The sequence below is a fragment of the Cupressus sempervirens genome, chromosome 7 (assembly GCF_028749045.1).
Source record: "Cupressus sempervirens isolate cs-2001-9-10 chromosome 7, ASM2874904v1, whole genome shotgun sequence".
Lineage (NCBI taxonomy): Eukaryota > Viridiplantae > Streptophyta > Pinopsida > Cupressales > Cupressaceae > Cupressus > Cupressus sempervirens.
In genome coordinates this window covers 685,359,272-685,431,360 of record NC_143124.1, presented here as the reverse complement: position 1 = coordinate 685,431,360, position 72,089 = coordinate 685,359,272, and the positions used below count along the sequence as shown (strand labels likewise).

At 36.5% G+C, this 72,089-nt stretch overlaps 1 protein-coding gene across 3 annotated transcripts; it reads right to left on the bottom strand.

The window, feature by feature from the left end:
* Window positions 1-18,576: 18,576 nt before the first annotated feature.
* Window positions 18,577-68,909, bottom strand: LOC149548633 (uncharacterized). 3 transcript variants are annotated; one of them, XM_089792545.1, is made up of 7 exons: window positions 68,501-68,909; window positions 67,694-68,412; window positions 24,087-24,237; window positions 19,833-20,117; window positions 19,593-19,749; window positions 19,396-19,474; window positions 18,577-19,293 (listed from the first exon to the last, which is right to left on the bottom strand). In XM_089792545.1, the coding sequence occupies exons 2-7, from the start codon at window positions 68,365-68,367 to the stop codon at window positions 19,059-19,061; spliced, it is 1,581 nt and encodes a 526-aa protein (XP_089648671.1). In that variant the 5' UTR covers window positions 68,368-68,412; window positions 68,501-68,909; the 3' UTR covers window positions 18,577-19,058. The 3 variants fall into 3 exon arrangements, with proteins under 3 accessions (XP_089648671.1, XP_089648668.1, XP_089648669.1); XM_089792542.1 differs by having other exon boundaries at window positions 68,587-68,782; XM_089792543.1 differs by having other exon boundaries at window positions 67,694-68,715.
* Between the last annotated feature and the right edge of the window lie 3,180 nt (window positions 68,910-72,089).

Here is a 72,089-nt window from a genome sequence, read left to right as displayed (position 1 = left end):
AGAATGTTTTGAGGGGACCTGAAACCCCTTACAATGGAAAAAAAGGGAATAAATGCTAAAAGTACCCCAAGTTTTACAAGGACCTAGAACCTACAAAATAAGTGGTAAAACTTCAAAACTAGGTTTTACAAGGACCTAGGACCTAATAGAATATTAGAAAAAAAAAAAGTTGGAAAAAGGAAATAGACGGACAGAGAACTAGGACCAACAACCAATCTAGTAACTAGAGCCAGCAATTAAGCTAGCTCTTTGATCACCTTAGCTATCTCGTTACCAGCAGCCACAGTCCCTTGAAGGATGTCCTCTAATTTTGTACTAGGTGTACAAACAACAAATTTCTTTATACTTTTGCTAGTTCTCTTACTAGGTCCACCAATCACTTGAATTGTAACAAGGGAGATGATTTCCTCATTCTTCTTCTCTCGATGCTCACAGCAATAGCACACAAACTCAAGGTCACCATTTTCATCCTTTGACTATTGTCCTTAACCAGTTGATGTAGCTCCATTTCATAGGCCTTTAGCTTCTTAGGGATATTACCCACCTGGTTCTCCAGCTATATTATTCTTGCTCTTACTTCATCACGGTTATTCTGAAGCTCCCCAATCTTTTTCTTGAGAATAATAAGGTGTTATAATGTTTATCTATGGAGAATTCCAAATCTTTTAGCACACCTTTGTTTAGTTATTTAAAATTGACTAAGGAGATGTGTCCAAAGACTCAAGAAGAGGAGGATAATATTTCCAAGGTACCTTATGCTTCAGTTGTAGGGAGCTTAATGTATGTCATGGTATGTACTAGGCAAGATATTGCACATGTTCTGGGAGTTGTTTGCAGGTATACGATTTATCCTAGTATTGAGCATTGGAATGCAATCAAATGGATTCTCATATGATTGAGAGGAACGTCCAATAAATGTTTACATTTTGGGGGACCTACTATTGATTTACAAGGTTATATTGACCCATATTTGGGAGGAGATCTTGATACCAAGCAAAGTACTACAAGTTATGTATTTACTATTGGTAGGACAGCAATGAGCTGGATATCTTGGTTACAAAAGGTGGATGTTTTATCCACTAGAGAGGTAGAGTATGTTGCTACTATAGAGGCATTCAAGGAGATGATATGACTTCAATTCTTCATGGAAGAATTGGGGCATCCACAGAGGGATAATTATTTCATTCATCTTGTCATGAATTTTTCTCTGCATTCAAAGACCAAACACATACAGTTGCAATATTGTTTCATTCAACCAATTTTGGATGATGGACAAGATACGTAAAGATGATAATCCAGAAAATATTTTTACAAATGTAATTACAAGGGAGAAGTTGAACTCCACTTCATCTTTAGTTGGTCTTCTAGACTGAATAGAATAAAGGAACAATTGAATCCAAGGTGGTTTGATCTAGTGGGAGCCTCATGGAGTAGTGGTATTACTATAGGATCAGTCTCCAAGTGAGAGATTGTTGTCTAGTGTGGAGCTTGATTAGTTTCCTAGTGGGAGATTGTTAGTTAGTGGTGATTGATTAGGGAAGTATTGTACACTCGCCATGTAACATTGTAATTTCTATGATGCAAAAACTAGTGCAAGGCATTCTCTCTCAATTGAGGAATAATTAGGCTCATATTCCACTAAGGTATGGCTAATATAATATATAGTTTTATCTTTTCCTTCTCGATTGTGTTGTGCAAGTCACTTCATATGTATAATTAAAGTGGTTTTCCTAGTATACGTGACATCAAAGTTTGTGGTTATGTCAGATGTTTCTTGATATTATTAAAAATCTCTTCACAATGGTATCCCATACAAATGGTACATTCTTACGTAATAGGTGCCTAAAGGGATGACTTTTGTCTGCCAATTGTGAGATAAATTGTTAGTTTGTGATTACTGATCAAGGAAGTAATGTACACTTGCCATAATTCCACGACAGGGTTTAGGAATATTTTATTGGCTATTTTTCTAGGGGCCAACATGTTGTAATTATTCTATCCCTAATTTTGTAAGCATAAAACATATTGTATAAAATAACTTAGGGTTAGGGATTTAATAGTGTGTGATGAGATAGTATCTTCTTATGGTAGTATTGAGTTGTAAGGGATAACATACTGTAATTAGGTTGTAATCACTGGATAATAAAATTATTGGAAATGATGTTTGGTGAACATAGCCTAGGGATTGGGTAGACCATATTAAACACTTGTATCTTGTGTTCTCTTCTGTGTTCATTATTATTTTCTTATATTGATATATTTGCATGTAATTATTATTTTTGTCTCATTAATCCTAACATAAATATTCTTATTGATTGCAATCACCCTTGTAATGATCTTAACTAACTTATTTTTTTGGGGGTGTCCTCTCCATGATTGGTTTTACTTTTCAAGATCAACTTTTATCCCTTTTGCAAAAATCATATATCCTAACAATTTTTCATATGTAATGCCAAATATGTATTTCTTTAGATTCAATCTAACATTTTATTTCTTCATTCTTGTGAATATCTTATCTTCCACTTGCAAATGATCTTCCCTAGTTTTCAACTTACCTAGGGTGGCATCCACATAATCTTCCATTATATATTGTATGCATCATGTCATGAGAGATCGTAGTCATATCACTTCAATAGGTAGCACTTGCATTTTTAGTCCAAAAGGCATGTCATTCCAACAATAGGTTCCCCAAGGACATGTGAAAGTATTCTTCTATTGGTTTTCAAGTGAAAACTTTATTTGATTATAATCTAAGAATATTTCTATTAAAGACAACATTTCATGTCGTACAATAAGATCTATGATATCAATGTTTGGCAAAGGAAAGCCATCTTTAAGACTAGCCTTGTTAAGGTCTCTAAAACATATAAAATCTCTAGTAGGCTTGTTTGGTTTTGAGATCAGAACAATATTTGATATCCATTTTGAATAATCAATTTCTCTGATAAAGCTTGCATCCAATAATTTCTTGATTTCTTTTTTTTACTTAGAGTGAAATATGTAGATGCATCTTTCTAAGTTTCAGTTTCACTGGTTTAACCCCTAGAACTATAGATAAATGATGCATTGTGAGATTTGTCTCTAACCATCCATATCAACATATGACCATGCAAAGTTGGTTTTTTTTAGCTTTGAAAATTTGTAGAAACTCTTCCCTTTTTTTATCTTTTCAAAGATGTGGATACTTTTAGAATATGTTGATATTCTTCAATTCCAATGTTGATAGACATTGTTGGTTCAATGAGTGTTTTTTATTGCTCTTGGTAGAAATAATCGGGAAGGGTATCAATCCTTTCATCCTTAGGCACCTGAGAGAGGTTTTCAACCTCATGTATGTCTTTTATTTTTACTATTTTTGGATCTAATAGTTCCATAGAGTGATTATCACCATTAGATTTATTGATTATGTTCACATTTTTATGACTAAATTAATTGGAATCCCCACCAAAATAAGCCATGTCATTGAGTTCAATGGGGAACCCTATCTTGTGATCTCATAATGCTAAATTATCTTTGATACCAAGATAATAAATTATTATGTCATAATTGTCAAAAACATATAATTCATAAATAGGAGGTGAATTCCAATCTATAAACTAAGGATGTAAAAGGGGTCATGTTCAAAAGTTGTGAGGGTATTGATAGAAAAGTTGTCAAGGTTTAGGAATGTATCAACAAGGTCTATTTCCATACTCTCATCTAAAATATCTCATTCATGATGAATCTCTCTTTCCTCATGATTGTCATGATTAGCATAATATAGAATTGACTCTAATGATTATGATTGTGAAATCTCCCCCTTATGATAAGTGTTACTAAAGGTCTTTACAATGTCTACTTGCTTTTATTCAGTGATAATTGATGTCTTGTCCCATTCATAAACATTAGAATTATCATCACTATTAGCTTGGTTATCTCTGATTTGATTGATAAATTTAGGTGTGACCTTTTGTTTTCCTTTAGATTCACTCATTTAATCTATTCTATATCCCAATCATGTGGTATCTCTCTGATAATTTCAATTTTTTAAAAATTGGTTGTAAGACACCTTCTCTTTGCAAACCTATAGGTTCATTCCCTTTGTATCCCATTTTTTCTAATAGAGTATATCATTTACCATAATGTTTAGGAGATGTGTTCTGACACTTTATAATCTCTTTTTTCTTCTCCCTATTAAGGAAATTATCAACATTCTTGCTATTTGCTTCACCAGTCAAACTGTCCCCACTTGCAAAAGTGCCTAAAACATTGTAGGAGGAGATTCTAATTTATGTTTTTTGATCAATGATATACCATAAGATTTAGGAGATAGAGGTAACTGTATGCAAAAAAATTGTCCCAAGGTGTATTCTCTCATGCTCTTTTCTTTGGTGTCAGCCTTAAGTTCATATGACTTAGATTTGTTACTTTATTACTAGAATCATAACTAGTATGTAGATATAGCTCTATTATGTTGTACTGGAGATTATATTTATGGTTTCACAATATTTAAAAAATGAAAAGGATTGGGGTCCTGTTTGATTGTTATCTCATCCATTATGAGGGACCTTCAAGAATTTATGAAATGTATATGGCACTATTTGCATAGAGTGAATCCAAGGACATCCTAAGAGAATTTTATATGCTAGTTACATATCAAGAACTTGACAAGGTACATCTTTGACCATAGGACCCACTCAAACAGGTAATATTACTAATCTTTTAGATGACCTTTCTTCCTCATTAGAGGATTTTTATTGTGATTTTCTTTTTAGATTAACGTCATTTTTAGAAAATCCTAGTACAAGGACTAGTTTTAAAGTACATATATTTAAACCAACTCCTCCATTTTTAAGAACTTTTTTGATTTTGTGACTTTGTACAAGGGCTTCAATATAAAGAGGAAAATTATGATGTTGTTGAATAAATAGATCATCATGTTTAGTAAAGGATATGAAATGTGGTGTAGTCAAATGTCCCACCATAGCTTGGAATTGATCTTGATCTAGACTTGTTGGAACACTAGTTTCTAAAAGAGCTTTTTCAAGAATTGCTTTGGGATATCAACAATTATAAAAGCTACAATATAGATATTTGGGCATGTATTTTATTAAATTGGTCCAAAAGGTTGTATTTCTTTGATACTTAAGACATGGACCTTGTGCCATAGACAACTTTATTTTTCAAAGATGTACATGGTTTAGATGAGATACCTTGTAGTGTGACCTTAGCTTTCCCTCTAGTCATAACATTAACATGTTTGGATTCATCCCTCTCATTGAATATAATTAGATTGGCATATTTGAGAAGGATCACATTCAGACATGTTGCTAATGTTCTTATAGGATGTTTCATTGTAACTAGCTTGATTGTAACTCTTAGTATTGGAGGAATTTCCCTTCTCATGATCTAGAAGTGGATCTTGAATGTGGTATGTGTCTCATTTGAGGTGTGTTGAATCTTTACTTCAACATTGTCTACCAAGTCTTGTATTACATGTTTCAGGGTAAAAGTACAAATTCGTGTCACCTTTCAAGCTAACTTATCAGAATGACTGAATTTGAGAATTTCTATCTAAAAATGAATTTTGGTCAAATATATTATCTAGATAAATTCATTCTAGCTAAGTTATATATGGTCTCACACTTTTCCAATTAGAAATGTCCAATTAATGTATGTTTTATGCTATTTTATATCCAATTACTAAAGAAATAAATTTATTTCAAAAAAATGGTGTTTCAATAACTCTTACAATTTTTATGATTTTTTTTAATAACATATAAACACCAATTTATAGAGGTCAAAGTCAAGAATATTATCATATAGATTTTATAGTGTTTTAATTAGATATAGTATATTGTAATTAAAAAATTCTACAAACATGTATTTTAACACTCAAAAAGATGTCAATTTTGAGAAAGGAAAAAATATTAAATCATATAAAAAATTAAAAATTATATGGCATTCTAGAGGCGAGAATCATCTTCGTGAATGTATAATTTTTCTTCTAGTTAGAATAGATTTGTTTTCAAAAATGTGGTGGGAGATGAAAACTATTAATTTCAAGTGTGTTGAAATTTGAATCATTATAAAAGAGAAAATATAGGTCTAAAGCCATTTTTTATTTTTTATTTTTCTAGCTATATATGTTATCTATAACATAGTCTGAGATCAAAGGGATATAAGTCTATTTCCATATAGTTTTGAGGTGGGAACTAGACCCCTAATTTTCAGTGTATTTCAGCAGCTAAATAAATATCTATAAAAATTAGCAAAATATAGCAATTCTTATTTCCAATAATTATTAAAAATTATAATCCTAAACTTCATCCATTTGTACACATTTCATTAGTATACTTCATTTTCAAATTCAAAATAATAATACTAGTTTTATATCATTGAAGGTAAACAATTATACTTTTGTTAGCCTTTTCTTTTACAAAGGTGTGACACAAGTCTGTGCTTTTGAAATAAAGGAGGGGTGAAAAATTATTCAAGCTAAAAGAGAAACAAGAAAAAATAGAGAAAGGGCATCAGATAGCCCTATCAAGATCAACCAAGTGATCAAGTTGATGGGACAAGCCCATCGGAAGTTGAGTCTTATCAACAATGTTCCAATTACACATATGGTCAGAAGCCCGCTTTGCCAAACAATCGACAACATTATTCCATCCCCTAAAAATATGAGTGAAAGTAATAGACTCCAAAGAAGTACACAAATTACGAATGTAGTCCGCAATCAAAGTTAACTTCCAACTAACAACTTTAGAATGTTGTTGATTCAAAAGACGTATCACCACTTGTGACTCAAATTCAAATATAAGCCTTCTCCAACCAAGGTCACAAGCATTCTTCACATCATACAAAATAGCTATGGCCTCCATCAAGTTGTTAGTGTGATGACCTTTATAAATAGAAAACACAAACTGGACATCCCCCTTACTATCTCTACCAACACCACCAATGCTAGAAGGGCCTAGATTTCCCTTGGAAGACCCATCCATGTTGATTTTAAGAAGGTCTATGATTTTATCCTTCAACCTTTGACAATTATTTATTTTGTGTCTTCATTCAACCATGTTGGTTTCACTTTTGGTTCATAATCTCTAACTTCAGGAAGTGTAGAGTTTCTTTGTGATTAAATTCCTCAAAGTTGATTCAAGACACTCACCTAAAGGAATGGATGTTATTTTCTTTGGTATAAAAGATATTCTTGTAAATGATTGGTTGTTGTGTTGGTTTTTGGAGCATTTTGTGAGTTTTGATTTGTTTGAGGGGTATTGAACTTGTTTCCAAGATTCAGAATTGGTTGTGTTGATTTAAAATTTTGATTTTCCACTACTTCGTCATTCACAATTTTTTTGTTCTTATTTCAATATTTGGATTGATCATTGTTGTTATTGGAATTGTTGTTGTTGTTTAAGTTGGAGAACTTTTAGTGCACCTTTTTGTACCATAACTTCCTCAATTTTGGCATTGTTTTTTATAAGCATTTTGAAATTTGGGGAACATTGTAGTTGTACTCTATAGCTCATTTTAGGTGTGATGTTATGTACAAAGATATCCATATTTTCTTGTTTGTGTATAACTCTTGGATACTTTGATACAAGGTGATGTCATCTTTTCAAGAAGGTGAGAAATTGCTCCCCATTATTTTATTTTGCATTGCAAAGATCAAGCATAGTTACCTCATGTCTAATGTTGTAGGAATAATGTGTCACAAAATTTTCAACTAACTCAATGAAAGACTTAATACTAGGTAGTAACTTAGAAAACCATTCAATAGTTTTGCCTCCCAAACTTCATAGAAATAGTCTCATAAGGTAAGTCTTATTGTGAGCTACTTTGATGCAACTAGTACAACATTCTCTAATGTGATCTTGGGGGTCTATATTTCCTTTTTATTTGTCAATTTTAGGTACCTAAAAGTGAGCAGGAAATGGAACCATCACTAAGTTCTTGTCAAGAGGATATGGACATATGTCTTCTAAGCTATACCTCTTAGTTGAAGATCCAATTTGAATATCTTGGATTTATTGTTGAAGCATTTAGATCTATTGCATAAGAGGGTCCAAAGATAAAGTAGGTCCATATGATGTGTTTCCTTGGATGTTTGAACCTTTTTGTCCTTGAATGTTAAACTCTTGGGTGTTCATTACTTGGGTATTGATTCCTTCAGTGTTAAGTACTTTGGTATTGGAACCATATGTGTTTGTACCATAAAGGTTACAACTGTGTTGATAAGGGCTTCGTTGGGTGTAACCTTATTGTGTAAAACCTTTATTAGGAATTTGTTGAGTATAACCTTCAGTAGGATCTTGCTGGGTTACATCTTGTTGAATAGGGCATTATTGGGTTACATCTTGTTCTGAAGAACCTTGTTGAGTAGATCCTTGTGAGGTTGAATTTTGAGGAGGACCTTATGAAATTAAACCTTGTATAGGACCTTTTTGGGTTACACCTTGTTGAAAAGAACCTTGTTGGGTATAATCTTACTAAGGAGGCCCTTGTGAAGTTGTACTTTGTTGTTGCAAAGGACCTTGTGAGGTTGAACCTTGTATAGAACCTTGTGAAGTTTAACTTTGTTGAGTAGGACCTTGTAAAGTTGGGCTTTTTTTAATAGGACCTTGTGAGGTTAAACCTTTTTGTTGTAAAGGACCTTGTAAAGTTGGATTTTGTTGAATAGGATCTTGAGAGTTTGAATCTTGTTGTTGTAAAGGACATTGTAAAGTTGGATTTCGTTGTGAAGGACCTTGAGAGGTTTAACCTTGTTGTTGTAAATGACCTTGTAAAGTTGGACTTTGTTGAATAGGACCTTGAGATGTTGAACCTTTTTGTAAAGGAACTTGTAAGGTTAAACCTTGTTGAAAAGGATTTTGTTGGTTTAAACCTTGTGGAGGAGGTCCATGTTCACTAGAGACATTCTTAAGTTGATTGCTATCAAAATCAATTGGTATCTTAACACCTTGTTGTGCAAGTATAAAGAAATACCTTTATTTATCTAGGTCCAATATCTTATTCATTGTCTTTAGAAACCTAGGGTCTTTCATGGAATCCTTAATCTCATCTTTAGTTGGTTCATCATCCATGGAATACATAGAGATCATAACAGTTTCTATTTGTCGTGGATTTACATTGTCACTTATTCCTTCCATGTTTTCTTGTTCTTGTTGTGCTTTTAGTTTTTTAGACCTAGTTTGAACTACCATAAAAGGTCAAAATGATGATGTTGTTGAATGAATGCTTAGAGTTTTTAATGAATAAAATTTTCATAAGTGTTGAATTTTTTTGGCTTATAATGAAAATCTTAGTCTATAGGAGAGAGGTACTTACTATGATGTTGGGAAAGATTGTCCAAAGTTATGGTCTGAGATTCTAAATTAAGGGTGATAGATCCTGATAGGGAAACTCAATAAGATGTTTGTTGGTGTCAACAATAAAATTTTGTTTGTTTTTTCCTTTTGGAATCTTGGTATGGTAGACTGGAAGGACGGAAAGTGGAAATGATGTTCAAACTATCATTTTCACAATCTAAAAGTCTATGATGTTTATCTGAATGGAAAGATAAGCTAGATGGATATCCAATTCTATTTTTTATGTTTTTAGGAAATGCCTCTAAGTGCTCTTTTTTGCAAATGTGAACAAATATAGGCACATGAATGGTGAACAAATGTGCAAGTATACAAGACAGAAGCACAGATATGGTAATTATAAATGCGCACTTGTAAAATAAAAATGCACAGGTATAAGAAATAGAAGCATGGCTATGCTGAATAAAAGCACAAATATATTGAACCTGAGCACAAGTATACTAAAAAAAAGTGTTGTTCTTGTGAAACATTGTAGTCTTTACCTAATAACTAAGTTTTTGATTTTCTAATTTTATTTTATTTTGTGTTTTTCATTCGTTTTTTGATGTTTTGGCAAGAAAGATATGCACACCAATTATTTATAGTATGCAATGAATAAACATTTTACAATCGTAAGGTTGGTTAGGACGATGTCTATTGAATTCCCACTTGGACTAGGTCTATCTATGCTAACTTAGTATGGATAGAATAGTAATTTAGAGGCACAGGCTCTCCCTTACACTGCACTCACTTCTCAAGCACACCAATCTATGAATTCCAGGGGTGATGAAATCCCAAGGAACCACTATCTTGCAGCAAAGCCACGAGAGGTGTGGGATGTCTTTAGGAACTCTTAACACTAGCAAAAATATGGGTTTTGGTAATTTAAAACAAAGTATTTAGTAAGTGTATTTGTTTGGAAGGTTATGTTGTTAGCGAAATATATCTGTCAAGGAGATCCCTCAGCATATAGAGGTTATGCTCTGTAGGTTTTAATGCACCACACGAGTACTAGGAGAGAATCATACCATGACATGATGTCATCCACTCCACGTGGCTTTGATCCCCATGGATTTTCATTTATAGTGGATTGGAAGAGTTTTTCCTTAGCCCATTACCACTTGGGTCATACCCTCTCATTGGCCATGTTAAGGCTATTCTCAGAGGCAAGTCCACTATAGATTAGTACAACGTTCTCTTACACCCAAGATCCACAAATGGCAAGGGGAGAGGATACTTCTTGTACTACTCTTGGGAAATAAAGATATTCCTATTGTACCAAACACAATAAATATAATTTCTAATCTAAAGCAAACACAAGAAATTAAATTGCACGTCATATTTTAAGCCCAAATGAAGTTTATTATTTTCATTTAACTACCCCTTTTTAGCAAAACCTACAAACAAGAATTAGATAAAATTTACTTACACAGATACTGGACACACGCCTTACGTATCTCCCTTGGCTCCTTCAGGGTGGACTTGCACAGACTCTGGATCCAAGTCGATCACCATATTGCTAGAGAGGATCAGGTGTGCAAACTTTGTACCTTAACTGAGGCAGAATCTAAGACTCATTTTCTTTTCAGATGTCCCATATACTACAAGATTAGAGGGAGATTTTACTGTCTGTTTAGAGATTGCAAATCCCTCTTGGATTTTTTCAGGTACACCGATCAGCATTGCATTACGCTCTATATCCGTGAGTCCTTGTAGCTTTGTGATCATACTTTGCAGCTTTCATTTCCCAAGAATTAGGCCCAGACATAGCTTATTACAACCTTCTTCTTGTCCTTAACTCTGGTTTGGGGTGTGAAGCGTCTGTACAGTCTCCCTAATACGGGCCATTCCAGATCTATGAGACCCTGCAGGGGACCTCTTCACCAGTGACACTCCTCTCATAGCACTCAACTTCATCACAGGGCCTCTGGTAGCCGCATTGATTAGTCATTGTTGGACTTTTTCCCTGCAAGGACAGATACCTAATTTTTTTGTGATGTCTCTTGCTTTCTTCTTCTTCTTCGTTTGTTGTACTTGTTCTTTTGTGGTCATTGTTTTGTGCTTCATTTGTCTGCTATTTTCTTGATGTAAGCTTCCAGTCCCATAGACCCTCGCTGTGGTATTTTGTTGGACATTAATAATATTATCGTATCTTATCTATCTACATACAATCTACAGAACAACCTAAAGTACTACCACTAAAAATAGTAACTAGTTAGGTGGTAAGAAATTAAATTATACTATTACAAAAAAATTTAAAAGCTATATGTTAAAACAAATGTGCAAAAACTGATAAAAAAATGTAGTTACATAGGAAAAATGCAAAGATAATTAACAAGCACAACAATATGTAATGTAAGTGTGGAAACATATTGAGGAAAAATGATACAAAAGTGCATAAAATGGTGAATGCATAACACTATGTGATGAAAGTGCAACAAGGATGAATGGATGCATAGAAAGGATGCAAAAACACTGTCCAATATATATGCACAAATGGAATGGATAAATACGAATACTGAATGGATGCGCAGGTATAATAGATGTGTCACAGAATGTGATGGAAGCGCATAAAGGTGAAACAAAAGTGCAAGAATAAGGAATGTGATGGAAGTGCAACTTTGTCATAATGAATGCGTTGAAGTAACTAGTAATATGACCTCCACGCATAAAAACTTAAAGAAAAATTAAATTTTGGGGTTGGGCCCCATGGTGGGTACCAAAAATGTATGCAAAATTAGTGTACAATGCAAAACTAACTAATAAACAAGTAAATCTACTTTAATTGAACACAAACAATGAAGGATTGCAATTGAAATGAACTAAAATGAAATCTTTACCTCCTCTTACCCAATGCAACGTGTCTCCATTGCTCTCCTAGCTTTGAGTATTTGATGTTGAGCTTTTCGATTTCTTCAAAAATGCTCCTTTCAAAATGTGCTTCAAAGTGTTGCAGATGTGATGAATTATGCAATTCTATGCAAAAGACTATAGAAATGCTCCTAAGTCTATATGTTATGAAGATGGAAATGGATGGAGAACTAATATCATAATGATGACATGATGAATATCTTATGAAAGTTATACTAGAATGCTCTAAATTGATTGATTGTTTCTTTAAAGATTGCTAGATTGTTATGCTTAAGAATGCTTATGATTGATAATAAGCTTGTGAGTGAGAATGAGGGTTCATGAGGTCTTAGCCTAGGTGGTGTCATCCAGTGGTGGAAAGTGAAAGTAGGACAAGTGTAGTGCTACGATTGACTTGGTTAAGTGAGTTGAGAGGAAAATAGAATTGGTTGGAATGTGAGAGGAAGAATATGATAGATGGCATCTCACATTGACACAAAGATGTTTGATAGGAAGAGGAAAGACATGTGTCTCATGTCTCACAAAGACCATTGAGAAGAGAGTTGTAAGACCCTTCTCTCAATGAGGACTCTTGGACAAATGTCTTATGAATCATCTTTGACCTCATTAGGTGGCTTGACCAACCACTAGAACATAGAAGGTGGCAAGAACATTGTCCCCAGGAGACATGTGTCTCAAAGACCAAGTCATGTGAGGGGAAATCTCTCTATGGTTCATTATTTGAGGACACGTGCCCCTTTTTGACCTTTTAGAAATAGGACACATGGCTGATGACAAATATGCTTGAATAATAATTAATTAAAATCCATTATTTTTGCAAAGGTTGGTGTCATGTGACATGAACTAGATAGTTGGACTACGAGACTTAGTCATCTAAATGAGTGTGTAATTAACTAATTTAATAAATCACTTAATAGGACTAACTAATGGACTTATGATAGTGGGAACTAACCAAGGTGAATTAACTTAATAAATTAAATAAGTTATTAAAGCTAATAAAATGACGTTAATTAAATATTAAAATATTTAATCAATTAACATGAGTGAACTAACATTATAGATTTAATAATTTATTAAAGTTAATGGGACATTAAATTGAATATTAAAATATTTAATTAATTGACTTGACAATATTTAAGTGTATACACCATCAATATACCTTGAGAGGATAAATTTTTGCTTCCATTCCAAAGAGAAAATGAACCAGAATATTCAAAGGTGCATGCTTTCTTAAATAATAATTGTAACAATTGCAATTTGAGAAGTGGGAAGGAACCTCGCATAGACGAAATCCCTCTTGGGATACAACTAGCTTATTTAACCGTTAGGATGGTAACAAACCAACATCGTTGAAAGGGCCAAGTACATCTACATCACCTTTGATGCATACTCCAATGGCATCTAGAAGTTTCACATCCTCCCTAGAGAAGTATAATACAATGGAAGGGTTCAAAAGAACTAATGAGAATGTCTATTGTATGACATGCTAGAGAGTTTCCCCTCGCAAACAGATATCTTGTTGAAATCTCTTGATTATACATGGTAGAGTCCTCCAATAAGTGCAACTTGTGCTCCTATGTCAAATGTAAATACAATTAAGGCTTACCAATAATGTTTAAGGACAAAAGAGAGAGCCCCCCCACCATTTTTGTTAAGCTTCTTCAGCAAGACCTTGCATTTGCGTGACAGATTTGAGTGCCTCCTACAATGTTATGCGCTCACAATATGGCAAAAGCTTGGAGTGGTAACTCACCTAACGAGCAGTTGTCATACAATTAGACAAAACTGACACGAAAGGGGCAGGTGCTCTAAAAGATTTGTATATACAACTAGTGGTTGATTCCAGAATTTAGGAACGTATTGATATTCACATAGTGGGTATAACTAAAATATACATCACATTGTGTATAGCATAGAATGGTTTGAATGATTGAGGAGTTAGTTCTCCACCAATTTCATACAACTACAATTACCATGAAAGGCTTGGATAACCAAAATTAGAATTATAGAGAACCTAAGTTAAGAAGGGCGATTACAAAATATAATGCTCAAACTGGATAACTCTTTTATGTTTCAAGTTCAAGAAAAGGAAGATTTCAATGGCAGTTTGGTGCAAGGACTACGCCATTTTTCAAGATTTTTCTTGAATGAAGGTCATGAATCTACGACGCTTGGGAAAGGAAGAAAATCCAAATATCTTATTATTGTTGGGCTACTATCACATTCATAATCAAAACCACTCATATTTTACATGTCTTTATTCTCGGGATGCACTCGCAAGGGTGCTAATTCAAATATCACAAGATGGGCACAGACACATTTCAAGCTTAGAAGATATAGTTCTTGAACCAAGTGTTGAGATAAGATAAGAGAAATTTATTAATGTCCAACAAGAGACCAACAAGGGTCTAAGGGATTGGAAATAATACAAAGGGGCAAATGTCAGCAAAGGGAGCACCAAACGGTGTCCGGAGAAAGAACGTGAAAGCAAAACAACAAAATAACCAAGAAAGGGAATAACAACAGCTAAGAACTCCTCACAGGCGAGAAGTAGTCCAAAATGGAAAGGTGGACATTAAGGCAATCAGGTACTCTGGAAGGTCGTCTTTGAGGTCTACTAGAGGGATGTTGCTGAGTGTAATCTTTGTGAGGTCTCATAGATCTGGTGTGAACCGAGATAGTGCAAAGAAGTCGCTTCAATCCTCGGGCAGGAACTATAGGACTGAAGAAAGAGGTGATAAGTTGCGTAGTTGGAGTTGTATAGTATGCTCACAAAGCTACACGGTCTCTTGAAGATAGAGTGCAAGACAATGCTGGTCAATATATTTGAAGAATGAGGAAAGAGACTGACACTCTTTGAACAAATAGTAGAATCTCCCTCTGACCTCATAGTAAATGGGACAACGAAAAATAAAGTGAGACTCGATCTTGACCTCCCTGATGTGACAAGGCCGACAAATCCTGTCCTCCCTACCAATCTAGTGATCAATCTAAATACGTAGCCGGTGAGAACCTGCCTTGAAAAAATCCCAAGGAGATGCAAAGAGCGTGAGTCCAACAATGGGTGAAGTCCTAGGGACGTAAGATGATCTTGCCCTAAATCTCAAGAAAGTGCTCAACATAGAAAGTCATGCGTGAATGGAGCCCACTTGGGGGATTCCTCTAGGTCGTGATAACATATTGTCTATAGATGTCAAGTCTAACATGCTCATTCAACTCCCACTAAGGTGGAAGAAGATAAGTTGGAGCGTCCAGAGAAAACTAGAAGGGGGGAAGACAATCCAAACTAATACCAATCGAGCCCAAGAGAGCAGAGACCTGGGTGTACCAACAACGAGATCTGTGACCAAAGTTAGAATCAGAACTCGCCACCTCCATAGAGGAGCAATAAGCCAAGTAGGAATATCTATGACGATCGTCAAAGGAATCAACGAAGTAGCCAAACAAAATCAAAGATGGTCCCCAATCTGAAAGGGTGAGCACCAAACTCAGCCAGAACGATGTTGTGTGGTGTGAACCGGTGACATCTGATAATACACTGAATGAAGAATTTGGACTCTCTCAACAAAAGCCCAATCAGACTCCAAGAGAGAGGGGCCCCAAACAGTAGAACCATAAAGGACAGTCGACTTGACCAGGGAATCAAGAAGAGACATCTTAGTCGTGGTGTCCTAGAAGTGGTGTCGAAAGCACTGTCACTCAAGAAGAGAAAAGGAGTCGAGCCCCTTGTTGACTCTGGGCTGCATGGCTAGTCTCAGGCTAAATCGAGGTCCAGAAAACTTAACCCCCAAGTAAGTATATGATGATGCAATCTCGATCGTAGTACCCTAGAAGTAAAAATGGAGATGGAATGTCCTTAAACAATTGAAGACCATAACCCGAGTCTTGCCAGATTTACAACTAGCTCACATGAGTCACAGAAAGAGGCCGAGCCATCAAGGAGCCGCTAAAGACCCTTGGGAGAAGATGCTAGGAGAATCACATCATCAACAAATAGGAGAATAGAGATCAATACCTGATGTAAATAACAACCATCACCAGGGAGTGAACAATCATGGAGAAAAGCCTCAAGCTCGTCAATGTAGATGCCAAAGAGAATGGGGGAGAGAGGACAACCCTGTTTCACCTCGATCCTAAATCTGCCCACAACGCGCTTGTATAACCTCATAATAGTTGTAAGAAGGATCTTTGAGATCCTGATGTCTCTAAGATGTTAAAAGAGAGTCACCAGAGGAATAGAGTTGAAAGCTTTGCGGAAGTCGAAAAAACAACAATAAACTTTCGTCAAGCGATGGCAAGCCTCCTCAATGATGACCCATAAAGTCAAAATGTGATCAGTGGTCAAAATCTGAACGAAACCCAACCTGACCTCTAGCCCAACAATGTCGTTGATCGAGCTCACTGCACAGGATACCATTCAGCATAGTCGCATAGAGTTTGGCGAAGGTATGCCCAACCATGATGGTCCTGTAGTTTCCGGGGTCAAAGGTTGGCCCAGACCAAGAGTCGAGGAAGCCGACATAAACCACTCGATTGGATGACAAGCGTTTACCCCTATATATAAAGTCACTTGTTTTGGAAGATTTTATAGTTGAAGAAGTGGAAGAAGAGGTATCCTTTCTAAGTGGTAAGGAGTCTGAAAAGATTAAGTTAGAAAATGCCTCCTCTACTATCAAAGATGAGCCTCATGGAAATTCATCTAGTCCTACTCTAGAGTCATTAATGCCTACGATTAAATGCAAGATGCAACCTAAATCTAAGACAAAACAACACCAAGTATGGAAGCTTTGGTTTTATGATTTTAAGTGCAAACAAGGAGTCGAAGCCAAAATTGAGTTGAATAACCAAAGGGATAAATAATTTTATGTAGCACTAAGGTTGTAGTTCCTATACACTAATAGCATTGTTTGAGGATAAAGCATTAACTCGACTCCTTATGGCACATGAAAAGAAGATTAAAGCTTTGGTAGTGGAGGGTGGTTCTTAACTGGTAATTAGGCAAATTTGTAGTCAATATTCATGCAACGACGAGAGGTTGAGTGCATATCACAATCATGTGTGGGACCTAATTAATGACTTTGAAGCTTTTAATATTTGATTGATCCCAAGATTGACAAACAATGTTGTCAATGCCCTTGTTGTATCTGTGGTTCATTGCATCCAATCGAGAATTCAAAATTGATGAAGTTTTTGGTTGAGTTGGTGACTAATCCTGCCATATCAAACATCACTAAATTGTAGGTTTTTCAAAATGATCAAGACATCTTGGAGTTCATTGTGTCGTGGTGTCTTCAAAAAACAAAATATACATGAAGAGTAGTTTGATCCTGATGGCCTACATGATCAGAGGATTCTAAATTTGGAATGCAATGTTATTCTTTAAGGGAAGGGTGGCTTTGGAGAGAATTTTGATATGCACAAGGTAGCGCTTAAGAAGGCCAATGTTAGACTAAAGTGGGGTTGAATATGAGGTACATAACCTCATCATTAAAGATGATCTGAGAGGTTCATATTGGCAAGTTGGGCACTCTTGAAATGAAATAACAATTGGTACAACTCCTTAAATACTATTGTGGTGTCATAGTTTGGAGCCATGAAGAGTTGAAAATCTGTGACACCTCAATGATTGTTCATAAGATCTCGCCAAAAGCCAAATGCTAAACCATTTCGCCAAAAATAGAGACATGTAAATGTTGATTGAATCACTGATACAAAAAGAGGTCTAAAAATTGTTGGATACCAAGAGCATTTTCCCAATTAGACACTCCAAGTGGTTGGCTAAATTGGTGCTAGTAAGAAAGAAAAATGGTGACATCAAGTTGAGTGTTGACTTCCAGAATCTCAACAAAGCATCAAAAAGGAGTAATTATCCTCTCTTCTCATTGGATGAGGTTCTAGAGGTAGTCAATAGGTCACAAATGTTGTCTTTCTTGGATGGATATTCAAGATATAATCAAGTTATGATCCAAGAAGAGGAAATGTTGAAGACAACATGCTTTAGCCAATGGGCAATGGCCATGTTGAACTCTCTATCCATCAAAATCTCTTGTGGAGTTATCATTCGTATGATCCTTTCCCAGATTTGTTCTCAGCCCTCTCATCCTAGGAAAGGATCAAAAGGCAGCAAACATCACTTCTCCTTAGTTTCATAACACCAAAACTTAATGCTTGTTGCATGCCACCACATAAGTACCATGGTACATCCTTACTATGCTAGGGATGATATCTAGTTCTTTAAAAGCCTTTGAATAAACAATTACAACATGAATTCCCCATCACAAAAATGAACAAATATAACATATCATATAAAAAAGACATTTAGCTTTTATCTACCAAAACAAATCTAGAATAGTTATAATGAACTTGGACAGAAATCTTTGTAAATGAGATCATATTGTAATGGCCCATGGGATGCTTACAAAGCTAATATCCCTCGAATTTATTTTACACCATCCTCTAAGCAATCAAAAGAATCTGGTAAGGACATTACAATGATCAAAGAATCAAGATATGATATTGCTGAGAAGAATAGAATGTGTCAGCAACAATTGGTCAAAAATCCAAGATCACTCAGTTAACCTCCAGTTGATAACTCTGATGCCTTTGCCATGAATTAATTTTCCCTCCATGGATTAGATGAGCTTGAGTCACTGAAACAAAATCTAGCAAAAACACCTCAGCTAGGATCCGGACTAGTGAATTGAAGCATCCTTTCAGCAGCCACCGTATCTTTTCATGTCTCGTTCAATCCATGTACCCAGGAAAACAAGAGTACACCAAATATCGCTAAATAGTAACTTTCCAAAACTAAGGGCCTTTTGTTGAAGAATGTTCCTCTAAGAAGCAATCTGAAACTAACTATAATAAAACACCTAGCTCAAATCTTAGTTGGAGTGTTAGATCACAAGGTAAGCAAGGCAGCCTCTCAATATTGGCTCCAAGAGCACAAAGCTTGGCATCAATATTTTCATAACCTCTGTCAATATGGCTCACTCCATCAATATGTGTAGTGCCCTCCCCAGCCATACCAGCAAGTATTAGTGCCGCACCAGCTCTGAGGTCAGTAGCCTGTACTGGAACACCATATAATGAACTGCAGCAAGTGGTCTGATGATCATTTCATGAAGAACTATGGAAGAAATCATGACATCATATGCAAAAACAGTCAACCAAAAAGAAATGAAGAGAAACTTACCTCCCCTGGTCATTCCCACTTACGTTAGCAATATTTCTACTAACCCTTATTTTTGCTCCAAGCTTCTGCAGCTCTTCCACTAAATTAAGATACTTGGTTAGGATTATATCATAACAATCATGCTCAGACAAGAAACTCAACTCAAACATTCTGATTTCTGTCAAGTAAAACCTTTTCAATAGCACTGAATCACAAACCATGTCGCATGCGCCCTTCAAAGACTGTTTCTTCTACAACACTTTGACCACTACAAGTAGCCAAAAGAGTCATAAACTGTGGCTGTAAATCAGTAGGGAATCCAGGGTATGGAAGTGTTGTTATATCCACACCTCTACAGCAGTCCGATGGTATAATCTGGTAGAACACGGCTGATTTTCAGTTATAATCAATCTAACTAAGTAGAGTTAACAGTAACAGCTAACTCAAAATGCAACTACCTGTAAGCTATCAGGCCCTATGCGTTCAATTCTGCAGCCCATGTGTTCAAGCTTGCTTATCACTGATGATAAATGCCTTGGAACAACAGGGGACATTGAAAGCGATGAGCGTGTAATAGCCGCAGCAATAAAAAATGTACCAGCCTCTATACGATCAGGTATAATAGTAAAATCAGCACCATACAGCTTTTTCATGCCCTTGATAGTAAGAGTACTTGTTCCTGCTCCGTCGATGCAAGCCCCACTTGCAATCAAGTATTTCGCAAGATCAACAACTTCTGGCTCCTGCATTAAAATTAAAACCAAGCTTTCAAATCTGACCCTCTGTAGATCCACGGTATTAATTTCTTCGATCAGACATTTGAATAGCAATTCCTTGTGTTTAGTTGAGTTTCCTGTTTATCATAATGGAAACATAAAGAAAGTAAAGGAGCAGCACCTTTAACGAAATTTCATCATGAATCAGGCCTGGAAAGAAATGGATGGAAGAATATAAAAGCTAATGTAAATAAAGCTGTTTGAAACGCTTCATTTTCATTCTATTTGTGTAAAGATACTTCACTAAGTTACACAACTATAATTCAATTCTACCAAATGTCAAGTGGTTTCTCAATTAAAATTTTAACATTATTAGGTGCCCCAGTGAAAGGCTTGAGTTTGCCTTCTGGGAACTCGGAGATCGAGTTGCAGTTTGCTGATGCCTGCCTTTTTTGTGGATCTGGATGAACAAAACTTTTATTAATTTGAGTAAAAGATTAGATGTACAGTATTGTTTTTGGCTCTTTGCATTCAATAGATCAAGTGTTTTATGTTGGTCAAATGAGTTCCCTAATTGGTTGTTAAATATTGACTGGAAGTGTTTAGGACCCACTGGGGTTACTTCGGTTTTCTTTTTTCTTTATGCCCCTCCTAAAAAGAAATGTGGAATTGGGAGATGGATAAAGTTAATGCTAGAATTGTTAAATGGGAAATTTCAGGTTTGCCAGAAGGTATTTTGTCCCTATTCCTTATATTTTTCATCCTGGTGTGTTATTTCCAGAATAATCAGTTGAAAAAGTGTGTTGAGAATTTTCTTTGGTCTTAGACAGAGGAAGAAAAGACATGTCATTTCATGGGAACAACGTATGAAGCCTAAAAGGCTGCAAGGAATGGGGTTGAAGAATTTATTTTTGTTTTGTAGACTATGCTTGCTGTTGTCTAATGGACTACAAAGGCCATTAATGGTAGTGAGCTTTGGAAGAAGCTTATTAGGCTTAACTTATCCAATCATTTTCCCAAAGGAAACCTTAGTTGGAATGGTCACATATGTGGGACATACTCTTTGAAAACTTTGAGTTTAAACCAAGGTCACCGGGAGACGGGGAGACTTTGAGGTCTCCGGTACTGGTACTGGTACTGGTACGGCAATTTTTCAAATAGGAGACGGGGGTACTTGGAGACGGCAATTTTTTTTTTTTTTTTTTTTTTTAAATAAATTTTTAATAGTTTAAACTTAAAGAGTCTAATACTAAAAGTAAATACAAAATTTCAAAATTTCAAAATAGTAATACCGTAAGACTAAAAGACTAAAGTAAATAATAAATTAATAATACTAGTGTTGTCACATTAAAAATTAAAATAGATTCATAGAGTCAAACTGTCAAAGATATAATAATAATAAGCGGTTAGATACAGAAGTACACTACTGAAATAGATTTTAAAACCTGACAAATTGGCATTGCTACAAAAAATTTGTGAAAATTATTGAATTATTCAACATTGATGCATGCATAGAGACACACTTAGGATTTCTATTTTCTAACTAAGAGTTAGGATTGCTTAGTTTAAAAGGGAGTAAATCATTTTGTAATAGTGTTTTTTTTCCAGTTACACAGATTCAACTAACAAAGATTCCTATATTGGTACTAGGATATTGCCAACAGCAGATAAACAGGTACGAATAATAAATACGACTTATACATCAAACTAAAACATGATATCCTCTTGAAAAAACAGAAATATGGGACCAAATACATTCATGTTAACATACATAAAACCTCTAGTCTATCACTGTTATCACTGAGTCTTTATTAGCAAATAGATGCTTGGTTTTCATGAGGAATAATACTATTATCAAGCATTTGCATATCAGATTTCTGTAACATACGTAATACTATCTTCTAATGCACTAACAACAGTTTTTGCACCCTAATTCCTCAGCCGCATAAATTTATGTGATTTGGGATCTTTACTGCAATCCTGTACAGCTTCCAATATGTTGTCTTAGACTTGTATCGTGTTCCTGTAGGTGACGTACATCACCAAGCAATTGTTACGGAATTCATATAGTACCTTAGATTTTTGCATTAAAAACATTTAAATGAGGGCTAAAATATATAAAATTATTTAATATTATATTTTACATTTATATTTTATCAGGAGACTTCGGGGAGACTTCACTTTTTGGATTAGGAGACGGGGAGACTTCAGGAGACTTCGTCATGAAGTCTCCAACCTTTTTTGAGGTCTCCGGAGACGCGAAAAGTCTCCGAGACGCGTCTCGGTCTCCGAGACGCCACTTTTAGGGGGGAGACGGGTCTCCTGGTAACCATGGTTTAAACCTATCAGTTCAAATGCTTTTTGTTTTATTTGAAAAGATGGAGAGGTAAAAGTTGTACTAAAGGAAGAGGTTTTCTCTAACAAAATGTCAGTGGCTTTAGGTCCTCGAAGTAGCCTCTCAGGGGCAAAAGTTCTCTAATTGCTTCAAGGGATTACTTTGCTAACAGGAAATCAGTTCTGTTGATTGTTTGTTTGTTTGATTGACTGCAAATTAATTTCACTATTCATAAAAGTCAAAATCAGAAAATGCCGGTTTCAAATGAAGCCTTGAAGTTGTACATTGCAATTTTGGCTTGTAGAAGAATATTAAATGGGTTGGTGGTAAGAAACTCTTTCAAGTTACTCCTGATTACATGTATGCTTGACTGCCCTCTGCTGATTGGTGCAATTAATTGAACCTCCTGTGAGGTCTTCATGATTCTAGGAATGTTTGGGCTAAGAGACAAGAATTTGGTCTAATTATCTACTAAAAAGTCTTTTTTTCAGATAGTTTTGTTGCTTAATAAATTGGTTGTAGGGGATAACTCTCCTAAGTCTATCTAGATGCCACATTATCTGTTGTTGTGAATAATGTGGCAATGCAGGTTCATAAAGGTAAATATGATTTTGTAAGAAGTTCTGTCCAGATGGGACTCCTATTCTGGAGTCTAAAAGCTTGGAGATGGGGTCAGATGTGCATTTAGCCCTCCAGCATAATGTTAAGTAGCTAAGCTGGCACAGATGATTATTGAAATTGTTTTGTCCCTGACAAGGTTCCTGCGAATTTAGATGCTGAGCCAAATAGCGTCTCTCTTGGTCATCAGATGAATGTTGATGCAGTGCCAAGTAGTCATATGCCTGTTGTATTAGAGCCAAGTTCTCATGTCCCAATTGTTGCTGCAAAATAAGGGAAGAATGTGGTGTTGCTGTTTCAGTGCCTGATGATGTATGTTCTGATGAGAACTCTTCTGACAATAAATGGTAATGGTGTTCATTCTCTTTAACCTGTTGCACCTGTGAGGCACTATCTAAACTATTGGCTTTAAGAATGTGTGGATTTTAGGTACCAATCTCTAAAGAAGAAAGTTTAAGGTTTTATTGATCAACGAGAAGGCAAAAAGGAAAAAAGGAAAAATGATTGATGTGGTATTTGGTGATTTGGCTTTACTCCTGTTATTTTGGATGGCAGTTATTCTGATGTTTACTTTTGATTGCTTATATGGATGGTTCAAACGGATGATTCCTTTCTCAATTTTCAGTGGGATGTGACCATAAAGACTGCTTTTTGATATTGCTTCTTTGGATCTATCTTGGACATGGCTGGGAGTCACTAAAAAGGGTATAGATTTGATCTAGCTGAGCTACTCACTTCGGTGTTATAATGCATCTTCCCTGAATTCTATCAAGTGTTTTGTCTCTATGATTAGTTGGTGCTAAGATCTCTAGCATCTGTCCCTGGGTTAGAAGTAACAAGTGCTGAAGGTTGCTATTTCAATAGCTGATTTAAGTGCTGTCTGATGGTTGACTTCTTGTAGGGTAGGGATAATTTGTTCTGGTGTTTTGGTGCTGCTTTTCTGTGATTATAAGTTGATCAGTTCTATGTAAGCTTTCAAAATTCATTCAAGCTGCATTTGTGTACTAGTTCCAATATAAAATAAAAAAGTTGATATTACTAACCTGGGCAACATTTGACAGTGTCGTTTCTCCATCTGCCAATGAAGCAGCCATCATTAGAGTTTCTGTAGCACCAACACTTGGATAATCAAGATAAAATGTACCCCCAACTAATCTCCTCCCATTGGCTGCATAGGTATGTACTTTACCTTTCCTAAAAGATTAAATCATCACACTGTTAGGTGGTACGTGAGTTCAAAAGCAAGAAGATATAACTGAATGAATTCAAAAGAAAGATGATGATAGCTAGATAATCCTGCAAAAGAGTGTTCCAATGGAGTCAATTGGTGGTCATAAAGAATGGTACACAATATTACTTGGTACTTCTTTTGCAAATATAACAACAGCCCAACTCGGGTTAGGATTGTCAACCAAAAAAGTGGTGGAACTGGCCAGAACTTCATACATTTGGAAACAAACAGAAACCTTCATGAATTTCTTAAAATATTCATAAGCAAGAAATATTATAATTTGAAAGCTAAACTTCATGTTATTGATAACAATGGTGAAAAGGTTAATATTTGTGGAGAATGGTAACAAGACAACAGAGTATTTGAATACATTTCATTTGCAAAAACAGCAGCGCCTCAACCTAGGGTAGGAGATAAACCAGAAGTTAAGCTGACCATGGCTTTTTATAGTTGGAAGCAATCAGCAGTCTTGTTTAGTTTCTTTGGATATTCAAGAATCAAGAAGTGAGAATCCATTTCATTGCCATGCTGAGTTTTCTGATTGCAGTTACAGTGAAAGCAAGGTAAGGAATTCTGCAAATGATCAGAACATATTACTGCACTTATTCCATCTGCATAAATATAATTGTATACACAAAAATGTACACTTCTCTAAGTCCTATCCAAGGGATCTCATGGATTGAGAATCTCTAATGGCGACTTATATCTCCCTATTCATCATGTGCAAAGGGTGCAAGTGAAGTGTTGTAGCTCTCAAATGAGCTTAGGTATGCAGCCCCTTGCAAGGTGCACCATGAAATGGAGAATTCGAACACGAGCAATGGTGCTTGTGTCCAAGAACCTACACATAATGCAATGCAAAATGAAACTAAGCTAAGAGGATGTAGAATGCAAAGCTAAACTAGCAAGAATGAAGTGTTACAATCCCCTTAAGCTAGATGAGCTATTCTAATGCATGAAATGGAAAGCTACACTATATGCCATTATGCTAAGATGCAAATGATGATGAAGTAGTGCAAGAATGCCACAATCTCTCAAAAGCTCCAAAGGGTACCTAAGATTCCTGCAGCATAACGTTAGTAAAAGTATGAGTGTTGTGAGATGAGGAGAGATCTCTCCCCTTTAAAGATAGACAGAGGATGGAGATCAAAGGTCAAGAGAGAATTTTAACTCCTCTGAGAAACAAACTGGACGCAGATACGGAAACAATTATTTATTTCACAATATCTGTGATGATCAAATTTAAAAACTAAATGACCTTGTCCACTTATCCAACATTTTAATTGTATACAGAATTCCGAAAATAATTACAAAGGACGATTTGCCTGCAGTTTAAATCTCCATGCCTTTAATAATAATAAACAAAGAGCATTTTATTTTATTATTAAAATAAAATAATAGAATTTATATGACAAAATCATATTAAACTCCTTATCCCTCCGTACAAGTAATATAAAATAATTTCTCCTGAATGAATATAAAATGTTCGGATATGTCCCACTTTTTTACCTAATGAAATAAGTCTCATTCATATCTTATCCTTTATGAGGTGTGGCTTTTCAAACACATAAGGTCATGCCCCTTTTAGACATAAGTTACTTTTCCTCTTAATTTAAATATTTTTTATTTTTTATTTGATTAATTTAATAATCGAAGCTTCAGTTGGTTAATGGACTTTAGTTTTAATAGCTTTATTTGTTCCAAGTCTCCATCGCATAACAGGAATCCCTTCATCCTCATTCTATCTGAAGTGCGCTCTGGTGAATCCAATCATGCCATAGCAATTTTCCGCCTGCATCTTCAGCTTTCAAATAAATTTATGATATTTAATACTCAGCTGCGGGTTTATACGCCTTGCCCAACTTGCTATCTCTTCCCGCACATGGTATCTGACGTGGTCTGTAGTTGCTGCTTGGTTTGACCCTCGACGGCTTCTCTAATCGTCTTAAAGCATGAGTTTCTTCCCGACTCCTTTGTCTTCAACGCACACAAGCACCAAGACGAGGCTTTTTACACTTGGCGTCGATGTCTTCCACAAGCGATGCAAACTTCTATTCGAGCGTACAGGTTAGACATCCACCAGTAACCTACAGATTCCAGTTGCTCCCATCACTCCAAGAATTCATTTTTGTGTTCATACTCATCAATGAAGATGAAGATTGGATATAATCCATCTTTGTGAAAGGCACAAAGTAGCGTTCTCTGTCTTTGCTATTGCGCTATTTATTTCCTTCAGTTGGGCTGATGTTTCACTTCATATGATAAACAACACTGCTGGATGTTGTTATTTGTTTTGAATTCAAATCTGCATGCTTGTTTTTAACATTTGAATATCTAGGAACATCACTGAGCATCCTTGGGACCAGTTATAACTATATATATGTTTGATGAATTTATCACTGTACCTTAAACTGATACTTTAATTTCATACACTCCTTAACAGCAACCAAGAATACCTCAGAGGTTATACACAATACTGTACCTGATATGATGCTTGAATCTGCCCAATACTCCTATTTTGCAAAAGGGATCATTGTTTCCTTCAATGGGTCCCATTCATATGACTGAGATTTTACATTCATCATATGCAGACCTGAGATGCATCTACATTCAGGATCAATACCATCAATAGCACAAACCAATATCGATATACAACCATGTGTGTGAGCTGAATACTTGTGAAGAATCAGGTTCGGGGAAAAGGACAGGTAACAAATATAATAGTCAAGCCATAGAAAGTGGTTATCATCTCAGGGTTAAAATAGAATACAAATCAAAATATAGGTTTTCAGATATCCAGAATGCTGAAAAAACTAGTCAAAATCTAAGATTCAATCAATATGAAAGCTTATCTTTTTCGGGAAAGGGTCAACAATTTTGAAGATAAGATTAATAGTCAGAAAAGATGAAAAGGGTGGTAGACAAATGGAGATCTTGATTTGATAAATCAGGGTTCCATCAGTACCCATGCAACCTAGTAAAATAACAATGCACAGAAACTATCCTCAAGAAAATAAGAACCATTAATCACAAAGTGTGGATTACAAATAGAATGTTTTTCTGACCTTTAATGCAAGCACCAATCTGTACTTCAGTTGCAGAAGTCTTTTCTGTTTAACAGAAATCACTCCAATTTGCTTCTTCGGCATATATACAACTCAAATTCCACTATACACAACAACCTGATCACAGCTACGGTCAGTATAGAAGCATCAACCAGGAAAGTTCTCTCTTCCATTGTCAGTTTTACAAGCAGACCCAGACCCTCGACCTAAATTCCATGATACCTTTCATAAGAAGTATCAAACACCATTGATATTGTTGCGTAAGGATGATTGCTCAAGCTACTGGGCCAAAAGCTTTCACAGAAGTTAATAAAATATAACCACCTCAGGTGAATTCCCATAATTCAACAACAAGAAGGCACCAGGCTATGTCAAGGTATTACGGCAATAGCAATGCTCCAAATGCTAATATATATCTCTCTTCAATATATTGTGCTGCCCTTTATTTTCACACTAAGAGCAGGAATAAATATTTCATACTCAACAATAATGCTTTGCCTTCAATACCATTCCAAACAAAGTGCAGAGCCCCCGATAATCTTCTGAAATATTAATCCGCCTAATTGAAATAATCACCAGCTTCAAACAATTATCAAATCTTCCATTAAATGAATATTGCCCTAGAGTCCAATTATTTCCAGTATTTGGAAATAGCAGTCAATGTTAGAAAGGGAGGTTTGCCACGAATAATAAAATCGAAAATATTCAAACAGATTTCTGCCAAATATATATTTTTGATGCATACATTCCATTGAACTTATAATATTCAAAAATATGATAGCTTTATTTCTCAAATAGAAAATATATGTAAATATTTGTTTCTAAAACAATTCTTACAAATTTGTCTCTAATGAAGACTTCACATACTTGAAACAACCTGCAAATACAACGTGAGATACCTAGATGATACCTCCAACCTAAATTGGGACTACGTCCAATTCGAGAAAAGTCCCACGGGTTTTCATTCTTAGGCTTCTGAACTGAAGGCCAGATGTTTTTGAGCTCTCCAAGAGAAAATAACAAATCCAAGCATTTCTTGAGTGAACCTCTCATCTCTTTAAATTTAATTTAAGCTTATGGTAATATCATAAAATGTCTTTATTCAACTTTCGCTTAACATTAGAGTCACTTTAATAAGATCAATAAATATTATCAGCCTTGCGATTTACTTCTGAGGGACAATATTAAATAATTAAATTAGTGATTTAATATTTTTATGACCTTACTAAATATTAATTTTTCCAAGGTCACTTTAGAAGGGGACATTACATCCCACATTCTCAACTCTCCACAAACCAGCATGAATGGTAGAGCATCCTACACCTGCAACATCCTTTCAACAAAACAACATAGCTAGCATATGTAATCTCAACTAGTTTGAAAATTTTCGTTTGAATAGAAACAGAATAGTGCAACCACATGCAAACATTTATATGTCACTAGCTTTGGCCATTGCTGTCTTCACCCAATCTATTTCATAAATATCTTCAAAACATTATTCAAAGCATGTACACAACAAGGAGAGTAAAAAATAAATTTGTAAGCACTCTCAACAATCAAACTAGCTAGCTTACAAACACAAGCTGGATTTGTCACAATTTGCACAACGGTAGAAAACCCAACATCTTATATAGTCAACTTCAACAAGCAAATTATTAATTAGATTCCTTAAATTTTCTAAAAAGATCAATAGCTCTAAGAAAGTATGAACCTGCCAAACATGTAACGACAATATTGATTAGTGATTTGATGTTGAATATCAATTCATCCATTCATGACAACAAAACAACCAATCCTCATTGATGTTTTTTCTCATCTCCTCCACCAATATGTTCTCCTTCCAATAGTGTTTGTCAAGGAGGGAGGTTACAATACTTTTTCTCCATCGGGAACATCAAGTTGAAGATTGCAGCTGCAATAGAGATCTGTATCTCTAGAAATATGGTCGTTATAACCGTTATAGTCACCTTCAGTTGAAGAGGACGCCTTGTGATTATAATTGTGATAAAAATTGAGATAATATTAAATGTAGAGACGTGTGTCTTATGTGTTTAGGCATGCATATGGAAATACGAAGATTCATGTTTTTGAAAATTGAAGAGACATTCGATTGTTATGTGAAGAGTCACTCTATTTGTTATTTATATCGCATCAAGCGAAGAGCTTTGTACACTTTAACATTTTATGATAAATAAAGTGATATTTTGTTGTGTGGTTAGGTTTTTCCCTTCAATTTTGAAGGGTTTTAACAGGGTAATTTTGTGTGTCTCTTGTATCTATTTTGGCTATTCTTTATTGTTGTTTATCTCAATTTCTAAGCAAAAAATTCAACATGGTATTCAAGTCAATTTGTGTGCTTATCTTGGATTTGTAGTCTAATCTCGTATAGTCCAAACGGAGAACATGCTTCTTCCATACTCAAGTTATAAATATTAGCAAGTCTATTATCATTTTCTGGAAAACAATTTTGAGTGTGTTGAGATGTTCACTAGATTTGTCATTTCAAAAAAAGGCACAGGACTTTGCCCTGCATACTAATGTTTGCTCGCTCGACAATTCTTGTAGATTTTGTCAAGTAATAGTGGCGAATGAAAGCGATATAGAGATCAGGGTGGATTCTCTGTAGCAAGTAATTAAGGATACGGAGATTTTATAGTCCTCTCATATCATGCTATATCCAAGCTCTTTTAAGGTCACTAAGATCAATCCCAGGCTTAGACAACTGGGAAAGATGCTTATTTTCTTTGGAATCAATCATTGGATCTCTCAACCAGTTTCAGTAACGTGCATGGCTCATATGGGTTCCAAAAGTTTTTGTTCATGGAGGTTCATCACCCTCTGGTGGTGTTTCAATACAATCTTAAGCGACAAATTCAAAAAAGTCACAGTTTTGTTTTTCATATTTGTGCCTACAAATTTGAAAGTTTCGTTCATGTCTCTTTCTAAGAGGAAGATTTATTTCTGCATCGACTGAGTTTGGTTCTATCGTTGCGTCTTTTGTTTCTTCCTTCCGGCAATCGTTTCGTAGATGTTAAGAGAAGGGACATTGACAGTTTACCATTACCGCTCAAGACATAAGATTAATCGTGATGGACTGTTCTTGTTTCCTTTCCAATTCATATTCTATCTCATGCAAGAAGGTGGTGAATACGAGCACTCTACTTTTACTTTCCCACTTGTGTGAGCATTAAAAGCTCGTTAGATTGTAATGATTTTTAATCAAATAAGTATTCTTTTGCCTTTCACTATTTTAATTAGTGATAATAAATCTTCATTGGCAATTTTTATTTACTGGGACTGCTCTATTGCAGCTCATGTGATTGGAAAATACGAGCCAAAATATGTGTGGATTGACATCTTGGTCTAATAAATCAGAAATAGGATTTACACAAAGCTGGGGGTCTAGGAGGAGTCCGGAAATGAAAGACCTTGCTTGGTGGAAAGAAGATTGATCTCCACACTACTAGTGATTTGGGTAAATCCGCCACACTGGAAGACCTCGATCACCTTGTCGGATATTATCAGCTTGAACATACAATTGCCACCAAGATGTTCTACTTTGAGCCTTGAGGAAGCCTCTGGTTGACCAAAGGTCCTGGGTAAAGTAGTGATCTAGCTGTGTTTTATGAGAATGGGCCTTTCAAGATTAGAGACAATTTGACTCTGGTCTAGAATGACTATGGATAGGACAAGATGCATTCTCATTACCACGTCAGAATGATGAGCAACTATTGAAATCTCTATTGAGGGAGTCGAGGCTGCAAAATCATTGTGCAATATGGGAAACCAAAACTGTGAAATGGTGTTGGAAAGGTCACGATATCATCTCATTTGCAGCTGCAATAAGAAGCTGCCACGATAGAAGGCAATTCAAGTTGACATCGGCTATTGGAAAAATTGGGTGCATCTAAATCAGAAACAAGTGGTGAGGGAGTCAATCTGTGATTTCGACCAAGCTGGGAGACTTCATTAATGAGAGTGCAGAAGGTGTATAGAATAAGGTGTCAGTTCTTGACAACGCATACTTCTTGTTCTGAGTCTTAACGGGTTGTGCTTGCATGAGCAAATTTGAATAATATCTTGTAATCGATGTCTCTTGTTTGCCTCCTCTGCAAAGTATGAAGATATGTTACTTTATTAATTTATTACTGAGTATAATGGATTGAATTGCCACCACCATTAAGATAAGTATTTTATGTATTGATCATAAATTTTTATATAACTGGTAATAGTGTTTTCTTTTCATAATTCATATCTATATATAATAGATGGATATCTCTCTTCATTGCAGTATGCAACCAGAAAAGCAATGAGATGGGGATGTTGCTTTTCAAAGGGAGATGTTCAGCTTCAAAGGAAGGATACTACCACGATATTATTGCGATGATCAAAGAAGTTCTTGATTGAGAGGGAGTCCTTATGGAATCCCTGCCATTCTTATATATGCTATTAATATTTTGATATTGCAGAATTTGAGACTCTTGTTGTGATTATGAGTTCTTATTAATTGTAAGGACAACCTGATAACTCTTTCACTTATGAGAGATTCATAGTGAGCATCATATGCAAAGAGAGACCAAGATGTCATCACATTGAGAGATTCCATGATGGGAGTTGGAAGTCATGTTGAGAGAGTCTGTGATGAAAGTTGGTTGTGATCCTTGCAAATTTTTCATGTTGAGAGATTCCATGACAGCTTCACGTAGAGAGAGTCTATGATGTAAGGGCCTTACACGAGTGTCATGTTGAGAGAGTCCATGACAGCATCACATTGAGAGTCTGTGATTACACCTGGCTGTGATTCTTGCAGGTTTTCATGTTGAGTGATTCCATGAATTATGTTTTTTTAATCTATGTGATTACAGTTTATCGTTGACATTTTTTGGTTGCAGCCTTGTGTGACTGTTTAGCTAAAGATCTCTCTTGCTAAGAGGGAGTGTTGAAGATTGCAGCTGCAATAGAGATCTTTATCTCTAGAAATATGGTTATTATAACCACTAACCACTAACACCTTCTGTTGAAGAGGACCCCTTGAGATAATAATTGTGATTTAAATTGAGATGATATTAAATGTAGAGACAAATGTCTTATGCGTTAAGGCATGCATATGGAATTATGAAGAGTCATGTTTTTGGAAATTGATGAGACCTTCGATTGTAATGTGAAGAGCCTCTCTATTTGTTTTGTATATCGTATCACACGAAAAGCTTTGTACACTTGATCATTTTATAATCAATAAAGTGATATTTTGTTGTGGTTGGGTTTTTCCCTTCAATTTTGGAGGGTTTTCCCAGGGTAATTTTGTGTGTCTCTTGTATCTATTTTGGCTATTCCTTATTGCTGTTTATCTCAATTTCTGAGCAATAAATTCAACACATAAGAGGGTCTGGCTACCATTGAATCCCTCAATGCACCTTTAAAATAAGTAGACCATTCCAAATGAAACAAGATAACATGAGCAGAAACAACATGGCCACCAGATCATTGGCTTGCTCAGATCTTTGCAAATTCATTAACCCTACCACTATATTTTTTTGCCTACAACGGAAATGGCCTTCCTCTTCCTTTATCGTAACTCTCTCCAACTGATACATTGGAATATTAATAATCATCAAAGATTGTAATTTTTTGGATAAACAGCTCTTACTTTTAGTGGTACTAATAATTTTTACCTTACTTTTCTCCAACCAATCTTGCTATTTCAACCTTAGAAGGGCCTCTTTTGACAAAGAGTGACAGCTGTACTGAACAGTCTTGTGGAATTCCAGTAGATCCTGTGTGTGGATTTCCAAAATGAGAAGAATGGTCTACTCTTAACTTCAACTTCTTCACTGCCCTCACTCACATTGTTACCATTGCTGCTAGTGCTTGTTTTGCGTGATAACAACCTGAAAATAAAACATTTTAAAACTAATTGTGAACGCTCTTTAACAAACTAAAATATAAAAACGTCAGAAAAAAAGGGGGAAATGGCATACCTTGATTCCATGGTTGTAGTTGATGTCTTCTTTGAATCTTTCATCTGTAAGTTGCTTACTTATTTAAAATCAACTACAAACTACCTTCAGGTGGTCACTATTGTTTCATTTTTTCTAATTGTTTCTAATTTCAGCCTATGAAAGCATGGAAAGGAGGCCCTAATATTGTAGAACCCAAGCTTATTTTGTTATCCATTGTTAGCTTTTAAGTTTGTTACATGGGGAGGTGTCCCAACCCCTCAAACCCCCATCCCTGTAAGTGTAAACACTGAACAACAATATAGGATATTTTAATGGTTTCAGCAACAATGGCACATCCTCCAATACTTTCATAAAATTACAAAGTTAAAGAAATTCTCTTGCACATTAGGGCGAATAGGGACATGGGAGGGTTTCTGGTACCCCAACCCCTTTTAGAACCCAGCAAATATTCCTCAGGTATCCTTTCCTTAAAACATAAAAATAGAAAAATTATGTTATTTTCCATAGGAGACACCTAAGCATCCCTATGATGGTTAAGGTACATCAAGACATTCTCGGCCACCTCAAGGATGTCCAATCATCCCATATAAGTTTCTTGCCATCCCCAAATGCCTTGACATGTTCCAGAACATTTCTTGGTTTTCCCAATTTAGGGAGGGGAACAAGGACAGCAAGGGATATCCTCTAATGTCCTGCTGTTCATCAAACACCTCAAAGGGGACAGACGTCTAAGGGGTGTGGAGGCACATGTGTAACACAGCGTTCAATTTAAGTAATTGTTGTTCGTCTATTTAGATGATAATTGTGTTTAAAAGAAGTGTGTTTGAGGTTAAAACATCAAATTATCTAACTACGCACCTTGTAGCATCTTCTACTAAGTATTTAAGCCTCAGACAGTTGTTTTCCTATTTCCTGAGGCATTGATTGACACAAATGCTGCATGATATCATTTGCAATATCATATTCCCTGGGTTATTTCTCAAATTCGCTATAATCTTCAAATGATGTCTATTGTTGAAGTGAACTTCACACTAATTTTATTCTTGCAACAGATAAAACACTTGGACCTAACAGCTTTGCAACTGAATTTTCTGGTTTTTCAAGGATATAGTCAAGACTAGCTGGCAACAGTCAAAGAACCAAAATTTTACTCTATTGTATTCGAAGCTCTTGATGCTATGTGCATCACTAATGTTATTGTACCACAGAGAGTCCTGCTAACTTTTTTGGGTATATATGCATGTTCATTGTGTAATGCTATTGAAAAGACTATCACTAATCAGTTAGGAAGAGATGAATAGTCCAAAGCTTCTGTTTTTAATATTGTTTCTCCATAATGAGAAAATTTTGTACGTAATATGGTGATAACGCAAAGCTTTATTATTTGAGATTGTTTTATTTCTTAAAATTGTCATACACTTCAATACCATTTTTAAGTGTCTTATTCTTGTCCAAGAGACTATCCATTCACTTAAGGCTAGTAACCGAAAAGGTACATTATTAAGACATTCAGAGAACTTTATCAGTGTCTTCCTCTAACCCCTTATTTGTTTATCACCATGAAAAAAGCCATAGCATACTCGGTAAGCCAAGAGGCCTGTTGGTGAGTATTTTGAGACCACACTAACACAGAATAGAATACCAAGGTACCAAATCCTTTCTTGAGTAAAAAGTTGTGTAAGATAACATTGTGAAAGATTGGGCAAGCAACTCCAAGGTTCTTTTATATCAGATCTTGATTATCGATAAGCTCAGTGGTCGCTGTGATATGCTGATAATACAAAGGGACTCGTGTTTAAATTGTTCTTCACTACTTTTGTAGTGCTCATTGGAACTTCTTCATCGAATATTGAAATCTCATGGTGCTTCTGAACAGACAAAACTTAAGTTAAAAGGGAAAGTGTTAGAAGGATCTAAATCTACTCCTAAGGACAACGATATAAATGGAAAGTTTTCAAGTGGACGAATTCCAAAATAACCAAGCTCTACTTCGCCAAGATCAACTAGAACTCTACAAGAACTAGCGCAATCTTCTAAGGGTTATGCAAAGAATTTTCATAAAATAATGAACACCATCATAATGAACAATACACATTTAATGATTGAAGTTAAGCATCTATATAACAGGGGCTTAGGCTTCCTTTACAGAGCCACTTATAATCAACAAGATACAGAAAATATGAGTTGTGGAAATTCATCAAATACCATTACATTCTCCATTGAAATCAAAGCATTACATATAACAATTGAGAAATTGAAAGAGCACCATGCAACAAAAGTTGAAATAAACATGAATCCACTATATCTTCAATGAAATCAATTTTTTATTTCCCCAAGTCTTACAACAATGTCTTCTCCTTCTCCTACTCTACTTCTATTCTAAAGAGCCAGAGCTAACTATCTACCTGTTTGCCTATCTTATTAATCTCTTCCTAACAAATAAAATAAGAAAGGTTTATATAGGCACCCAAAACAAACTTCTTGATGTGATTTTTGTTCCACTACAACATACAGAATCGAATACTCAATGTTTTGAAGTGAAACACTAAATACTCAATCCTCTTTTGAATAAGGACGCTCATATGCCAAACAATGTAGATGAAGTGTGTGATCGAATGAGATAACCTCAAGGTTCCTTCTTAATCATGGACTTTCACTCAGTTATAATAATGTGATATGCTAGTTATCACAAAGGGACTTAAGCTATTCGTTCGATGGATATCAATCTGACTTTTACTTCTTCCCACACTTCCAACAAAATAACTTCCAAAGGAAATAAAATATAATCTAACCCTAGGAATGTGTGACAATGCTGAAGATGGGACAAGGCTCTAACCAATCTTTGCTTCGCCAAACAAACTAGGCCTAAGAGGGTGTTATCTTCTATGGATGCGGGAATGGTTTTCACATTGTCAATATTCGTCCAAATACCCTATAAAGGGGCAATCTAAATGAACATTTCCAATATAAGTTAAAAACTTGCAATTCAGGCCCAAACTAACCTTACACCTTTACTATGAACACTAGTTCACCATTGATCGCCATTCAACAAAATCTTTCATCCAATCTACTTCTACCTCTACTTAGCATGAAATGAAATCATAAATGAGAAATTGAAGAAACTATTTAACACTTCAAAGAAGCATTAAGTAATATAGCATGAAGAGCAACAATGAATCATCAATTACTTCTACTTTGCTAGCATAATAGCAATGATTTGATTAAGTCTCCTCCTACCCTACTCTACTACTAGTTAGCTCACTTCTTTGTAGTCTCCTAATCTCTTGAATCCAACCCCTTACAAATGAGAAGACCTTGGTCTTTTAGAGTTATTCAATTACAATGAAGGGCCAATATCGATTCAAGATAAGGGCCAAGATTAATTCTTACAAACCTTTATTAGGGTTGCAATAGTATCAACCAATTACACAAAGGCACCACCTTGTGGGCTAATAAGAAAATTGCAATGGTTTTGATAACCAATGAGAAAAGTTTACACTTGGCATAATATGACTGAAACATGTGTAACTGGAATTTCCTAACTGGTAACAAACAACTAGGTTTCACCTAAGCATCCTCATCTTGTAGATTTGATTGATGGAGAGAAAATATCTCCTAATACTCAACATTTATCAAGCCTTCAAATGTGATGGCATATTCCCAAATGGCTTCATCTTTTTGAATCTTCCTCACCTTTCACTCTTGGAAATTTCCCCATTGTTATGACTTAAATTTGTATCATGAACTTGACCTTCATCCTTGATTCTTCTTGAGGTGAATGAAGTCTTCATGTCGCTTGGATCCTTTCACAAAAAAACCTAGATTTCTAGAGGAATTCAAGTTGATAAAAAAAATACTTCCACTTGTGAATTTTGATTTCTTGAATCTCATCTTGATCTTGATTTGAATTTTCCTTTAATAAACTAATTTGAATTTTTTTTCTCATTTGGGGTCCTTCAGCTTGAGCTATCTCCTTGCAGCATTTTCTTGTTTTAAATCTTTCTCTTTACTTGAGGTTAAGTTTGACCTCCTCGAATCTCCTTATCTTCCAAGATTCTTCCTTCGGCAATTTAGCTTGCAACGCAAGAGAGAAAAGATGCAATATGAAAATAAACAAAATGAAAGAGATCTTAAAGCTGTTATAAAATAAAATTTCCTCTAGTTTTATTTGAGATAAAACTTTCCAAACGTCTCTTCTTCTGACAACCTGAATTGAATTTTTTCTTGAGCTGAAATTTCACATGATTGAAGATTTTCCTCTTAGGCGGAAATTTCACATACTTGGGAATTTTCCTATTAGGCAGAAATTTCACGTGTTTGGGGATTTTCCTCTTGGACATGGTCTGATTCTGACCTAGTGCCAAGATTTTGAATTTGCAAGTTAACTCCCCATTTCAACACTTTGTCATTTTTCCAATGCAAGGGGTGCGAGAATGTATATAAATACAACATTTAAGTGAGTTACATTTATTTCCTTTCTTATACTTTAAGTTATATTTATATAAATATTGTCACGATGTTTGAGATACGTTTCAGCTTCATAGAGTTAAAACAAAGATTCTAGATTTCAAGATTCAACACACCTCCAACAATGTTACCTTCCACAACCTATCCAAGATTTTTAAGGTCAAGTTGAAGCTAGAACAACTATTTTCTAATACTTCTAAGTCATTTCCTCACAATCACTTGTTTTCAACTACACCTACCTAACTCAGCCTAGCTTTTGCGCATACTTGAAAATGTTTCCAACTATAAGCACCTAGGACCACTACTCCTACTACTAAAGCAAAAAGAGAGGGGACCTATTTGCAATTGAGCGATGTTGTGAAAACTTCATAACAAAACCAACAAGCTTTTGTGCATATCCCTAATAGTCTCGACTTCCTAGCAAGCCAACATTGCTAAAAATCACTTCCTCAACTTGAAAACTTGAAAATGTTACCAACTAGAAGTACCTAAGACCACTACTCCTACTGCAAAAGCAAAAAGAGGGGCCCCATTTGCAATGGGGTGATGGTATGAAAACCTAACAACAAAACCAACAATCCATATTGACCAAAGATCAACAACCAAGATTACAAGATGGAACCTTAATTAGGGTTTTACAAAGGCACAACTATTGAATGATTGGTTTCTTTATTGCTGACATGTGGCACAAGCAGGAAGAGCCATTTGGAATATAGATAAAGTTGACACCCAGAGAGCTAATCCATAGAACTAGACTCCGAGATGTAATTCCCTATGTTTTGCTCTCTATCCACAAATGCACTGAATTTGACCATGAACGAATTAAGCTCATCCATTTCTATGCTAGGTAAGGTATCCAATTACACTCCATCACGTCCAAGGCTTCATATTGGCTGAAATAATCTTTCCACTTGTTCTCTTGCCTATGAAAATTGATTCATAGCTTCCATTTCTTTGGCATACACTTTTTTCACATTCTTCTTCAATTGTTCCAAGCTCAAACTGTTTGCATCACTTCTACCATATGTACCAAACGGTCTTTTCTTATACTAAACAATGATGAATTGTTTAAAATTGGTGTTTGTGATCTTCCATTTAAATGACATATGGGATTTAAGATAGAACCCTTTCAGCACCTCCTTAACTTGTTCTCTCCTAGTTGCATGCGGGAAACTCGTATTTCTGATTTATTGGTGAATTTTAAACATTTTAACCTTCAATAACTAGATAGAAGGGAGTTAAGACTGGGAAATCCATGAGAATCGCAGATAACATTCCTAAAATCTGATTTTCAAAATGTTGAAAATTACCCTCTTTCTATGAAAAGTCAAGGAGAAAAAGAGGAAACTCTATGATTCAGAACTGATTATTAGTGATGCAAGCTTGAAGGATGGTTTGGAAATCGATATTCTGCAAGTAATTAATGAATTTAATCTTGAAAAGCTCTTTGTTCCACCTCCCTTCTGCAATTTTTATTTCTTCCCTTGTGATTTTGAGCTGCGAACTTCTTCCTTTGCTGCTAAACTATAAGAAAACTTTTGTTGAAACGAATTTCAATTTCTACCAATGTCCTTTTACAGATGATGAGAGCTTTCCTTGCAAGGGTTGACTTCCTGCTTTATATTTATTTTTCTCAGGAAAGAATTAAAATGCTTGACCATTTTTCTCCCACTAAGCAATCTTATTTTTGCTCTTATCTGGTCAATAATTTCCCCTCAAGAGGTCGATGTGTCATTAAAGTGAAAAAAATTAAAAATTAAAACTTGCCCAAATTTGTCAAATCAACACAAGATGTGATTTGGTTTTTTCTTTTATTTGTTTTTGCCTCAACCTTTTGGAAAGTTCGACCCTATGCGTCATTTTCCTTTCATCTTTCTCGAAATAATTTTCAACACTTAGCTCCTCTTAGCTATTTCATCCATTTACCCAGCCTCTAATACTATCATTTCCTTGGAAAAAGCAAAAAGCAATAAAGAAACTTTCTTAAAATAGATGTTCTGAAATCAACCCAAAAATGCTAAAAGCAAAAAGTATCATTTCCTTGGAAAAAGCAAAAAGCAATAAAGAAACTTTCTTAAAATAGATGTTCTAAAATCAACCCAAAAATGCTAAAAACGACACTTTCTAGAAACTAAAGAAAAGCAATTTCTAAAAATAGAAAGTTGTCGAAATTGGTCTCATAAAATTGTGTTCTTTCTCCCTTAACCTTTATGAACATATTCATAACATCATAATATTCATCCAACCAAGCTGGCACTAAGTTGAAAACAACCATTTGGCGACAGCACTGAGAGGGCACCTTGACAACTCTTCTTACTTAAAACAATGAAGTATTGTCTTGATAACATCCCTAGACCTGATTGAAAACCCACTACTTGACCCTATTGGTGTAAACAAGTATTTACTATTTACACTTTACTTTAGTTTACTTAGGTTAATGCATATTCATATTAGTTGTCATCTAGACACCTAGGAGTTTGCATATTCATATGAGTTGTCATGTAGACAACACAGTAGTTTGCACTCCAATTGAGCACATGTTGTCTACTACATCTCTTTACGAGATACACCTTTGTATTCTTATCCTCTCATTGTTGCACGTACATTCATGCACAATGGAGGATAATCCACTCTTGGTGGACATGTGCTTAGTTCTGATGCTTATCACTTGCACAACTCCTAGTCATCTTGATTGCCTTTATATACAAGGCACTTATATGATGTATTCATCTCAACAATTGGGCATTCTACATTATATTGTTGATCATTATTGATTGAATCAATGGATCATCATTTTGCCTATCTCTCGGTGCTATCTATTGAGCTTCTAGATCTTGGCATTTCATTCTTGTCTTAGGCTAATTCTTACATGATATAAGAGCTTAAGGCAGATTCTTGCAGACCCTTTGTAAAGGTAAGAGACTGGAGATTAACACTTAGACCTCTAACCTTTAAAAAAAACTAAGGATTTCAATTTGCTATTGTTGAACCCACTCTGGATGCTGAGAGTGGGGGTGAATCAGTATCAACCAAAATTCTAACAAACTTCAATGATCACCACATGAAATAATAAGCAAGTAATGAACAGAACCAACATCAAAAGAACACTTAAATTTTATACATGAAAAAACCAAACTAGAAAAAACAACGGTGAGCACTTGCCTACAAAGAATAATTCACTGGTATATAAAGTCTGATTACAAAAGATGGTAGGAGCCCACTACTGCGGACTCGCAACCAGAGGCTCACTGTGAATACAACAACGAATTCAAATAGAAGTTCACTGCTTCAGACTTGCAAACGAAGGCTCACTGCCAAAGTAGCAAGATACAACAACAAACTCGTGCAACCAAGACTCGTTGTCTTGGAGACAAGGAACAGACAACACTTTACAAGAATAAAGAGAGATTTTCCCAATAATGCAACTTACTTGGACACCATTTCCAACCTTAGCAGCACAGTGTTATTGCCTTTTTTTCTTCTGCCACTATCAATGAACTTTTCTTTGCTGACTGAAGATCTTCAGTGGTTCACATGCTGTTCACTTGCTTCACTCCTTACAGTTTGCCAAAGCATTGACAGTACTTATATACAAATTAGTTTATTGGAGATTACAACAAGGTTTGTCATACCAAAGGGATACTGCAAATTAAGTTAGACGTTGGCCAAGATAAAAAAACAAATATAATACGGTCCCATGTCAGAAGCATCTAGACCCAAACATAGAATGGACCTAACCAGATAAGAGATAAACATTAAATGCAATACTCTGAAACTAAATCAAAAGGCATGATCCGCTCCAGTAGAGAGACGGGCCAACTGTAATCAGACCACCACACACCATGTCAAAACCCAAAGCACATGCCAACAGTCCAAGTCAGAAGTGGTCACAACACATCTTTGGACCAGACCAACAACTGAACAGAACTGCAACACTGGATGATACAGTTTTTGGATCACCAAAAAATGCCACAACCAAGATGAAAACCTGAATCTATATGCAAAAGTATCAGCACACCTTCAACTTTAATTTTTGTAGCAAAAATCTTCTGGAAAGCATGGATATAGCACTATTAACGTCAACTTGCAAAATTGTATTTCTCTATATACTGAACCAGACATCTTGATGACACAGACTTCTGGATATACTATAACATTGAAGCATTGTTAAACATCATCATCATATGATCACAAGATGCACAACTCTCTTCTACAGTCCTGAATTCATAATTGTCTTCCACTGCACTGTAGCACAATTTTGAATACATAATAGTGTTCCAATGTGCTGTAGCTCTGTTTAATTTCTTGTTTTTTTTTATTTAAGAGATCAGATTTGCAGTTTTTAAGTTTTTCCCTTTTTACTAAATATTGATCTTCTGAATTTTGGGATAGAGATGGCAATCACAAGTGGATTTAGTAGTGACGTGACCAAGAACCTCCACTCAGAGGCATTGCACACCAGGTATAGAGGCAAGAATGGTGTAATGTCCCCGTTTTGATGTAGGATTTAATAATATGATGAAATTTAGTTAAAGAAATAGATGAATAAATAATACAATATAATATTAAATAACTATAAATTAATTAAGTTAATGAAAGGTCAAGGGATACATAATGAAGAGTTGTGACTCCTGCAACATAAGATATAAAAGGGAGGAGAGTGCATTTTAAAGGAAACAAGGAGAAGAGAAGAAAGAAGGGAGCATCGGAATTAAGGAAGAATTGATGTAAGAAGATAAGAATGGGAAGAATTGATTAAGGGTTGTGACTCTTTCAAAAGGTTCTAATTAAGAAAGGTTGCGACTCTTTCAAAGGATGTGAATGATGAAGAATTGTGACTCTTTCAAAAGGTGGTGATTGTAAAAGGGTGTGACCGGTGTGGTAAAAAGAGGTGGCTCTCCCTCTCATTGGAAGATACAGAAAAAAAGAAGGATTCATTTGAGGACATCCACGGGAGATGAATTTGGAGTATTATTTATTATTCTCAAAAGCGACAATCAAAAGAGGTGACTCAAATCTTATGAAAAGTGGTGACCCTTTCACCAAGAAATTATGAAGGAGAACTCATTCCAAGCATTAAAGGATCACCTATCAATCATCACTCATATCGATCAAGACAAATCCTTCATTCATCCAGCAATCATTAATGCCTCCTGATATCAATCAATCAACAAGATCAAGCAAACAATCATCAAATCCATATCAATTCATTTCATTTTGGGATAAGGAAGCAAACAATTCATCAATCAACCATCAATCTATTAAACCAACAAATACCTAATCATCACTCATCAATACCTCAAATCATCTAACCAAAGGAATTCATTCAATCAATCAATCATCAAATTCTAATAAGATATTACTATATAATCTCTCACATATTAGATGTCACAACCCCAACCATATTCTGATCATCGTGAGACTTCAGAATTTCTGCCATAACAGAACATGCCTTCACATCCCTGTCAACTTTCTGATATCAACTGAAGTAATAGTTGCATAATGAAACTTCCATCATTTATCATGATCTGTATTGATCAAACTCGTCAATGGAGAAAGTGGGAGTCTGAGATAGAAGACAGATCTAAGGCAGTTAAAGAGGATGTATATTACTAGAGATTTTGTCTTGTGTATCATGAAGCCAATTAAATTATTTATCTTCCACAAAATTACTTTTCTATCAGCAATCCTAAGTCCTTAACCAGGCATTAATAAATAGCTACAATACTAATGAACATGCACGTGATTAGTTTGAGGAGGCAACAATTAGTTCAAGAACACCCCTCTTGGGTTCCAACTCGTTGTCTTCTCTCCCAACGGCTATATAAGGTTGAAGTTAGTTTAGTGTAAGGCATGGAATAGGAGAAGGGAACAAAGTCATAGAAAGGCAGTCATACTTACAGCACTGACAATATATATATATATATATATGGTGGACTTAGTGTTAATTACATATTGTGTATAGGGTTCCGTACGAAACAAAATGATTCTGTATGCATCTGCATACTTCTACTTTAATATGCATTTCATGATTATCTGTCATAGTATCATAGATGTGTTACTGATTCGCGAATGTTTTAACATAGGAGATATGTATGAAATGCTATTCATCTTCATACTTTCTGACTGCTACAACCAGCCTTGGTAGGGGAAAAGAGTGATTACGGGCAGGGTTACGGTGATGGGGTCACCTTCTAAGCATGCCAACTCATGTTAGATGACCCCATGGGGTCAAAACAGGAGAAAGGGAACTGCCTTTGAACTTAAGAAGGATGGACTTTCTGGGCACTCTGTTGTGAATATTGCTCATGACCTCTATCATGGCAAATTAATGCATAAGAATGTTGCATCATTGGAAGTAAGATAAAAGTGGCAAGATTGAGGATAATAGTGATAGGACACCTCACTAGATCCCCTCCCCCCACCTCATATGTGGTGATTTTTTGTAACCAGAATAGCATAAACAGAGAGCTAATAACTTCAGACAAACACAAGAACAGATGGAAGATCACACAAGCCATCAGACACAAGATTAACCTGGGAAAACCCTCCTCCTTGAGGGAAAAACCCAGCCACACCCAAAAACAATCTTTTATTGAAATCTCAAAAACTGTGTACAAAGATCTCAAGCTTAATCAACCATAATCTAAACAATGATTGTTAATACTTGACAATCAAGGGGTATGCCCTTTAACACATCAAGCAACACATCCTTTGCGATTGCTATACATATAAAACTTCAAGTATCTCGCAGATACTAAATACAAACGAATGTTTTCATGTTGTAATGATCATACACTAATCATATATATATATATATATATATAAGTTACTGAAAATTCAGTCATCAAAAGACAAATATTGTATCAGATGTCCATCGATTTAACAGTTGCATAATTTTCTATATTTCCTCTTTTCTGAAGATGCACCAACCTAGAATCGAATGATTAATGAATATCTCTAATACCCACCAAACGGTGGCAAAAGAATGACCAAACAAAAAGATCTCTAACTCCCGAGCTGTATAGACTGATGACAGTTGTCAATGATTTCCATTACATATGTTCATGTTTATGAAGCTTCAATACTGACACCAAGAATGGGACTCTCCACATAGATGGACTCTGAGTTCCACAGAATACAACGCAATGCTCCATGAGCCGTCCATGGCAATTATATAATAATACTTAATCATCCACATTTGATAACTATGAAATTGTACAGTCACTCGAACCAATGTATTCCTCATGCAATTTCTAAACCAGCAACACTTGGAATTCCCAATTCACTGTCACTAACGGCAACATGTATGAATGCACATAAACCAAAGTATATAAATTGAGAGCCATCGAACATACAATTATGAAGTGTCTCCTATGCAATTCCTTAACAAATAAGACACCTATACACACCTTCGATGCCACGTTGTGCTTTCAGGGCTATGATAAAGGTACAAATAAATATGAAGTGTCTCCTGGAATGAACATAGAAGAATAGAGTTCTAAGAAGTATGTTCAGCCAATTCCAGGTATAAAGATCTTTTTTGCAGCTATTAACTTCAACACTCCCTCTTAGCAAGAGAGAGATCTTAAGTGTGCCATCACATGACAAGTGCACATCGTTGCAACCAAAAGGTGTCAATGATAGATTCTCATCACATAGATTCTCTTAAAAGCATGTTATCTCAGCATAATTCACTATCGTAGCATAAAAATTAAAATCATGTTGTCACAAACATGACTTCCACCATGCCTCATCACAAAGGGTGGAACAAGGGCTCTCACCTCAAACTTCTCCCTGAGAAGAATGCATTTCCACCATGCCTCATCACAAAGGATGGATCCACCATACCTACTTGCAAAGGGTGGAACAAAGGATTTCACCTCGAACTTGTCCTTAAAGAATGCATTTCCACCATGCCTCGTCGCAAGGGGTGGATCCGCCATACCTACTCCCAGAGGGTGGAACAAGGGATTTCACCTCGAACTTCTCTCATAGAGGAACTCATTAACAATGGACTGCACCTCAAACTTCTCTCACAAAGAAGATCTCATTAACAAGGGATTGCACCTCGAACTTCTCCCTCATGGAAAAGAACTCATTGACAAGGGATTGCACCTTGAACTTCTCCCTCTCAAAGAAGAACTCATTAACACATAAAGATTATCTGAATGCAAAGACTCCCTCTCAATATAGGCTCCCTTTTTATCTGATATTAACCTTTTGACCTTCTCGTCCAAGGTTGCAATGAATAGTTAGACCCCCTCTCAATGGAGATGCCCTCTCAGCAGGGGCAGCATTCTCATTGCTTTGATTATCTTAACTAATAAAGCTGATTCCTATGTTGGCCAAACAAAGAGCTTTAGCAGTCACATTGCTACATGAGCTTGATGATCTTCTATGAAGGATTTGGCACTCTCCCTCTGCAGCTCAAACTCCCTTTTAATTTTTAAGCACTTGCTTCAACCTCCTAACATCCTTGTTCAAGATAGTGTGCAATGCTTGCCTTAGAGGAATGAATACACACACACCTTTGAAATTTCAGATATGCTTAAGAGCAGGACTGAACTCCTTTACCACATCCCAGAATATACTACATTGAAAGTTTGAGAAGTTGACAAATATCAAGTCCAAATTGACATTGTAACTCTTGTTCTATGCAGTTGAAGAGTTTTACCATGGATTATAACACTTGTTCTTGCAACACTGCAACTCTCTTAACTGACATCTTCACTTCTGCACAGAACTTGTCCTTGACTCCTGCTGCCTCAGAAATTACTAAGATCTCTAGCAAGGAACAAACTCTAAATGTCATCTCCTCCACTCACAAGAAACTAATCACAAGAAAGTCTGAGTTTTCACTCTTCAGTCTCCAACCATGATGAAAATGAAGACACCTCACAAAAATGAAATTTGAAAACAGATAATTCAGACTCTGAACTAATAATCTGTTAGTTAAAAAAAGCTGAAACAAGTCTGCAACAGCAACTTGAGCAACCCAAATAAAGCAACCAGATTTCAAACAAAACCTTCAATCAACACTCATCCAAGATAGTCTAATTTTAATCTGCAACCTTTTATAAGACAAATCTGTCCTACAGAATGCACCAATCTCTTCCTCCCTCTCAAGCTCCTCCATTCAACTTATCACTTTGATGATGATATACCAAATGAGCTAGACTTGTGGCTAGCAAATCCTTTGAGATCTTCAGATTGAAGTTAAATTTCTATTTGCCAAACTTATCATCATGACCTGAGCAAGCTGGGCTGATACAGATCTTTATGCTCCTTAAGTGAGATCCTGCAAGCAAGTAATAGAGATTACTAATAGTTCATAAGATCAATCTATCAAGGAGAATTATCAATGTTAGAAGTATCCATGATTTACTATTCTAATGCAAGAAATAATGACTACATAAGAGATTCATAAACAGTATTCAAGAAAGGTATGAAATACTTATCTCTTTATTGTTGATTAATTTAGCAAAGCTCCTATAGATTTCAGTTTTCACATATGCTTTGAATAGGAACAGAAAACAACTTGATTCCACAGCAATACCCACTCAGGGAAATCAGGATGGCTTTTGTGTTGTAATCATAGAATCCCCTGCTCAAACAATGATAATTCATAGCCTACAACAGCCAAGTCAATGTCTTCGACAACCACATCAAAGTCTTCAACAACCACAGTGACACAAAGGCCACGCAAGAAGACTCTTTGATGTCGAGCAGTATATTTCCCTTCGCCTGCTGAAGACACTTCATGAGATGACTGTTTCTATATGTAAACTCTTGGCTTATCATAAACCATGCAAGACGAAACCAACAGCTACGCACAATCAGATTTTCCATTGACTCTTCATCCATACGGAGAGTCACTCAAATATGCAGAATATGAACTAGAAGAATAACCAGCAGCAGACTAATATCCCAGATATTAAATATATAAGTCCAGCAATGAAGAAGAGTCTCAGAGATTCTTATGACATGCCAACAATAATGACAGACATAAGACATTGTGAAACTTGAAGAATTCAAACATCCTATCCTGGTTCCTGGATCTTTATTACACATGTCCCAAGATCAAAACTTGGCTCTGATACCATGTTGAGATTTTGTAACCAGAATAGCATTAACAGAGAGCTAATAACTTCCAACAAACACAAGAACAGATGGAAGATTACACAAGCCATCAGACACAAGAATATCCTGCGAAAACCCTCCTCCTTGAGGGACAAACCCAGCCACACCCAAAAACAATATTTTATTGAAATCTCAAAACCTGTGTACAAAGATCTCAAGCTTAATCTGCCATAATCTAACCAGTGATTGTTAATACTTGACAATCAAGGGGCATGCCCTTTAACATATCGAGCAACACATCCTTTGTGATTGCAATGCATACAAAACTTCAAGTATCTCGCAGGTACTAAATACAAAAGCATGTTTTTCATGCTGTAATGATGATACACTGATCATAAATATTAAAATTACTGAAAATTCAGTCATCAAAAGACAAATACTATATCAGATGTCCATCGATTTAACAGTCGCATAATTTCTATATTTCCTCTTTTCTGAAGATGCACCAACTTGGAATCAATTGACTTATGAATATCTCTAATACCCACCAAACGGTGGAACAAGAATGACCAAAAGAAAAGATCTCCAACTCCTGAGCTGTATATACTATAGACCGATGACAGTTGTCAATGATTTCTGTTACATATGTTCAAGTTTATGAAGCTTCAATACCGACACCAAGGATGGAACTCTCATATAGATGGACTCTGTGTTCTGCAGAATACAACCTGATGCTCCACGAGCCATCCACGGCAATTATGTATATTATTTAATAATCCACATTTGATGACTATGAATACTTGAACCACTGTATTCCTCATACAATTACTAAACCAACAACCTTTAGAATTCCCAATTCATTGTCACTAACGGCAACAGGTATGAATGCACACAGCAACTTTGATACATAACCCAACTTATATAAATTGTGAGCCATCGAACATACAATTATGAAATGTCTCCTATGCAATTCCCCGACAAATAGGACACCTATACACACCTTTGATGCCATGTTGTGCTTTCACGGCAATGTAAAGGTACAAATAAAATATGAAGTGTGCCCTGGAATGAACATAGAAGACTAGAGTTCTAAGAAGTAAGTTCAGCCAATTCCAGATATAAAGATCTTTCTCGCAGCTATTAACTTCAACAATATGGATGGCAGAAGACACATGAGGCCAAGAGGGATGGTATATCTGCTCTTGGGCCTAAGGTAGAGAGTCTCTAGGGCACCCTATCTTATCTCTTTTATGGTTGAGTTATCTAAAACTTGATTTAAGAAATCTACTGATTTGACCTACATATCCAATATATGCTTATTTCTAAGTAAAGAAATCTATTTATGAATTATGAATATAAATGATTCCCAACTTTCTTGCAGGGTCTCAATCAAATTGAAAGGTATCCCTAAAGCCTACTTGTTTGATAAAAAAAGGTACCTAAGGAAAAAATTAGTTACTCATTAATTATGACATTGCATTGGTGGTGTGCAATCACTGTGGCTTGAGAATGAGAGGAGGCATCAATCAACTCAAAGATCTCCTTGCACAAATCCCTAGCTGAGATGTGCAACTGTGTAACCTAGTGGAACCTCAAGTTACACAAGAGGTGAATAGTGTGCTTGCTTTGTACAATGAGAAGAATTGGAAAAGAATAGGATTAATTGAGACAATTACAATTGTGATGAATTCTACTCTAGATTCATGATTTGTTAGGCTCTTATCTTGGCCCATAGACAAGAGGCTCATCCAATGCAAATAGTTTTAACCAGTTGTAGTCATACTCACAAGGATCTTTGTTCTTTGTAGTATTCCTAGTGCACAACTCACTCTTGCCTAGAGGTACTTCATCAAACCAGGGTAAGCATCACAACGCAAGAAAGGCATGTGCTTGTTTTTTGTATTATAACAACATACCATTCAATGTTGCAGACAGCCCATATTTGGATATCTTCAGATCATTGGTCAGTGTATAGACTATAGCTAAAAATGAGTTCAAGGTACCTAGCTTACATAATTTGAGTGGGTTTTTGTTGGACAAAGCTATAAAAAACATTCAGTTCATAGAAGAAGAGTAGAAGAGGATTTTAGCATTATCCACTAGGAGTTCATAGGATTTATTCTATCTGATGGTTGGACACATTGAAAGAAGTGCACATTGATTAATACCCTAGTGGATTCAAGTAAATTGTCGGTATTTTTTACACCAATCATTGCCTCTAATGAAGTGAAAATGTCATGACTTCAAGCCTCTTCAAGTTCCACATTCCGAGAGTTGACAAAATAACTGATTCCACTAAGGGCAAACACGCATTTGCCATCATTTTTTGCAAATTTGCTACCTGCACAAAGCAGTAAATTGGCAAAATGAGGTTAACTGGCTCATTCTGAGATCTGTGACTTTTACCAAAGACTTCCAAAGATGTCCATACCACCCCGGGTCATACTGACCCATGTTTGTAGCTTCTTTTACAAAACGACCCACAAACTGGGACAAACTTCATCCCCTAGGTCCCATCAACGCTCCAACAAACATGAAACAACATGACCCAATGATCCAAACGGTTTTGTCCCGATTCTTTGGACCGTCTCTATATAGCTTACATAGTGCAGATTTAATCAATTATACCTAACAAAAAATTGATACCCGTGCAATTCTGTAGGTGCAATACTTGCACGCATCCCAAATCGGATATTTGCCTCTCTTCTCACTGTAAATGCATTCCATGTGAGCCCTAAAAGCTTCTTGGTCTCAATTTAAAGAACAGAATGCAACACCCAATGTCTGAAAGCTAGTCCTGCCCTCCTATATCACAAGCCTACTCTAGCAGAAACAAGCAACAGCTTTGATGTTTTCCAACAATAAACCACACAACAATCCCATTGTATCCAGAAGAAGAATGATTGAATACCTATTTCATTATAAGCCAATAATAATGACATCAATAGGTAGTTCGTCCAATACAATTTCCTTATGTCATTAAAAATATCTAAGTACTGTTTTTTCAAGTTTTTATGAATCTCACTTAGTAGATTTAACTATTTACAGATTTCTGATTAATATTAAATATTTTCAGATCTAAAGTTTCTCAGGGGTTTTAAATTCATATGTGAGTCTGATTCACAGATTGTGGTGGATATGTTGAATAATCAGAAGTTGGATAATGTTAGTTGGCAACTTGCTTCTTTAGCCAGACAAATTCTTTGTCTTTGTAGGTCGGTGGACTCTGTTTCCTTCCGTCATATTCCTCGTGAGTGGAACAGAGTGGCTGATTGTCTGGCTAAGTGGGCCTCAGAGAATGTGAGTGAGTGGAATATTAATGGTAGAGATGAGTTACCCGTTGAGTACTGTGAGATTATTGATCAGATGCTTCTGGAGGACATGAGTTTGTAGAGCTCCTTTGGGCCTTAGGCCTTTGCTTTGTTCTTGATCTTTGATTAAATAAATTTTTACCCCTCTTTTTTCAAAAAAGAAAAAAAAAAAGTTTCTCAGGGGTTTTTACAGCAAATTATATTCTTGTTGCTTTCTAGAGCATTCTTGGACTTGTTATTGAGTTTTTTTATTTTTTTATTTTTCCAGTAACTTTATTCTCAATAATATCCAACAGTAAAGACTCAACTTCTAGTTCAGTTTCATTATACTGAAAGATTTACACTATAGAAGCGTAAATCTGCAAAAAATCTGTTTACACCCAAGTAATCCTGTATCCCACCCAATTAATCCTGTATCCCAGAGCTTGCTGATATTTTCCCTGACAAATCCCGATTTTGGAAAAATTGTTGACCCAATTTTCAATGACCTTTTTGCATTTAATGTGCATTAAAATCATATTTAAATCCCTAAAAATGACAAAAAACATAAAAAATCATTGCAAAAACCTACTAAACCCTGGAAAAAAATCATGAAATTGACGAATCTCTCAAAAGTAGGGTTCATTCTAGGATGGAAGTGAAGTCAATGAGGAATTGTCTTGGAAAAAATTTTTAATTTTGTCCCTTTTCTTTCCAACCTCTAGAAAACCCTAATCAGAGGAGTGGGAGAAGCAACGACAGTCATCAACGAAATTTGAAAGGCCTCAATCATCCTAAATTGTCAGGGGTATGTGATATAGTGTTGATCCAACTAATAAATTTGTTTTAAATCATACTTTCAATATGACTTGAGTTCTTTGCATGCCTTGCCTCTTGAATTTTGATGAGATCGATTATATAGTTAATATTATAGATAAATTTTAAAATTATAATAATTACACACTATTATATATTGCCCTTCAACGGGGAAGCAATAGACCCCTATAGTTTATAATTAATATTATAATGAAGTTCCAAAATGTTAATTATTATTGTCTATTAATATATATTATATTCTAATAGCATGGAATTAGAAAATGATAAAAAATCACGATTATACATCATTAAACAAGAGTCGGCATATGCAGTGATTTATTCCCCTTAAAATAGAGATTTTTCAGTCAGCGACTTTCAACATTTTTTTGCAATTTATCAGGTGATTAATTGGTAAAAAGTGATGGTTAATCAATAAAAAAATTGCAGGAAACTAGTAAAAAACTCTAAAGGCGATGCTGACGAGAAAAACCTGCAACATGATGTGATTCTCTACAAAATTAATGTGCGTTGCTGAATGATGTGATTCTCTACAAAATCAATGTGTGTTGCTGAAGACGCAGCTGAGAAAGTTGGGTTGAAAGTTTTGCAAAGTCAGGATGTAGCATGGGAGATATGCAATTACAAACAAAATTTTCCTCTCTTTCTACATTGAATGTATAGTATAGCTTGATTGATGCTATTTCTCTTTAACATTGATTTTGATTGTATAAATTTTAAATATTTAAATTGTTGCAATATGAGACGAAATAAGACCGTAAGAAAGCTGCCTTATTTATTTGTTACGATATGATCTAAAAGAGAAAGACAAAGTTGTGCCTTATTTTTTTTAGAGAAAACAAAGAACTCTATAATAATCATTATAATCATTTTAGGCTTGTCAATTATGACATAAGTTTTGACTATTTAACCATATTGTTAAATATTTATTCCCTTACTCAAGATGAAATTAAATAGTTCATGCAATTCAGTCTCTAAGTTCAACATATATAATATTGTTTTGGTAAATACATGTATATATCACTTCGCATATGTGTATATAAGGCCAACTTTGCATATAATTGTTTATTGAGTATATATAATAAAAAAAAACTAGAGAGAATTCTAGAAAATAATTTCTCCTACTTATCAATTGATGGATTAATGAATGGTTCATAAGGCACGACACTTTTTGAAGGTTTTGCAAATGGGGTTGCAAGCAAAGTGGGCTTAACTCTAGAGAAAACTATGTGATTAAGTGCACTTGAATTGGAGTAGTATTGGGATGCGTAACCTTTCAAGAAGTCTCAATGTTTTGCCTTTGTGAGCATCACCTAGATGTAATAAGTGTTAAGCGTTCCATTCATTATCATGAGAGATGGGTTCTTGTGAACCACTACTCATGAAACTTGGGTCAATGAGTTGACTCCAAAATGACACAAATGAATCTTGATAGCAATATCACAATTTTACTTGTTGTGGAAAATATCTCCTACTTATAAATTGATATGCTTGAGAGGCTTTCTAGTGAATGGTTCATAAGGCTCAACACTTGTTGAAGGTTTAGTAGATGAGGTTGCGAGCAAAGTGGGCTTAACCTTGGAGGAAACTCCGTGGTTAAGCACGTTTGAGCTGGAGTAGTACTAGGATGGGTGATCTCTTGGGAAGTCTCAGTGCTTCACCTCTATGAGCATCACCTAGATGCAATGAGTGTTAAGTGTTCTATTTTGTCCCATAAGAGGTGGGTTCTTGTGAACCACTACTCATGAAACTTGGGTCAATGAGTTTGACTCAAAAACTACACAAATGAATCATGATAGCAACATCACAACTGGACCTGCTATGGAAAATATCTTATACTAATCAATTGATGATCTTAAGGGGCTTTCTAATGAATGGTTTGCAAGGCCCAACACTAGCTAAAGGTTTTGCAAATGGGGTTGCAAGCATGTGGACTTAACCTTGAAGGGAACTTCATGATTAAGTGCACTTGTGCTAGAGTAGTACTGGGATGGGCGACCTCCAACAAGTCCTAATGCTTCATCACTATGAAAATCACCTAGATGCAATGAGTGCTAAGCGTTCCATTCAGTCTCATGAGAGATGGAGTCTTGTAAACTGCTACTCATGAAGCTTGGGTCAATGATTTTGACTCAAAAACTACATAGATGAATCCTGATAGCAATATCACAAATGAATTCTAGTTACATAAATATGAAAGTTTCTTTTATTGACTATATTTTGCGAAGAAAGCTTCATTCTGTTTTTGAAAAATAAGAAAGCTCACATCATATTGTGGTGCTACTTCAAGTCATGGCTTGATTGAAATTTATAGTATTATTAGTTTTCCAAGTTTAAAATATATCAGGAGGTTGTACAAGTGCTTTGAATCATTACATTAGTCCTTTATCATCTATGCTATGGAAATGTCCTTTAATTTTTAAAAATAGTTCTCAACTGTTTTTCTTCAATTTTTCACATTCTCTTTTGTAAATCCAATTTTTCCCGATTTTTTCAAAAAATCCTACTCCTTTCATTTGCCGATTTAATCCCAAAACAATTTATGCTTCTATGAAATTTTAATTTTACATCACTTACGATTAGAACAGATTTTTTGGGGATTGGGTTGACATCAGGTACAGAAGAAAGTGTCATAGAGGCAAATGTAATTATGCCCAGCAAAAATCAACTTGAGGAATTAAGGTTGGTGTTTCATAAACTGTATCTTGTCTACAAACCTTAAAAGATAAAATACTAGAACTTCATGAGGCTGCCCAGCAAAAATCAACTTGAGGAATTAAGGTTGGTGTTTCATAAACTGTATCTTGTCTACAAACCTTAAAAGAGAAAATACTAAAACTTCATGAGGCTACTGCCATCCTAGAGGAAGCATGTCATCCTAACACAAGGATAGATGTAACCAATAACCAGAAGTTGCCTACTCCCACTCCCAATGATCCAGGCAAGTTTGAGGGTATCCCAATGTACTTTCCATAAATTTTTGCAAACCAATTATGAATCTCCAGCCAGTATATGCAAACATGAATGATAGTCACGAATAATTAGAAAAATCCCAAAGAACCCAGCCTTATCACAGCCCTATGGCATCTATCCCTCAAATTAAAAACTTATACAATGGCTACATAGTCATTTAGCTAACAATCAGAATCGTTACTACAACCTGAAGTGGATAAGTTCAAAAAACTCTCATGTGCTAGTTTTCATCTTAAACTTTTAGGCACTTATAAACATTGGCTGTCATGCCATGAAGATATACCACAATTTGCAAGAGTAGGGTTTCAATGCTAGAAGGATTAAGCATATAAAAGGACCCATATACACAGGAAATTTAATTCATTGAAAAGAACCAAGATCAATACACACAATGTAAGGGGTCTGCACTTTGGGCCGACTGGACGACACAATTTACCTTGTTGGGCCAGCCGACTCGGTATATTTCTTGTTCATGCGGTCCGACTGAGTCTTCACATTTGATGAGGCGCCAAGATGTGAGGCCAACCTGCATTGGATTTGTGCAAGGGTATCTTGGGTCCCAAGTGGGGTTCCCATTTTCCAACATCGAATTTGGAGTGTGCTTCACGGAGCGGCACCTTGGAAACTGTTCATGAGGCCAACTGATGTAGTTGTTAAGGCTTTCTCATTAATGTAACGTGTATACTTGCATTAATCACGGAAGCGGGAAAGTTTGGGTCCGGCCCTATTTGGCCACGGCTACCTTGGAGCTTTACCCTAGGCGGTATCTATTTAAATAGGCATTGCACATTCATTTGGACACTAGAGGAAATCATTGGAGCAATGGAGCAATGAAGTGCATGCAAGGAGTTGGTGTCCACTTCTGGCGAACTGCCTTAGCACTTAGCCACATTGTTGCATTGCTTTGTAGACACTTGGTACTTGAGCTGGGAGCTCTTTATTGTAATAAGAACTGTCAAGACTGGTTGGCATGGTCAAAATACTTGGGGGCGATCTATGTTTCTTAACATAGCATCCTATCCATTTGTTATTTGTAAACTAGCTGTTATTTGTAAGGCTTTCTCATTAATGTAACGTGTATACTTGCATTAATCACAGAAGCGGGACAGTTTGGGTCCGGCCCTATTTGGCCACGGCTACCTTGGAGCTTTACCCTAGGCGGTATCTATTTAAATAGGCATTGCACATTCATTTGGACACTAGAGGAAATCATTGGAGCAATGGAGCAATGAAGTGCATGCAAGGAGTTGGTGTCCACTTCTGGCGAACTGCCTTAGCCACATTGTTGCATTGCTTTGTAGACACTTGGTACTTGAGCTGGGAGCTCTTTATTGTAATAAAAACTGTCAAGACTGGTTGGCATGGTCAAAATACTTGGGGGCGATCTATGTTTCTTAACATAGCATCCTATCCATTTGTTATTTGTAAACTAGCTGCATATAATAAAGGATATTGGGCAAATTGCCCCACCATACATTCGTGGTCCGTGTTCTTTCTTTTGGCACCATTTTGCATACATCTCATTGCTTAATCCGTTTACATACATTTGGGAGGTAGCAGGTCTGATTGTTTTAGCATTCTGCATTGGCGCATATGAGGTGGTGTAGTCTGGTATCCCTTTTGTAAGGTAGCCCTGCATACATTTCTGCACAGGATAGCCAGTGTCGCATGGACATCTCCCATGACAGCCGGTATCGGAGGCAGGTTGATCTGAGATTGAGGAGGTATCTTGAGCATACCAACTCTCTGAGTTGGTATCAGAGCAGATCGATTCAAGAACGAGGAGGTATCTTCAGCATACCAAATCGGGGAGATGGTATCAGTGAAAGTCTGATCTTGAAGAGATTGGTCTTGTAGCAGATTGTTAAGGATATAGCTTCATTCGGATTGCAGTAAACAATATATTATATATATTTAATCTATGTGTGTGTATATGTATATATATATATATATATATATATATATATATGCTTGTATGAAAATATATATACATACAAGCATATATATATATATATATATATATATATATATTGAATGAACAAATTTAATAATAATATATTGTGGTCTGCTTATGGCAGAATTATTTTCTATCTTCATAACACCTGATCTTGATTTAAGTCAGATCATAACTTGTATGTTTGATTACACATCGGTGGCTACATAGGAGAATTAGTTATCGTTGATAAAAATTGAAAGTAGTCACCCCACATAGAGTCATGACCCTACATGGCTTATGCCACATAGAATCATGCCCCTACATGGGTATGACTCTCCATATTATATATATCTAACTATCGATGTTGGCTGGGATGTAATCAATAACCAAGGCAATTACATTCCACAGCATGCATTCGATAATCCAGACTAATAAGGATTCAGTCTATGTTATAAACCAAGAATTGCTGAAGACTGTCATATATATATATAAGATTTGTTCTTATCAAATTCTCAGATCAGGTCTGAGATATCAAATCCATAACAATAAAAGGAGTATACTCTAGTCTGTAATAAAATCAGATATACCTTAAAATAAAAGACTAATATTTTTCTCTATCTCTGATCCAAATTCCTAAACAGAAATCAAGTCAGAACTTGAGCAAAGGAGGTTGCTTGAGATCAGATCTGGAATTGAGCAGAAGCATTGGCAATTCAGACAACCAATTTGATATGGATCAGACCCAGCCTCAGCATCATGATGGAAAGAAGAGTAAGAGTGGGCCTCTTAAGAACAAGGACAGGTTGCGCGAGACTGGATACACTGGAAACTTCTCACTTGGAGGAGAGGTTGGAAGACAAGTGGAACATGAAGCTGTCTAAACTAGGCGATTAGACGAACTCCTTGAAAGAAGACATATATTTCTTGAAGGAGGGCCAGCAGACCTACCATTCATTGCTACAAGGAGGCAAACAAGCTTCTAAGTCATCCAAGATCGGAAAATATGATGGAGATTGTTGTAACACCATTCTAGACAACTTCTTTTGAGATGTGGAGGAGTTTCTAGCAAGCGCACCAAACTTAAGTGGCAAAGCTCAAGTTAAAGAGGTGGTGGCACACTTGACTAGGAGTGCTAAGTTTTGGTAAAGAACTCATCAAGCAGATGAGCGTGCCAGCAAGCCTGTGAAGTTGATCAAGACTTGGGCAGACTTGAGACAAGCGTTGCATGATCAGTTTAGACCTGGGAACTCGAATTGGATCATCCAAACACGCATGGAGAACTTGAAGCATACTGGGACAATTCGAGATTATGTGAAGGCATTCCGAGTGTTGGATTTGGAGTGTACCAAACTGAACGATTTTGAGAGGTGGTTCCTTTTCACCAAGGGTTCGCAACCTTGGGCCAGAGAGGAGATAAGGCATCAAAAGGTGCAATCACTTGCCAAAGCGATCACAGTGGCAGATGGTCTACTTGATTACAAGGGAGACGTTGCAAAAGGCTTTGGAGGAGCTCGTGAGAACCAAGGGAAACGGTTTCATCGAAATGATAAGGACAAGACCTCTTCAGATCAAAACGGTGATCACAAAGGCAAGAAGAAATCCAACAAGTCAAATGGAAAAGACAACTCCAAGAAGAAGGATCACGCCCCAGAAAAGAAGAAGAATCATGACTTGGGTTGTTTCATTTGCAACAAGATTGATCATTGGGCAAAGGAGTCAGATTGGAGCCGAATCAGCACACTTTTGGGTGAAGAAGCGAAAATGCCCGAGATGAGCACTTTGCAACTTCTCAACTCGATGCACAGTTCAACAAGTGCATTTGTGGCCAATAAACATGAACTATGCTACTTGGAGACTTTCTTTGGGGGAAAGAAGGTGATGGCTATGGTCGATTTTGGGGCAACACACAATTACATATCGGCTTAGTTACCCAGGTTCGCCGTTTTGGCCCAAGAACCCTGCCTGGGTTCGAACCGGTTCGAAATATGGATCCAATTCGACCCAGGTTCGATCAGGGTTTGAATTTTCTTGGGCTGGTTTGAACCCACAATCCAAATGTCAAACCCCGGCAAATTTTGGCTACCTAGATCGAATTTGGGACGAATTAGGGCAAATTTTATATTTTTTGAGTTCTGGTTGCCCTAAAACGTAAATGTAAGTAGGTTACTTTAGCTTCTAACATCATTTGTGGTGTGCAAATAGGTGATTCTGTGAGCAAATAGGTGATTGAGCAAAAGAAGTTTGTGCAAGGTGGAGTTTACATCATATGATTTTATGATACTCTATGTTTCTAGGCTTCATAAATATGTATATATATAATTTTTACACATTTTTGTACGAAGGAACCCAAAACCCTTTCCAAAATTTTGCTATACTGGTGAACCGGTTCTTCGAACCCGTATTTCGAACCGGTAACTAAGCATATCGGTTGTGGGAGCTAGGAAGCTAGGCCTAAAGATGGAAGAAACATTCAACTCATTTCAAGGCAATCATGCCACCTGCACAGAAGGTGAGCGGTGAGATGCAGAACGAGGTCATTTGAACTAGACCTTGGCAAGGTGTAGTAGACTTGGTAGCCATTGAAATGAATGAGTTTGATCTCATCCTTGGACAAGAGTTTCTAAGGACCGCATCAACAGCAGTGGTGCCACACTTGGGGTGCATTTTGGTACTTGATATGAACCAGCCTTGTTTGATCCAGACGATGAAGAGCAAGGATTGTGAAAGGGTACTTAATGCATTGAGTGCGAAGCAGATCTGCAAGAGCAATCGGGATGAGTTATACTTAGCTACATTGCTTGGTGGCTGGGATGAAGGAGAGTCATCTAGGACTTTCAAAACCTCTGTCATCCAAGATGTCTTGCTGGAGTATGTCGATCTCATGCCCAAGAAGCTACCTGCAGTTTTGCCACCACAGAGACATGTTGATCATGGGATTGAATTGGAGGTTAGAACCAGGCGGCCTACAAAAGCCACATACTGTCATGTCCCCAAATTTTTTGGTGACAGTTCGATTTAATTAATTTAATTAATGGTTGTCCAAGGACGACTAATTAATTATTTTAATTAAATAAATAATATTAAAAGATAACCTTGTATTTAATAAAGTGACTTGGAAAATATTTAATAAAGTCACTTGAGGGATAAGATCAAAAAGGTTCTAGAAGTCTCTGGAGAGGATGGAGGGAAAAGAATAAATAGGCACCCCGGGGCTCCATTCGAATCAGGCAGTTGTTTATCTCTCTTTTGATTTCATGTTGTGATTCAATCACAGGTGCATTGTGGAACCTAGGGTTTTCGCAATTGTCACAGTTGGCCATTGAGAACGATAACTCTCAATTGGTACACGATTTTGAGGGTGTGAAATATCATCCGAATTATTGCAGATTGGAGGTGACATTCAGTCATTTCATCAGGGCGGCTATTTGTGGCTTAGGGCCAAGTTTGGAAGATTGAGTTTTGAGGATCACTTTGAGTATTGAGATTCGAAGATATAATCTATTCACAAGGTTCACAGGATCAGTGGCAGTATTGGACAGAATAGGGAAAAAGGCAAGTAATAAAGTCACTTGAGGGATAAGATCAAAAAGGTTCTAGAAGTCTCTGGAGAGGATGGAGGGAAAAGAATAAATAGGCACCCCGGGGCTCCATTCGAATCAGGCAGTTGTTTATCTCTCTTTTGATTTCATGTTGTGATTCAATCACAGGTGCATTGTGGAACCTAGGGTTTTCGCAATTGTCACAGTTGGGCATTGAGAACGATAACTCTCAATTGGTACGCGATTTTGAGGGTGTGAAATATCATCCGAATTATTGCAGATTGGAGGTGACATTCAGTCATTTCATCACAGGGACAAAATCTGTGGCCTAAGGCCAAATCTTGCGATTCATTGATCATTGGAGGTTTAGTTAGGAAGGGATTAACTAATTACAGAACTGGAGAGATTCGAAGGGAAGCTGGAAGCACATTTTTCCATATCTGGTCGAATTTGCATGAGAATGGCCGCATAGTTCTCCCTGTACCTAGACGGCTCAATCTACATCAGTTGTGACATTGCAACGGAAGAAGAGCTACATTAAAAGATTACCGTTCTGAAGTTTGTGCTATCATATAGTCAGGTGTTGGATCGTTTAGGCTGCCAGATTTCATGCAAGACTTCGCTTAGGATTACATCGAAGAATCGAAGGGCAGATCACGGGAGCAGGAACATATTGAAGGTCTTCAGATCTGTCCATTTTTCCGCAAGCCCTCGAAACGGAGATTTGGGGCAAAGAATTATAAACTCGAACTTGGATTCCAGTTGAAAGATTGGCAAATAAGAACGCATCTGATCTCCATTCGATCCAGTCTGGACCAGTGTCATTGATTTGAGCAAACAACCGAAGGCAAAAGACGCATTTCTTCACGCGTTATTAGGCAAGTGCTCTAATCACACATCGCGCCTTGGCTGTCATAAATCCGCAGAGGGATACGTGGGCAGAGGTCAATATACGGCGAACGTTTTTCCAAGAGGCCCGGCGAAGTAATCACCAAACCAAGATCCGAGTTGGAGGCTTGGCGAAGTATAAACCGTAGGATGATTTGCTTGTTTACAGAGCTCGACCCGACTTGGATTCGGCTGGTTATGGCACCGACATTGGAAGGATTGCGCACCAACTGAATAGGGTATAGGAAGGGCATCTTGTGGAGACGTTGCAAATGTTTGTCTTGCAGGCAATTCAGGTGATTACAGTCATGGGACACGATATTTCTGGAATGAATATATCATGAACTATACTCTTGCAATTTACAAAGCCTCGAGTTGCTTTGCTGAATGGGATTGTTATGAGGCAAGTTTCGAGTCACAACAGGGAAGACTCTTTATGCTATGCCAGAAACAAGACTGGAACTACACCCTGATGTTGGTGCATCATATTTCTTACTTCCAGGATTCTTGGGTGAATATGTGGGTCTGACTGGCATGAGATTGGATGGAGCAGAATTAGTCACTTGTGGTCTTGCAACTCATTTTGTGCATTCTACGAGGTTGCATTTGTCGGAAGAAGCTTTAGCCAAAGTGGAGAAACCAGATTCAAATCTTGTTAATTCTATAGATATGATGGATGGAGTCGAAGCAACTGATAAACAAAGTCTGAGTCCGTATTCCCGTACTGATTCTTCTCTTGCCAGGTGCATCTAATTAATTATAGTATTTGCAAGTTGTTTAATTTAGCAAATAAAGTTGGCATTTGATAAATTGTTGTACCTCAGTTGGGGTAATTTAGTAGTTCTTCAAATCAGAACCATCATCGCTCGATTGCTAACTGTTTGACAAAATGTCAAACCTTTTGAAGTTTTAGTATTCTTGGTGCTGGAAAAAGAAATAATCCTATCGGGAATATTTCAGTGGTATCAGAGCTTGTTTGCAAATTATTTGACGAATTGCCACAGTACATTGTTGGGATTTAGTGACCTTTATAGCTAGGGTCATTTCACATACTGTCTTTCAAGACCCAAGACAGTCGGGTTGAAGAGGCAACTGACAGAACTTGTTGAGGCGGGATACCTTCGACCATCTAGATCTCCCTATGCGGCCCAAGTCTTGTTTCAGTGCAAGAAGGAAGAGACACTTAGGCTTTGTGTAGACTATTGAGCGTTGAACAAGTTGACAATCAAGAACAAGTATCCACTCCCCCTCATTGTGGATAGTCTCAACTGCTTGGTGGATGCATGGGTGTTCAGTAAGCTAGACTTAAGGCAAGGCTACTACCAAATCAAAATCACGTTGAGTGATGAAGAGAAGACGGCCATAACAACTAGGTATAGAAGATATGAATTTTTGGTGATGCCTTCCAGTCTTACGAACGCCTTTGCTACATTTAGTACCTTGATGAATGATGTGTTTAGACTTTTGTTGGATAAGTGTGTGGTAGTGCATTTAGGTGATATACTTGTATACATCAAAGATGTGACCGAGCACAAAGAACATCTCCAGCAGGTGTTTGAACTGCTCAAGATGCATAACTTGTATGTAAAGAAGGAGAAGTGCATGTTTGCACAAGAGGAAGTGTCATGTTTGGGACACATTGTGGGACGTGGCCAAATTAGACCAAATCTCGAGAAGCTAGAAGCGATTCGAGACTAGGAACCACTTCATAATGTTCACGAGGTGAGGTAGTTCCTTGGCCTAGCCAACTACTACCGAAAGTTCGTAGAAGGCTACTCCAAGATTGCTAGCCCTTTAACCGACTTGCTAAAGAATGGAAAAAGTTGGAAGTGGGGTGATAAGTAGCAACATGCATTTGACACTTTGAAGGTGAAGCTAACTGAGGAGCCAAACTTAGCCTTGACAAGATGTGGCAGACCATTCGAAGAGCAAAATGCTTTGAACCTTGGTGAAACTTCCATGTTGGATGGGAGATACTTGATTGAAGTCTTTGGGAGACCAAGATCACAAGCAGTGATGAAGTGTTTGCAACTAGACAACTTAGGGGCCCTTGGAAGGAACAAGTTGGCGAACACAGCTCCAACATCTACACTACCTACATTATGTTTAGATGGTTGAGAGGAGGCTCAGCACGCCTATACATTGATTTTAGAATCGAGCACCACCCTTTCGACCCAACGGACATCTTTTTGGAAGATGTCGTCCTTGAGAGATGGGAACAGCATGGATCAATTTCCCTAAGAGATCTGATGATACTTGGTAGTGGTGCGAACTTGTAGACTAGAGGATGCACTAAGGCCTTAACACTTCTAGCTAGTTGTTCAAAGGCCCTAGACTGGTGGAACTAGAACAATCAAATGATTCTGGATCCATTATGTTGTCATGTCCCCTCTTTAGCTATGTCTAGCAATGACATGAGTGTTAGCCTATTATGGAGTCTCGTAGGCTGGCAATGGTGATTAGGGACTCAGTCAGGGTTTTCAGCGTCCAAAGTTGGTATTACAGGCAATAGTAGATCAGTTGAGAGCAGTTCCTTGATTTTAGGAGATAGTTACTTGATTGTAGGAGGAGATTCCTACCTTTTAGGAGGTTGTGACGTTTTCCAGAGTTGAGGTTCTATGAGATCACCCCTTGGTCTCAATTTCAGGAGATTTGGGTGTGTTCCCTATTTTTTAGGAGTATCCCTAGATTTGAGGGTGAGACTGCCAGTTGACCCAGGTTGTTCGACATCAGTCACAGGCGGGTGATAAACTCAGTTTCATGTTTTGGAGGTGTTTGGGTTGTTCCTTGGCTACTTGGGAAATATTTTAATATATTTAAATATTCTTCTAAGTTAGTCTTTTAATAATTTAAATAAGGCTAAGTGTTTAGCCATTTTGGAGTAATAAGGAGTTTTCTAGCTCCATTTGGATCAATTTGCCTATGTGTGATAGCTCATTGGAGAGAGCTCAGTCTCTACTATTTGATTCACTTATCAGGACCTATTTGATGCTTGGAGCTATTAGTCATTAATAAAATAATGATTTCTTTCTATTTGGACGCCTTTATTCGGGAAAATAATGTTATATTATAAAGTTCAAGTGAATTCCACTTTAGGGTTCGAATTGCCTTGGAGAGGGGATATAAAGAGAAGGCAACCTAAAGGTGAGCTCTTTATCATTTTGTCAACCTATTTTGGATGTCATTGCTTTGGAAGAGCATTCCTCACCTAGGACACAAACCCTAGTGCTGAAAGCAGATTTGTTGGGACGTAGCCCTCAACAAGATCAGATTTGAAGGTTCTTATGCATACAGTTTGATCAAGGCAAAGAATCAATTTCTAGTATTGCAGTCACACTTTGCAGGCAATGGATTTTTAGGGAAGGCAGCCACTTTGGTTCAGCCTGGCATTTCCTTGCAGCAGATCACGTGAGGAATTCTGGGGTGTTTTATTGCAGCAGACTGGAGTGGTTTTATTGCAGCAGCTTGGGCTTTATCATTTGAACTAGTTTGGCTGTAGTTGGTTACCATCTTCAACTAGCGTCAACCTTGTTTGAAGTACATCTGTATCGGGACTATTCTGAAATAAATCAAACTCTACTGGTATGGTTTTAGAATCATTTTCAGATTAGTATGTATTGCTGCATATGATTTCTATCACTTCTATTTTATCAGTTACTATTATTTATTCATTGTAATACCTATATTCTGAAAAATACAAAAAGAAACAACATTCTTTTGCAACTTCTGTCTAGCTCTATAAGATCACAAAGAAATCTACAGGAAAATATAATTTATATAACTAAACATTATAGCAGCAGCACAACAAATATCCGTTTGGGATATTTCATATGTGATAGACTTTCTAAGCTAGCCGAGTTGCTTTCCCACGAGTTTGTGTCAAAGACTGGGCAGTCATTCCCTGACTTGACAGAACTACATAGTGAAGTATACTTGGACAATGTCATGATCATTTCAAGATGGGAGATGGTCAATCTGAGTCAGCCGGAGAGGTGTTCGAATGAGGCTGAACACTTTGCGCATTTTGGAGAACAGCGTTGAGGACAACAGTCAGGCTTCCGAGGCAGCCCAACTTGAAGGTGCAAATGTAGACAAGCCAGAGACTTTGCCTCACGATGCAGTTCAAGATGGCTTACCTTTGGAATCCAATGCAGTCTCCATTACCTTGGGACAGCTTGGTAATGATTCAACATCGTTTGATATTGATTTTGTGGATACCTATCCAGACTTCATTGGTTTCAACGATGGACTTCATAGAGATGATATCATGTCAACTTGGGATCGTGATGCGTCCATCTGTTCTGGAGATGTGGTACACCTTGGAAAGATTTCGAAAGTTTCTAACTCAGAGAGGTGCAGTGGAGATTCAGAGATCCCAGCACGATGCACTCAAGTCAGTTTGAACCATTCTGAGATAGATTGGTTCAACTAGCAAAGTCCATACCGAAGCAAGTTGAGACTGAGATCGAGATCGATCAAAAGACTAGGTTACTTCAGCGAAGGAACGCAAACGTATAGAATTGAGACTTCATGGTTGACCTCCCAATGCATGGCAAGTTGCATAGGCGTCAAAGGCGCCACCACTAGTTTAATGGGGGAGGATGTAAGGGGTCTACACTTTGGGCCAACTAGACGACACACTTTACCTTGATGGGCCAGCCGACTTGGTATATTTCTTGTTCATTCGAGCCAACTGGGTATTCACATTTGACGAGGTACCAAGATGTTAGGCCGAACTGCAGCGGATTTGCGCAAGGGTATCTCGGGTCCCAAGTGGGGTTCCCATTTTCTAACATCGGATTTGGAGTGTGCTTCACGAAGCGGTACCTTGAAGACTGCTCATGAGGCCGACTGATGTAGCCGTTAAGGCTTTCTCATTAATGTAACATGTATACTTGCATTAATCATAGAAGAGGGACAGTTTGGGTCCGGCCTTATGTGGCAACGGCTAGCTTGGAGCTTTACTCGAGGCGGTCGCTATTTAAGGAGGCATTGCGCATTCATTTGGACATCAAAGGAAATCACTAGAGCAGTGGAGCAGCAAAGTGCAAGTAGGGAGTTGGTGTCCATTTCTGGCGAATTGCCTTGGCACCTAGCCGCATTGTTGCATTGCTTTGTAGGCACTTGATATTCGAGTTGGGAGCTCTTTATTGTAATAAGATCTGTCAAGACTGGTTAACATGGTCAAAATACTTGGGGGCAATCTGTGTTTCTTAACATAGCATCCTATCCATTTGTTATTTGTAAACTGACTGCATATAATAAAGGATATTGGGCAAATCACCCCACCACCCATTCTTGGTCCGTGTTCTTTCTTTTGGCATCATTTTGTATACATCTCTTACAGCCTGAGTTGGCCTAGTGGTGGAGAACTTGTACTCTTGAAAGAGAGGTCACAAGTTCAAATCCCACTGGAGGGTAGGGTATGTACGCCTCGTTTGTAGCGCCAAGCGCCTCTTGAAAAAGAGTACGAGGTAGTCCCATATCACTGTCACCATACGTAAACCCAAAAACTATGGCATAGTGTCGTGGACTATAAAACCACCTTACCTTTTTTTTTTCTCTCATTGCTTAATCCATTCGCATACGTTTGGGAGGTAGCAGATCTGATTGTTTTAGCATTACGCATTGGCGCATAGGAGGTGGCATAGTCTGGTATCCCTTTTGTAAGGTAGCCTTGCATACATTTCTGCACGGGATAGCCAGTGTCGCACGGACATCTCCCAAAGTCCATGACAGTCTGAAAACGGAGTAATGTCTTTTTCCCTCAGTTTAAATTACACTTCAGAGTTGGAAAAATATAAATGTATCTATTGATTCTTGGCGCATTGAAGACAATGATAATATAGATATGGATTTGTGTGTCCAGATTCTGAAGTAATCAAATGGTTGTTCCGACATACATGACATGTGAAAAAGGAATGAGATATGTGCAAATGATGAGAGAGCACAGTGTATTAGGCAAGCGTTAGGTTTAGAATCTGTCTATTGTAGAGAAATCTGTCTATTGTAGAGATGACAAGACCATTAAGGATAAAGATAGAGAATGTCGATAGAGGCTAAAACTTTCATTCATGGGTGCATTGGTTTTCTAGAAAATTGATAGCTGCAAACTCTATGGAACCGGATTTTGTAACCTAACGTGGTATTAGAAGTGAATTTAGTCACTTTTTTGGGATTGGGGAAGCGGAGGGCGGGAAGAGGGGCTTAATTTTATTTTATTTTAAATGGTTTTAATAGGAGTTCTGCATCAACAAATCCAAGCAACTTTAGTGACATGAGTTAGATTTGGTATTGTGAGGTTTAAAAATATTCTCTAGTCTCTCTTAAATGCTCAAGGGAATAAAACTGAAAAAGAAAAGGGAATTAAGAGCAGAAACTGACCTAATCTCAACGTGGGCACCGAGTGCTTGGAGTCCTCTCAAATGCAAGTCTATAGGCCTGGCTCCAATATTACAGCCTCCGGGAAGAGCAACGTGTGCCTCACCATGTCGAGCCAGCAGAGGACCTATGACCAAAAAACTAGCCCTCAACTTCCTAACCGCATCAGAGCATGGCTCCACGCTCTTAATACGATCTGTATTGACTACTACTTCTGAGCCCGATCTCTTTACCTCCACCCCAATAGCTCGGAGGATCTCCATCATGGTTCTAGTGTCATGAAGATCTGGAATCATCTGCAGATTTGATATACCTGCTGAACACAAGGTCCCAGCCAAAACAGCTAAGGCTGAGTTCTTAGCACCACTGATATGCACATGTCCAGACAATGTGGTTCCTCCACATACCATCAGGCTGTCCCGCGGTAAAACCATTGCAGAAGGTCTCAAGTTCTCATCTGAAGAATGGCCAGTTGGGTCTGTTGTTATGCCAATAGATTTCAATGTTGCCGCCAGAACTTTGGTAAGAAGCCGTCTGCATTTCTTCCTTTTAAGAATACCACCAAGTTTCCATGCGGATCTGGATTGATGACAAGACCCAGATTGAACACCATTTGGCACTGCAGGCATGTTATTTGAATGTATTGGACATGTGGAGGACAATCCAAGAAATTGCATCTCTCCCTGTACATAGGGAAAATGTGAGCTGTAGATTGATGTGCCCTGCATAAACATTAGATAAAATGTGAATTTGAGATGGGTGTGTCATGCATAGCCATGAAGGTTAAATGTGCGTTTTAGATTGATGTACCGGGTATAAACATAATAACGGTATTTTTATAATTCATTGCTGCATGGCTGCCAGTGTCATTGGAATTTTGGTGATTGAATACCGACCATGATTGAAATAAGAATAAAAGGACAGGATATCTGTGCACGCGAAAAACTGGTACAGCTTCTTGTCTTTGCCTTTGAACTTTTGGTGGCGAAGACCAGTAAGACTAAACGTATGACAAGGAACTCAAGGAGACGAGCTTTGTTTGGAGCCGATATCCTGTGTGAAAAGAAGCAGTAAAAGCTTTGGGAAGGAATTGTCTCCCAAAAAAAACGGCAGTTTTCACACAAATTTGTAGGACCCATCCGTTGGAGCACCCCTAAAAGTAGGCCTTAATCTCCCGTAAAGAGAGAAGTAGCGTAGCTATCGTGTTTCCGCTGCACTTAATACCTTTCCTATGATTAAGATAGCAAAAAGCTCATTACACATCATCTATTTTCTTTCCTTCCATCATTAGAACAGAGGAAGGGAGAGTCGATCTATAGAATTAAAATTGTGCGGGGAAAATAATCATTAACCATAGAGTTTGTGATGGATTTCCCTTTCATTTAAATTTCATCGAGAAAGGGTAGATATATAAGGTATAATTATAATGGTTGTTAAGATGGGATGTTACAAATGAAGAAATGGAGGTGATGGACCACCTTGAATTCAAGTAGAAATACCAATTTTTATGTAAATAGAAAATATATATATATATAGATATATCAATTGTTTTTGCTTTTATACAAGTGGTATATGTCAGTGGTTAAAAAACTTGGGATTAACTTGATTTCACCTTTACATGTTTCTAGAGACTAATCTTATTTCTCAATTTGTTCATGTGTTATTTTCAGTGAAATCTATAAGCACAAATTAAAGTATGGCAAACAGCTTAACATGATTTAATCTACATATTTCCTTGAGACAAATCTGGGTTTCCATATTACACATTTGTTATCGTAGTCAAATTTAAGACGTGCCAATGGGCCCTTGAATCTATGGGGATGTTGAATAGTTCCAAATGAGTTCACCAAGAATCAAGTCTTATTGAGTGCAAGGCTCTAACATCATAATGGATTAGACCTAGATAGTGTCTGAACAAAAAATATTAAGACACTTAACTAACCCAATTTGATTCCATGGATGTATAAATAACCCCTAAATCTCTAATAAGAGTCCATTGTATTGGAATTGAATAGGAATTGGCATTATTTAATTTCAAATTTGACATCTTCTATGTTTGGGTCAAAATAGAAAAAGTTAATAAAGATTTGTGAATTCCCATTTACCCCCAAATCCTGGATTTAAATTTTGCAATTCCAATTCCAGTAAAATGAGAATTGAAGATAAAATAAATTGTAAACTTTTTGAAGTATGTTATGGATCCTAACCTCAGGCTAGCGCTGAACATGAGAGTCTCTCCTCCACTGTCAGAAATGGAAACAAAGCTTCGCTTTGCTGCTTTGCTTTGGTTTGCTTTACGTGGTATCCTCCTCAGTTACTTTGCTTTGCCCGCCTTGTCATTGATTATGACAAACCCCAATCATTTTTCTCCTTCTATTTTTTAAGCATCTCACCAAAAATGGTTGGAAAGTTCTCCATATGATTATCGATGGCAACTTTGGAGACATAGCTAGAAGTAGAACGATCTGAAGTGTTGATATTCCCAACTGAAAAAGTTAAATGAGCAAAGAAAAAGTGTTGATCACTTTACATCCCGAATACATTATATCACATTTACCATGTGAGGAAGAAGAAATTTATCTTTGCATTCCCTGCTTGTTATTTTTGCAATCATCTCATGTATTATATCCCTCGCAAAAATGATGTGCATAAATTAATCACATATAGATCACAGTAATGCTTCATGAATTCCATTTCATAAAAAAGCGTTGGCATTCCTTCTCCAATTTCGCCATTTGCATCATAGCCTTCATTACAAAAGAATACTTGTGTACCTCCTCCATTACAATCCCCAATTTTTCTTTGGCCTCTTTGACATTACCAATATGCATAGTCTCTTTGCTATTGAACTCTTCACGTTTAAATTCCATGCACTCCCTAATCTTGGTAAGAGTTTTTGTACGAGCATTTTGGCCAAACAATATGAGTCGCCATCTTTTTCCAAGTAGCTTATTTATGTTAGATTGTTCCCATGGATTTTTAGGGTAAATAAGACTTGTGAGTCTTTCATGACTTTAGTTATCCTTGTTGTAGATTACACACCATTCAAATGGGAAGATAAATGGATTTACCGATTTGGGTCATACTCATGTCCAAATATGGAAGCAGCTTGTATTTTAACTCAAATCACATTTCATTCATATCAGGCGGTATTCCAATTCCAAAAATATGGAACCAAATGTAGAAAATGTATCTTCTTGTTAAGAATTCTAGGTGAATCAAACAGTCCCAACCGTGCTCCCAAAACCATTTTCTGGATTTGAAACTTCCAAAATTATCAAATTCTAGATTTTGACAATTCCAACGTTACTTAATTCCAGCAACCAAAGAGGCCCTAAATTCAAATTTAAATTCTAGGTCCTAAGCAACTTCCTTTGCCTAATTGTTACTCTTGAAAAAAATGTTAGCTTATTTTTGAGGTGTTTTATTAAATGATAAACCCTAATTCATTTTCAACAATCAAGGAAGCAATCAAGATTTATTCCTAAATATGATTAATTAATGAATATGCTCCACTTGATTCTCACTACATGGTAATTACCACCATGATAATCTTGTGCTATTAGTCTACTTGTATAATGATCATTTTACTTAATTGCTTTCCTTCTTGTTGATATGGTTAACTAATTATTGATTATCAATTTGCCTTATCAATTGATCCACTCAATTGTTGTGGCTAGGTTTTCATCAATGACAACCAAATACATTACTACATCTAACCACTTCACATCATAATACCAACATATATGTGTCATCCTCAAAGCCCACCATCACTCTCCAAATGCTCAGAAATAGATCCTTCCATTACTAGTTCTCCAAAGGCTCAATATGAACAATGACTTTGAAAATGACTCCAAACTTATATTTTTACCCACTTATCATTGTCTTGATCGATGTGTATACCTTTCATTTGTATTTGTTGTGATGTTTTTGACCTTCTTGAGTCCATATCTTTTGTACATGACTTTTCATTTTTGTATCATAAGTTGTATTGTGATCCTTATCATGTTGTCAATCAAATAAACTCTTTATTTTATTTTTTTGCTCATTTCCTCAAGGGGGCAATATACTACCCTTTTTTTAAATTTTTAACAAGTGCATGTTGTGGTATTACTTATCAACTATTCTTTGAAATGATGCTTAAAACCTTTGTATGAAAGAGGGACAAAATATAGACACCTAAAAATGTCCAATTGTTTAAACATGACATTTTTACTAAAAATTTTCTTAAATTGGTAAATAATCTTTATTGTTTAATCAATTTGTGTCATTCTACTAATTTTTGCATTCAAATTTATCAGCTCTACCTAACTTCATAATTATGTAATTTTAGTAAGTTACTTTAATTATTGAGCATCTACATCAATATTTCATAATTATTCATCTGTAATGTGGTAAT

Excerpts from the sequence above, each read along its gene's own strand:
- LOC149548633 (XM_089792543.1), bottom strand. The coding sequence starts at position 68,424 with ATGTTTATGCAGGGCACATCAATCTACAGCTCACATTTTCCCTATGTA. Across the intron at positions 19,750-19,832 it reads TAGGGCCTGATAGCTTACAG|ATTATACCATCGGACTGCTG; the intron begins GTAGTTGCATTT and ends GTGTTCTACCAG. Across the intron at positions 19,475-19,592 it reads TGAAGGGCGCATGCGACATG|TGGAAGAGCTGCAGAAGCTT; the intron begins GTTTGTGATTCA and ends ATCTTAATTTAG.